The sequence below is a fragment of the Hyperoodon ampullatus genome, assembly GCF_949752795.1.
Source record: "Hyperoodon ampullatus genome assembly, chromosome: 2".
NCBI classification, from domain to species: Eukaryota; Metazoa; Chordata; class Mammalia; order Artiodactyla; family Ziphiidae; genus Hyperoodon; species Hyperoodon ampullatus.
Window position 1 is genome coordinate 6885205 of NC_136915.1, and position 71577 is coordinate 6956781.

Sequence of the window (71577 nt, forward strand, 5' to 3'; positions counted from 1 at the left end):
CCTTGACCCAGACGGTCAGGGTTTGCATTACAATTTTGCACGTGCACAAAACCTCCCGCGATGCCATTATGCCGAGACGGGAAGCCTGCAAAAGTGTCTTTTTCTTGCTGTGGACACAGGCGGAGCTCTCTCTACACCCTTAACCCCGGGCCAAATCATAATCTTTATTAAAAAACAAACACAGACAGACACAACTCTGAAGCGCAAAGAGGCAGAAAGTGTTCAGTAAACCTGAGGAAAAGACCAAGGTTCAGCAAGTGCCTGAGCAGAGAGGGGCTGGGGGCTGAGACGCAGCCCCTGTTCAGGCCGAGGTCACACAGCTGTGCCCGGGGGGTGAGGGTGGATAAACATTAACTACACTGGCCGAGAGAGAGACCCCACGGGCGCCCAGCCACGTGTAAAAGGAACGCACTTTTGTCTGGCTCTGATCTGAGGCAGGAGACCCTCCTGGGCTTCATGATGGTGCTGTTTGCAACGCTCCGGGCACCAGAACGAGCCCCTCCCCTGCCCGCACGTGTCCGCCACTCGCAGTAACATGTTCACCCGTCTGCAGAGACGGGGTGGGGAGCAGAGGGAGGGACATGGAAATACTCAGCAGCGGCAACTCACAGGTGGAATGAGAACGTGAGGGAGGCCCGGGCACATGGAGATGCTCTTCTCTGAGCCCCGACTCCCTCTGCAGGTGTTTTCCGGCTGCAGCCGGTCTGGGGAAACCCAGGTCTCAGGCCAGTCCTTAGAGGCCATGCCCAGCGGGCATCGATGTTGCACCATCTGAGCCGAGGCCTCTGGGGCCCCCTTCAGAACAAGAGGTATTCGAGCATCATTCCCCCAGGGCCCATACTTTAACTCAGCCGTGAGTCATCTCCTCTTTTGCAGCAAGCAACTTCCTGAATTTCTGCCCCATTCTAGAAGCTAACGTGAGGCTCTTTACCAGCTAGGCACCCATGATGAGCTGTAATGCCTTTAGGGGACCCCCAGACTCCCCTCACGTGGGCCATTTCTGTAAGGAGACCGCCTTACTGAAAGTAGCTTTCTGTAGGGCAGCCCAGAGCTTTCTCTGAATCCTAAAGGGATGTTCACCTCTTGCTGATTTTCATAAAAACTTCTTTTAAAAAGGGAACCCAAAAGGAGCATTTTGGACCTAGTTCTGTGGAGGACTATTCCTTTCAGAGTCTCTTCCTGTTACAGATTTTGCTTTTGAGAGTAAAAGAGGAATCAACAGTAGGGTGTGGCTTTCGTTTTAATCCAGAACCCTCTTACAGGTTCAGAAAATCAGTTTTGCAGAGTTCTCATGGGACCCAAGGGAGGGGCACCTATCGGGTTAGTTGTACTTTTCTTCCCCAAGGCCCCACACGCACGGTGACAGTTACACCTCCCATTCTTAGCCAGTGGCTTCTGTGACTGAACAGAGAAATTGTTTTCTGACCTAAGACGAAAGGGTTGGTGGAAGAGTCATAGGTTATAGAGATACGGATGCTTCTTTTAAATCCTTTTTCTTTTAAATCACCCCACGATGCATGCGTCACTCTCCCCAACCAATCCCCCAAAACTGCACCTTCAGGGAAGAATCAGTATTTGGGTGTTCCCTAACCCTCTGGTCGCCTTTCCTATACAAAATTAACCTAGGAAGTGAATGAGCCAGACCCTTCCCTGACTCACCCATTTCCGTCTTTACAAGAACAGACCCAAGTGACAGTGGGGCGTCTGTGGGGACTTCTGCAGTGGCCTCTTCCTGTCCTGTTCCAGCCCTTGCATTGGAGGAGCGACCTGCATTTTAAGTGCCTGGGGGAGACAGGAGTCTGGATCCTGGCCTCTGCTTGAAACTCAAACACAATCCATACATCAAGGGCTGGCAGCCCGTGGAGAGAATTCGGGAGGCCCCAGGAGATCAGCTGCCCTGCGCAGCTGTGTGCGGCTGCGCTCATGCTGGTCACCAGGGGGGAACCTCCTGGTGAAAGGTAACTGGCCCTTTCGTTGACCAGCAAAGTCATCCGGGAAAAGCCAGGCTCTCAGGGGAATCTCAACGCCCTGACAAACCAGGAGTCTGCTCTGTGATACCTCAGTGGGGCCCACGTCGCTGGTACCCCCTGACATTTTCTTGAGGATGGGTGCCCAGTGTATATATATCTCTTTGTGCTTTTCCCACCGGTGTGGGTCCCTCCAGCTGTAAGCAGTGCTGTGTGGTCATGAGGCCGATGACGCCCGGACCGCAAGGCAACCTGGCAGTGATCGGGTTTCCCTGAATCTCAGTGCAGCCCTCATGCCGACGAATTCCCCTGCGTGCAGAAGGATGCGGTGTGAGGGGACGTGCTTGAGGGTCGAGGAGGTAGACAAGCTGAGCTTGCGCTGCTCCCCACGGGGCTCAAGAGCTTCGGCAGCCCAAGGCGGACAGCGCAGCTGACGCCCCGCTCCCTGCAGAGGGGACTCGGCGCCGCCCGCCCCAGGTCGGCAGCACCCACGCACAGAACTAGGAGGGCAGCAGCTCAGGTGCTGGAGAGTTCATCCGCGGCCCGCCTGGGCCCCTGAGGCTCGCCCGTCGTGGAGGGCGCGGAGGCCCTGGAGGGCCCACCGGGCTCTCGGCGGCAGCGGAAGGCTGAGGGCAGCAGCCAGAGCAGAGAGCGATGAGACGAGTCCGGACGGTGCGGGTGCAGAGGACGAACGTGATGCAGTTGGCGCCCCCCTGAAAGGTGTTCCCGATGCCCTGGCAGGGAGAAAGGGAGAGGCGTGAGTGCCAGGGCCGGGGCGGGCCTGAGCAGCACACGCAGGGAGGCCGGGAAGTGCTGGGGACCCAGGACCCGGTCCTCCACCCCTTGAGGCTGGTCTGCGGGGGACCCTGGCCACGTGGGCCTTGGGCTGAGCACCGGGCAGGCCTGGACTTGCAGGCGTGTCCCCGGGTCTTCTGGGCTGGGGAGGACTCAGGGTCAGTCAACTCTCCCGTGGCTACTCCTAGGCCACTGGACAGCAACTCAACACCCCCGGGCTGCCCCCGAGCCACGCTGACCTTCCACCTTCACTCTTCAAGGCTCCCTGTGGGGCAGTGAGCAAGCCGAGGTGGGGCACAGCCCCCCGCCTGCCTGCCTGCCTGCCTGCCTGCCGGGGACAGGGATCTGACCCTGCTGACCCCGCAGTCTGGCCGGGAGCCGCGAGGGTGGGGCGGGGCAGACCTACGTGCAGAACCACGAGCACCGGGGTCCGCACTGCCGGGGAGCCACAGAGGGTCAGGACGAACCGCACGGTGCTCCAGACCCGGAGGCAGACGAAGATGAGCGGGATGAGGACCAGCTTCTTATCGGCCGCGGAGGTGTGGCGCTGGAGCTGGTGCGCCCGGGACACGAGGGGCCGGTACTCGGAGAGAGCCTCATGCTGCACAAGGAACACACAAAGCAGACATGAGGCCCTCCCGCCCCCTCCAGCCCCACCACAGGCTGCCCTCCCCCGGGACGCGGAGGTCGTGAGCCGTGCAGTGCCTGAGGCCGGCAGCCCAGGTTCCCACCTCTGCCCCGTCTCCTCCATCCACTGTCTGCTCCACACCCCACGAGGGTGTCTAAAGCACGTTGGAAACTTCTCAGGTCCGAAACACATGCCTGCTCTCGACCCCCAGCCTGCTGCACGCTTCCCCATCTCAGCTAACGGGAGCTCCGTCCTTCCAGCCATCCAGGCCCCAAACTTGGGAATGGCCTTTGGTCCCTCTCTCTGTGCGACAGCTCATGTCCGATCCATAGGCAAGCCCTGCAGGCCCTGCCTTCAAAACAGACCCAGACCTGGATGTCCACTACCACTGCCACCAGCCCGGTCCAAGCACCACCACCCCTTCTCTGGTGAGTTGCCACTGCTTCTTCACAGGTCTCCCTCTATCGCCCTGACCACCCACCCCGTCCCCACTGCAGTCTTACTCTCAACACAGAAGCAGTGTGGCTCGTTGAAAACCTAAGTCGGATCAAGCCAGTCTTCCACTCAAAGCTCTAGGTGTCTCCCCATTTCACACGTTCCTTACGATGTCCCCAACCCTAGTCTAGCTCTGACCTCATTCCTGCTACGTACCCCCTTTACTCTTCTCCAGACACACAGGCCTCCTAATGCTCCAAACATGCCAGGCACAACCCACCCCAGGACCTTTGCACAGGCTGCTCCCTCGAGCTGGAATGCTCTTCCCCAACCGTCTACGTGGCTCACTCCCTCACCCTCTTCAAGTCTTTGCTCCAGTGTCGCCTTCTGGATAAGGGCTATCCTGACAACCTATTTAAACTGCAAAGGCATTTCCCAGGTGGTCCTGTCCCCACCTCCAGCTCTTTATCCTTGTCTGCTTTTCATAGCTCTTATCCTCCTCCTTCCTGGACGCCATTCACCCTCGTTTATCAGGCCCGTTGCTCATGGTCATCCTCCTCCTCCAGAAGGCAAGCCCCCCCCCGCCCCCCAACCCTGCTGCGTCCCCCCACCCCGCCAGCCTGCCCCACAGCAGGGGCTCTGCCCAAAGCTGGGACAGGAAGAAAAGGGGAGCAGCCGCCAGCTTTGGTTTCCCCGCTCCTTGGAATGCCCTACAGTGACAGGAAAGGCAGTTCCAGATCACAACCGAATTTCTAAAAATAGATGGAAAAAACACTGCTCCATAACAAAGATGTGTTTTTGAGCCTGGTCCTCTGTGGGGGACACTGACAGCGCAGGTGAGGAGAAGAGCCACACCCTTTGGCATCTCTGAGCACCCAAGCTGCTGCAGCTCACCTGCTCAGAGCACGTGCTTCCTCTCCAGGGCCTTCAGCACCCAGAGAACGGCACCACCTACCCCCTCCAGGACCACACGGGTGGGCGGGGAAGCCGGGCACTAGCCAGGCACTAGCCGGGCGCTAGCCAGGGCTGCTAGTCCGCTCTTCCTCAGGGCAAAGCTCGCCCAGTTCATTTATTTTTAGCTCTCCCTCCTAGCTAGAGGCAGGGAACCACCCGCACATTCTCACCTCCCTGCTCACTAGTATTTGTTTTCTCTGGAAACACCTGCAGAGTTGTAGGAGAGGACCATTCTCACATGGGGGGGGTCAGCCTCACAGGCAGGGCCCCAGGCTTCCTGCCCCCGCTACAGGAAGGGTAGGGAGGAAGACAGACACACGAGGGACTCCCCTGGCGCTCCAGTGGTTAAGAGTCTGGGCAGGAGGGAGAGCTGGCGGTGCCAATTTAAAATCTGGTGGTCAGGGGGACTTCCCTGGCCGTCCAGTGGTTAGGACTCTGTGCTTCCACTGCAGGGGGCACGGGTTCGTTCCCTGGTCAGGGAGCTAAGATCCTGCATGTCCCGCAGCATGGCCAAAAAAAAAAAAAAAAAAAACACCACATGAAAAGGCAGCTGGGGGAGGGCATGGGGAGGCCCTGGGCAGAGCCTGGTAGGGCCCCTGGGAGCTTTCATTGGGGAGTCCGGAACCTTCCCAGGGCAACGGAAAAGAGGAGGTGAGCAGGGCAGCCCCGGCCCAGGCAGGAGACCAACTAAAAAACCCCAAGTAGACAAAGAGGATCTCAGACCCATCGGTGAGCCCTGCCAGCATCTCTGTCAACGACTCCAAGCTGAGCCAGAAGAGGGCGGCAGGGAGGGGTGAGAATCTGGTAAATTTTGAAGTAAAAAGAGAACCCAAAGTGTGCATCCCACATACAGGGTGGCGATCAGGTGTCAGACAGCTGCGAGGAGCGCCCTACACACTTGGAAATGACTGCTGAGTCAGCAGCACACCCGAAAGTCAAAAGTTGGGGACGTTCTCGCCTACAATTACAGCCTTGAAAACTCAGAGCAAAAAAGAAACACAGGTACCACACCAGCAGAATGAGCTTGGAAGTGTATCCCCAGAGTTTTCACGATGTTACTGCTCCAGCCCCGTTTCATCTTCCATCGTAATTACACGTCTGCCTCCTCCTAGGAGGGCAGGATCCATGCCTGAGCTCTCCTTAGCATTCCCACCGACACACAGAGCTTTTGTGCATAGTAGATGCTCAATAAAAACACACTGAATGAATGGTTGGGCTAATCTGAGGCTTTTTGGGGTAGCAGTTTGCTTGTGGCTAGGAGAAAGCCCATACTTTACATGTGCGGAACCGGTAGTCCAGAGCAAGGAACAATTTGGCCAGATCATCAGAGGGAAACCATTCTTTCCTAGAATTTCTGGCCAGAAGTCTAGGAGACTTCAGAGCAGCCCAGCCTATTGATTTATCAATTCCTGACAGCCTGAAAAGTCTACCACTTATAATATTTTAATCACCAAGGAGAAAGAAGTGAGTTACTTGTATCGCTGATTGTGAAAGTCTGTGGCCTCCTCTCCCCAGGGGCGTGCCAGTTCAATTCTTATTGGGCTACTGGTCATCTTTCATCCAAATTCCTCTCCAGGTTAAGCGACCGTGGTGATCTGTCCAGGAGGGGGCAGTAGAGAGCTGCGGCCCAGAACACAGGCTGAGCCCGCAGCCTCCTTGGCTTCACAGCAGCTCAGTCAGAATTGGGCGAGTTCGGGGAGCCCCTTAACTTCGGTGAGCCCCCGTTTCCTCATCCACAAACGGAGGGTAACAGGACCCGCTCCCGACAGGGCTGCATAACTAGCAAACCAGACAACCCACGATGCTTATTAATTCAGCGCACGTCACGGTGCCTGAGGCACAGCAAACGCTCCGTCACTCTGGTCGGTCACCAGTCCTGTCCCCTACGGCAGCCAACCCCGATGCCGGGACACAGCGGCCACACAGAGCTCTGGGCCGGGGCCCCGTGGGGCACGTACCGCTCTGTTGATGTGCTTCCGGATGCGGAGGTAGAGCACGGGCAGTGTGACGTAGGCGAGCATCTCCCACGCCTTCCCAGTCAGCAGCATCCACAGCACGCGGTCCTCCGCCTCCAGGTCGATCCAGCACCAGCCCACGGACACATCCGAGGCATCGTAGCCGATCTTCTTTAGAGTGACAGCCGCCACGGTGATGGCCAGCGGAACCCCCCAGCTGAGGAATAAGGAGCAAACGGGAGGCGGTGAGGTCAGACCCGGCTCCCGGCAAAGCCAGCGAGGGTGAAGGGACCGGGATGCTGTGTACGCAAGAAGCACGGTGCTCTCCCAAGCGCGCAGCAGACAGTGTCCCTGCAGAGAGGAGGGGCGGGAGTGCTCAAATCCCCCAACCCAGCCCTGCTCTAACCAAGTTCTGCCAAGCCCGGGATGCCCTGGCCTCCCACCTGGACAAACCCTCACAAGCCCTGGAAGCCGGGTTCTATTTCAGAATTGCCAGGCTCCTCGGAGACTGGCGCTGGGATGCTGTGGCATCGGGACGGCCGGCTCCTTCCCACACCGAGGGGCCTGTGCACTGGCCCGCAAACACCAGCCCATGTGGACAAGCCTCATCCACACACCCCGCCAACAGTCAGGCCCCCTTGGCCAGCCTGGGCCCAGGGGTGCACACACTGGTGGCTTGGGGTTGTCTCGGTCCCGTGCACCCACAGCAGGAACTAGAAGAGGGGCCCTGGGCTCCGGGCGGACACATCTCCTCGGTCCTGAGCCCTCCTTGCTCTATGGGAAGGGGAGGGCACTGCCAAGGGTCCAAGGGGGCCCACTAAAGCACAAAGCCTGGGGCGGGGGCCCCCTCTCAGTGCAGTGCTGGGCTGACTTTTCTAGAGTTTACTGCAATGGCAACACGCCTGGGATTAGGGCTGAGCCCCAGGGCCCCTCCCCAGTGGTCCCTGCACGAGTCTCCTCGCCAAGCCTTTTAAATCAGCCAGGGGGACCTGTGGTGGCCCGGCAGAGTGGTTAAGAGCTTGGACCGCGATGCAGCAGGCTGGGTCCGAGTCTCGGCCCTGCCCCACGTGGCTGCACCACATCCGTGTTTTTCTCCAAAAAGTGGGGATGATCACGGTGCCTGGAGCAGAGCATCGTTGTTGGTTGTCACTCATCAGCGTTACATCCAGCGTGCGGGACAGGGTACGCGTGTCCGCATTTACGACCAATGTTGTCAGTGAGGCTTGTCCCCAGGGCCCAGGATCCAGGCCTGCGGTGTAGCCACCAGGGATGCATGAGGCCTGCGCGGTCTCTGCCCCCAGGAGGACACACGGGCCTACGTGGTAGGTCGGCTGCCCAGAGAACAAGCAGTAAGTAAATAGGACAGTGTCATCGGAAAACGTTTAGTTCAGAAACTGGTTCTGTCTTGAGGGCTCTGTGTAAGGAATATCGGCTCTTTCTGAAAGAAGGTCATAGAACAAGGATGAGGCCACAGTTGCACTTAGTCTGTTACCAAAACGAGGCTAGAAGGGCTGTGATTTTATAAGGTCCTCCAAACGCTGCAGGTCTGGGGACGAGGCAGGGCAGGGATGGCGAGGAAAGGGAGAAAGTCCTCTTCCTGGGCCCAGGAAAGACTTGGTACCTCCTCCCCTCACTGGCCTCTGCAGGAGGGACCAGAGCCTGGGGCAGGCCACTGGGTGCCACCCTCAGCTCTGCTGCCCCGACAGCCCAGCAGAGGCAGAAGCAGCACATCCTCCTTGAAGTCACAAGAGCACGGAAGGGGGCAAAACCCCATAGAAATTAAAGGATGGTGGGGACTTGCCTGGTGGCACAGGGGTTAAGAATCTGCCTGCTAAGGCAGCGGACACGGGTTCAAGCCCCGGTCCGGGAAGATCCCACATGCCGCGGAGCAACTAAGCCTGTGCGCCACAACTACTGAGCCCATGTGCCGCAACTACTGAAGCCCCCGTGCCTAGAGCCCGTGCTCCGCAACAAGAGGAAGCCACCAAAGTGAGAAGCCCGTGCACCGCAATGAAGAGTAGCCCCCGCTCGCCGCAACTAGAAAAAGCCCGCGCGCAGCAAAGAAGACCCAATGCAGCCAAAAATAAATACATAAAATAAATAAAATTATTTTTTAAAAAAAGGATTATGAGAAAGGTACCAAGTTACACTTCAAATGGATGGAGTGTGTCTATTTTAAATGTTTGTGCTATGCAAAGTTATTGATCTGGTGAGTTAATATATATTAGTGTCAAACCAAAGGGTTACCGTTTTAAAACTCACGCCATCCTGGGATTTTAGGACAACACATGTCAGCTATGAGCTCCATGAGGTGAGGGCCATGTGGGTTCACTGCTCTATCCTGGCATCTGCACCAGTGCCTGGCACATGATAGGGGCAAAACTAGGACCTGCTGAATGAATGAACGAATGAATGAGTGAATGAAGTTTGAACCAAGTGACTGAGACAGCTTTTCCCAATTTACTCTTTAAATATTCACTGCAAGGACATTACTGAAAGGAGGTGAAAGGCTTTTAAAGGGCTGAACCGGAAATCCTGAAGTTAGAGATGGGAGAGCAGTGCTTAGGGACCAACACCCGGCAGGACTGGAGCCGAGGATTCCCACCCCAGCGGGAAAGGAGAGCACAGGCTTGGTGGGAGGAAGCAGCTTCTTTCCCTCCTCAGCATCCCTACAGCCCCTGGGGACCACAGGGTGACAGTCCCACATTTTACAACTTTAGGTTTGTTGTACAAAAGCTACCCAGTGATGTATTTCCTCTGTGTTACTGGGGTGTGCCTGGAGCTGAATCTGTGATGGAAAATAGCCAGAGGGAAGACCAAATAGACGGCTTTGAAAGGGGTGAGCATGTGGGTTGATCAATCAGAGTTGCTGTTTGAACTCAAGCACAGACAGCAGCTCTGCTGAGGCTAGAAGCTGCCTGGGGAGGTACCTGAGGGGAGGTGGAAGAAAAGGTGACCTCAGAGAGCAGTGGGAATGGAGTGGGAAGGATGGTCTAACAGCCCCGCCAAGCAGGCTCCACCAGACTCGTAACTTACAGGTACAGACAATGGTGTGCTGGTGATGTTTTAACATCAGAAAGACATCTACGCACGTGTGTGTGTGTGTATGTACACAAACGTAAACTGATTATGAATTTTACAGATATAAAGGATGTGTGGCACACAATTTGTAAATAATAATAAAATACACAATACTCTTTATCGTACATTCCACACAGCCAATTGATTCTCACAGGAGGCTTCTGTTGAGTTTTGCAGAACTCTGGTATCTGCAGCCAACCTGTGGTTGCAGTCAGCCAATGAGAGTAGTTCCATGATGAGAAGGTGGCTGATGTTTCCATTTTCCTTAATGACTAAGATGGAAGTGAAATGAGGAAGACCTGGGGGACCAGACGAGAGCTGGGACTTCACTGGGTTGACTTGACATGAGTGACCTCTCTGTGGATCAGGTAATACTTTTCTTTCTTCTTTTTTTTTTTTGTGGTACGCGGGCCTCTCACTGTTGTGGCCTCTCCTGTTGTGCAGCACAGGCTCCGGACGCGCAGGCTCAGCGGCCATGGCTCACGGATCTAACCGCTCCGAGGCATGTGGGACCTTCCCGGACCGGGGCACGAACCCGTGTCCCCTGCATTGGCAGGCGGACTCAGGTAATACTTTTCCAACACTGGAAGAATGTTTCTTCTTTTTTCCTGCTCTGGGACATGGCCCCTTCTCATCACCTCCCCGTGAAATATGCGGCTTCCCACCTGCCCTGCCAGGGCTTAAGTACAGAGACAAGAAACACTTTTGCATTTAGTCTTTACTACTAACATTTTCTCTATCACTTTCTTAAATCTAGAACAGGGGTCCAGCAAACTAGGGCCCTCAGGCCAAATCTGGCCCAGTCTGTTTTTAATTTATTTATTTTATTTTTTAAATTGGAGTATAGTTGATTTAAAACGTTGTGTTAGTTTCAGGTGTACAGCAAAGTGAATCAGTTATACATATACATATATCCACTCTTTTTTAGGTTCTTTTCCCATATAGGTCATTACAGAGTATTGAGTAGAGTTCCCTGTGCTCTACAGTGGGTTCTTATTAGTTATCAGTCTTATACACAGTCATGCGTATGTGTCCATCCCAAGCTCCCGATTCTGTTTTTTATTTTTATTTATTTATTTATTTAAATTTATTTATTTTTAGCTGTGTTGGGTTTTTGTTGCTGCGTGCAGGCTTTCTTTAGTTGCGGTGAGTAGGGGCTGCTCTTCGTTGTGATGAGCGGGCTTCTCATTGTGGTGGCTTCTCTTGCTGTGGAGCACGGGCTCTAGGTGCACAGGCTCAGTAGTTGTGGCTCGTGGGCTCTGAGCTCAGGCTCAATACTTGTGGTGCACAGGCTTAGTTGCTCTGCGGCATGTGGGATCTTCCTGGACCAGGGCTCGAACCCATGTCCCCTGCATTGGCAGGCGGATTCTCAACCACTGCGCCACCAGGGAAGCCCCAGTCTGTTTTTTAAAATAAAAGTTTTACTGCATACAGCCACACTCACTGGTTATATATCATCCATGGCTGCTTCTAAGCTACCAGAGCTGAGCTGAGCAGTGGCATTGGAGATCACATGGCCTGCAGACCTGAAAATACTATCTGGTCCTGTACAGGAAAAGTTTGCTGACATCTGCTCTACAAATCAACAAAAGTATAATTAGGGGACTTCCCTGGTGGCTCAGTGGTTAAGAATCTGCCTGCCAATGCAGGGGACATGGGTTCGAGCCCTGGTCTGGGAAGATCCCACATGCCACGGAGCAACTAAGCCCGTGTACCACAGCTACTGAGCCTGCGTTCTAGAGCTCACGAGCCACAACTACTGAAGCCCGCGCACCTAGAGCCCGTGCTCTGCAACAAGAGAAGCCACCGCAGTGAGAAGCCCATGCACCGCAACGAAGAATAGCCCCCGCTCGCCACAACCCAACTCAGCCAAAAATAAATAAATAGAATAAAATTTTTAAAAAGTATAATTAGGACCTAAGGAGTTTTGAGTATGTTACTTTTGTTTTTAATGCAATTTATTTGATTGTAAGTTTATATAATTTAATTTTTAACAATGTTCTATCTAACAATCAGCCCACAAAATGCCCTGAAATTTAACAATCGGGTCCCGCAAGCCAGCTCCAGGCCACCACTGGACAGAGGATGAAAAGGATAGGGGGCTGAAGGTGCCCTGCACCAGTCTCTCACCTATAGAGCCAGGAGAAAATCTGTTTGGCAACTGCAATAAGCCAAGCTGTTCTCTGGCCAAGTGGCCACCCTGAGTTGTAGGTGGTGTCCAACTCTGGGAGGAACTCTACAAAGACATGTGTGACCTAATTCTCACTTTCCAGAAATGTCTACTGCTAATTTCTGACATGTACCACCTAACAGTTTTTTATCCCTCCAAAAAAAAAACAAAACCAGCCATCAATCAAAAAACAAACAAAATCAGAACAAGTAAGATACGGCTTAACAACAGCACATGTGAAACAGACCAAGGGCTGTAGCTGACTGGGACCCAGAAGGTGTGTGGTCGGAGGCGCTGCCGTGATGCCCAGACGTGGGTGATGGAGAACGGCCAGCAAACTGTCCTGCCTCCGTGTGGACACCTGGGACCCACATTCTAAACCTGAGACTGTGAAGCTGGCACCAGAGCGGGCATGTGAGGACATGCTGGGCCTGGAGCTGGGCCTCGAGACTTGGAAGACTCTTGGGGACGTCCTGCTAGCAGAGCAGACTCAGGCGGCCGAAGGAAAGGGCAGGCATCCTGCTCAGTCCCAAAGCCAAGGGCTAAACTGGCAGCGTCCCCCATCAAGGGAAGGAAGCCATGTGACCATGTGCAGGGGATGGTATGAAAGGCACTGAGGAGGGACATGGTTAAAGCAGGTGACCAGTGAGGCTCCTTCTCTCCAAACCTGTGGTGCAGGCGGAGGAGAAGCGTGGCTGGGGTCACCTAGATGGAGGGGGCCTGCAGACCACTCTCTGAGCAGAATCCCCCACTTGGAGGGGCACCAAGAGCTGCTCCCAGAGGTGCCCAGGCCCCAGCTCTCACGTGTGTTTGCCTGGAAACCGAGGCCAGACTCCAAGTTGGCTTCCTCCCCCTTCGGAGGCAGTTATAGGCTGAGTATGTCCCCTCCTGCCCCCAAATTCCTGTGAAGTCCTAACCCCCAGTACGTCGGGACGGGACCGTATCTGGAGACAGGGTCTTTAAAGAGGTGATTAGGTTAAAATGAGGTCACTGGGTGGGTCCTAATCCAATAGGACAGGTGTCCTTGTAAGAAGAGGAGATTAGGATGCAGACACTCACTGAGGGACAAGCATCTGAGGACACAGGGTGCAGACGGCCATCTGCAAGCCAAGGAGAGAGGCCTCAGCGGAAACCAACCCTGCCTACACTTGGATCTCCGATTTCCAGCCTCCAGGACCGGGAGAGAAGGGATGTCTGTTGTTTAAGCGCCCCACCCAGTCTGCAGGGTTTGTTAGGGCAGCCGCAGCAGATGAAGGCAGATGCTCTCTACCAACTCGGGGGGAGAGACATGCCAGGGCAGGGGATGGCAGCCCAGCCCTGGGACACCCCCAGACACCCAAACCAGCAGAGCTGGGGGCCCTCAGCGGGCTTAGGGGAGGGGTAAACTGACAAACGCCCTGCAGACTGGTCATGAGCTTGGCTTTTGGAACTCGACATTCACTTTGTTCTTCAGTCGCCCCACGAGAAGCCGAAGCACCGCGGGATCAGGCGGTCGGTGAGCAGGCCGCGTCCCACACCTGGATTCCGTGGCATTTGTCAGACGACCACGAGAGGCGGCCGGTGCCCCTGAGAGCAAGGCTCTGGCTTTCCTTCAGAGTTCCCAGTCTGCCCAGCTGGGGATCTTCTGAAACCTGTCCCACCAGTCTGGGAGGGGGACACCTGTGGTGACAGAGCCGCTTTCACAGTCAGGGCTGGGAGCACCCTTCCCCCTCCGCACCAAGGGCGCAAGGTCTGCTCAATCCACCGCTGGATTCCTGTACTCCCCCCTCCCCGCAAACCTCACCCTTCCTACAGATCTCTGGTGCGGGGTGGCACCTGATGGGAAGGCCGCAAGAGGGTCTTCTCCCCCAAACAGCAGAGCCTGGTCCATGTGCCTGGGGCCTATGGAAGGCCTTGAATGTGACCATGACCCCAAGATGCTCTGAGAACGAAACTCTCCGGCAACCATGTGCCAGTTTCTAAAGCTCTTGCGAGCAGGGGAGAGCCGGGCCCGGGGGGCTGCAGCCGCAGGGGGCACAGCCTGGTGCAAGGAGTCCAGGCCCGAGGAGGCCGCCTGGAGGTTTCTGCCCCAGCAATGCGCTCTTACTGTTAAGGGTCGGGCAGGGGGCAGGACGTGGGAGTTCAGGGTGTCAGCCACCGGCCAGGCCACCGCGAGGTCGGTCGCTCGGTAGCCCTGGCTGCAGAGGTGGGGAAAGGCGTCCAAGGGAACTTCTAAACACTCAGCCCCTGGCACGGGCCTCTGCAGCCCTGGCTCTGTGGGTGCCGAGGAGCACTGTGCAGCGCTCAGGGACGCTTTCCTGCCCACCTGGGCCCGGGGTAGACTCACTCTGCTCCGGCAGGGTCAAGGGGCAGCCTCTGGTGCCGCAGCGGGTGTCCCACGGACACGCAAATGCAGCGCAGAGAACTCAATGCAGCAGGGCCCTCAGCAAACAAAGCCGGTTTAGCTCTTATCATTTTGGGGAGCACCGTCTGATGTGGGGTGCTGTTCATGCAACCACTGGATTCACCCCCCATTCAGACACTGCCCACTTGGGGCCTTGTCACTGGGCCCCGCTGTGAGTGAGCCAGGGTCTGATTAGAGAGCTCGCAGGCTCTCCCCTTCGGGGCCCACGGGGCCCCTTTTCTCTGCGCTGGAACTTCCCAATCCCCACAGCAGGGGTTTTCATGGTGAACTTGGGGTGCCATAGACTTCTCTCTTCCTCCAGAGCCTCCAGCAAATGCCAGAGGGTGGGTGGGCACGTGGGCTGGGGGTCATGCCCACACCTATCCCCACTTCAGTGCAGCCAGAAGAAACCCAAAGGCTGCTCGAGGCTGCCAGCTTGGCCTGGGCTCCACTTCTGACGCGGCGAGACGAGGCGCCCCAGCCTGACCTCCCCCCACAATCACAGGACACACCTGGCCCAGCGGTGAGGGGACAGTCCATGACCCTGCTGTACTGGTTCAGAAGGAGCCACCACCTTGCAGGGGAAGAGGGGCTGAAGACTGCTTTTGATAGGCAGGTCACCTTCTGCAGGGGGACAGAGATGGTTTCATGCTTATCTTATCTGAAAGGAAATGACCCCGCCCATAGCTGCTACAGGCTAAGCTGCCCAGCCCTTTCTTAGGTGAGAACTGCAAACACAGGGTCACAGATGCTTATCTACATGCATGTAAAATATGGGTACAGACTTAGAAAACGAACTTGTGGTTACCAAAGGGGAAACGGGGGTGGACAAACTAGGAGTTTGGGATGAACATAAACACACACACTATATAAAAGAGATAAACAACAAGGACCTACTTACTGTATAGCACAGGGAACTATACTCAATATTTTGTAATAACCTATAAGGGAAAAGAATCTGAAAAACAATATAAATATATAACGGAATCACTGTGTTGTTCACCTGGAACTAACACGACATTGTAAATCAACTATACTGCAGTCAATCAATAAAATATGTGGTGTCGGTACCATGCCGCCTCCACAGCTAAGACACAGTAGAAAGGGACTTATCACAGGGCTTTCCCTGAACACAGAATATTCTCACACTTTAAAGATGAGGCAACATCCAGAAAAGTCATCGCAGAATGCTGTCGGAATCGGGGGATGTGAAACCCTTGGGTGAGACTTCGAGGAGTTCCAGGAGGTTTATCTCGACAAGATCCTTATTAAGTACAAAAGGAACAAGAGTAACTGTGGTGGAGAACTGGCAGATAACACCCTGACCAAGCAATCAAAGTGAACATCACCGGGAACGGAACAAATCAAAGTCGCCAGCCACCACCAGGTAGGAAGCGAGAACAGGTTTCTGTGAGATTCCAGCCCAAGGTGCAGATCCTGAATCCACTCCCGAGGAAGCAACAGGCAACCCAGGTGAGGGGGGGACATCCTACACCATAACGGGCCTGTACTCTTCAAAAAGACCAGTTGTGAAACACCAAGGAACACGGAAACACTGCTCCCGATTGAAGGAGGATGAAGAGACATGAAAACAAAGTCCCTTTGCTATCGGCGACCTTATTAGACAACTGGCAAAACCTCAATAGATCCACAATCAGATTTTTTTTTTTTTACCAGACACACACACATATTTTTTTCTTTTTAGTTGCTTTGCCTTTTTCCTTCTTCACATGACACAATCAGGTATTGGCACTGCTCCACGTTACTCTCTGCTTTGGGGAGGTATATGTGGTCACTCAAGACACTGTCCTTGTCTTTTGGAAATAAATGCACACTGAAGGATTTAGGAGTTGGGGGCATCAGGTCTGTAACTTACTCTTTTTTTTTTTTTAATTTTAGTTTTGGCTGTGTTGGGTCTTCATTGCTGCACACGGGCTTTCTCTAGTTGTGGCAAGCAGGGGCTCACTCTTTGCTGCCGTGCGCAGGCTTCTCATTGCAGTGGCTTCTCTTGTTGCGGAGCACAGGCTCTAGGCATGCAGGCTTCAGGAGTTGCAGCACATGGGCTCAGTAGTTGTGGCTCATGGACTCTATAGAGTGCAGGCTCAGTAGTTGTGGCACACGGGCTTAGTTGCTTCCCGGACCAGGGATCGAACCGTGTCTCCTGCACTGGCAGGTGGTTTCTTAACCACTGCCCCACCTGGGAAGTCCCTGTAACTTATTCTTACATGGTTCCAGAAAAAAAATAATTGGAGAGGATAAGAAAAGCTAACATGGTAAAGTGTTAATAATGGGGGAAATCTGGAAAGTTAAAAATAAACGATTGTCGAATTATCTCTCAGTTTAAAAAATTATTATCAAGGCCAAGAGACAAGATGGAATCCTAAAAGGGGCACTGACCTTGAAGTTCTAACCCTGAGCCTCCTGCTAACAGCTCTGTGGCCTTGGGAAAGTCTCATCAGCTGTGGCTGGAGGGTGGTCATCTCTGGGTGAGTCCCCTGGGTTATGGAGGATCAAAGCGTGATCCTTGCAAGACCTCAGGAGCCTGATGCAGCTTGTGATGACAGGCAATTTCTCTGAGGATAAAGTCTAAGCTGCCCTCCTTCCCCAATGAGATAAAGTCTTTCTGTAAAGGAAACTATGTCAGGCATTATGATGGGGTCCCAGGGGCCACGCAGGTGCTTTGTGGGAACTTGCCTGCGACTCTCTCCAGCCTCCTGTGGTGCATGGCTGCATTTAGTTTTATAGATGGCTTTTCCCACTTAACGTTGTATCATACCGTTTAAAAAGTATATGACTTATAGAGTTCATGGCCAGTTTTTTTTTTTTTTTTGCGGTACGTGGGCCTCTCACTGTTGTGGCCTCTCCCGTTGCAGAGCACAGGCTCCGGACGTGCAGGCTCAGCGGCCATGGCTCACGGGCCCAGCCGCTCCATGACATGTGGGATCTTTCCGGACCGGGACACGAACCCATGTCCCCTGCATCGGCAGGCGGACTCTCAACCACTGCACCACCAGGGAAGCCCCATGGCCGGTATTTAATGGCAGCATAACAGTTCTGGGTGGGGTGTAGTCTGTAACTTACTGATCCCCGATTTTTTGAACATTTCGGTTGCTTTCAAATTCTCATCACTGTTCTGGCTAACAGTGCCACGCAAACTCCTTCGTACATCCCACTTTGCATGTAATTTGGTTTATCCCCTTAGACTAGATGCCTACAAATAGGATTGCTGGGGTCAAGGGGTATGAACCAAATATTTTCTACATGGATTATTCCAACTTACATGGCCAATAATAATGTAGGAAAACACCAGTTTCATCTGCATTTATCACATTAGTATCCTGCCTTACTATTTTTTTCCCTCTAATTTAATGAGAAAATGGTACCTCATTGTTGTATTGTTTTGAGTATTCATGCTTTTACTATTTCGTCAGAATGTCCTTTGTCCATTTCTCAAGATATTTGTCAGTTTTTTTTAAAAAAAAATCAACTCATAAGAATAGAGAGAGCAGCCCTTTGTGTTGTCATATTTTAAAATATTTTCCCGGGGGACTTCCCTGGTGGTCCACTGGTTAAGAATCCGCCTTCCAATGCAGGGGATGCGGGTTTGATCCCTGGTCAGGGAACTAAGATCCCACATGCGCGGGGCAACTAAGCCCGTGTGCCACAACTACTGAGCCCGTGCGCCACTAGAAAGCCTGCGTACCACAGCTAAGACCCGACACAGCCAAAAATAAATAAATATTAAAAAATAAATAAATAAAAATAAAATATTTTCCAAGACTGGAAGGTCTGAAGAAGAGGACTGATTTGCAGTCATTTGAAATGGTTAGCGAGTGGGTGCCTTGGCAGCCAGAGTCTGAAGATGAGATTTCCCACGCCAAGAGGTCCTTCAGCAGCAGCAAACTAATCCTCCAAAGAAAGACACTGAAGAGTCCTTAGCAATACGGTCTGAGAGGATCTAGGTCAATACATGAACCTGTTGGACAGGACTTATCAAGTCTCACACCAGCAACACGAGTGCTGACTTCTGACAGGGAATAAACCGTCAAAGTCCCTTTCTAGCTTGGATACAAGTAATTTTCTTTCTTTCTTCTTTTTTTTTTTCTTTTAAGAAGCAGGTGGGGCTTCCCTGGTGGCGCAGTGGTTGAGAGTCCGCCTGCCGATGCAGGGGACACAGGTTCGTGCCCCAGTCCGGGAAGATCCCACATGCCACGGAGCGGCTGGGCCCGTGAGCCGTGGCCGCTGAGCCTGCGCGTCCGGAGCCTGTGCTCCGCAAAGGGAGAGGCCACGACAGTGAGAGGCCCGCGTACCGCAAAAAAAAAAAAAAAAAAAGAAGCAGGTGGATCACATTAAACAAAGAGGAACAATTTGCTTCCTTTTTATGGCCAGAGAAGGGCACACGGGCTTTCTTAGGAGGCCTTCCCTAAGCATACAGAAAACATCCCTAGAAGTGAAAAGCAAGGTTTCTTAGGAAATGTCTTTTCTACAGGAGCTGTGCCAGGTTCTCTTTATCACTTGAAAAATACGTTGTATTCAGTATTTTTCAAAAGAGGGGGAAAAAGACAAGAGAATCTTGCAAAGAAAGTCTTGGGCTCCTTTTCAAGTACACGTGAGCTCCACGCTGCCCACAGCCAACCAGCCTGCCAAGGACGGGGTCTCCAAAATGGCTGGTGGGATCAGGTTGGATGCGGGAGGGGGGTAGGCAGCCCCGCTCTCTGTGGGTCTGTGCAGCACCTGAGGCACATGTGAATGGCTCGCTACAAACATTTTGACTTGAACAGCCGAGAAGCAGGCCGTTTAGTTTCCCAGGGACCAGCTGGCCTCCATCCAACAGCCCCGAGACCTGGAGGTCAAGTGACTATTGCAGGCTTGTGACCTCACTGTTGTGACACCCAGGTGACCTGTCTCTACCAAAGTGCTGACTATCTTCAGTCCCTCGGAAAGAACTCAAGTATTTAACAGAGAGGACCTATAATTAGGGCAGCATTTGGTACTCTTATCTGGAGGAAGGAGAGGAGGAAAGAAGCTCTATAAAATTCCTGCCTTGGGTTCACCAGAGGACACCACCAGATGTTTGAATCTTGACTACACCAGGAAGGGGCCAACCTTCTTCCATAGATGAGGGTTACTTGCATGAGACCCTTCAATGTCAGAGCAGGACAAGGCCTTGGTTTTCTCTACTCTCAGAGACTCCAGGCCGCTGGCTGCCCTCTTCCAGACCAGCCTCTGCCTCTGACCTCAATTTCAGAGTTGCTGAAATTGAGTAAGAAAGTAAGTTGCTGAAATTGAGTAAGAAAGTAAGATCATCTAGAACAGAGATAACAAGAGATTGGGGCCTGAGGTTTAGAGATGAGCAAAGATAAAATAAACAAGACTGTCCTTCCTAAATTTTACAGCTGAAGCACTGCATCTGGCAGAGGGCTGGGTGGAGGGCAGCCTGAAAGTGGCTGAATGCACCACACCTAACTCATCTCCCAGCCTGACCAGCTGCTTCCCCCCATCCCCATGGTCAGCACTGAAGCAGGAGGCCAAGGGCCCAGAGTGGCCTCGCCAGCTCTCCAGGTGCTTCCAAGTTACCAGGGCCACGCTCTGAGGGCGAGCTCTGGCCCCTCCCACCCTCCAGGGCCTGCGCTGAGGGGCCCACCTCACTGGGGGGCTAGGGCTGGGGCCGCCTCAAAGGGGCCCCCCCTGCGGCAATGTTCAGGACAAGTTCATCTCCCAGGCAAGCCTAGCATCATTCTGCTAGCCCAGGGCTGTCCCAGGACAGGAGCAGACACTGCCTGCTGGGCGCCTGGCCAGGGGTCCAATCAAGACGCAGGGCCCAGAGGGTGGCGAGGGCCACAGGGGCAGCAGACAGGATCCAGGCAGGGGTCACTGGACCCGAGGGAAAGCAGCGTCGCCGCCACCCACCTGACGACGTGGAAAGCCCAAAGCAGGCGGCCGTCTCCGGGGCCGCGCGAGGTGCGGACGATGCTAAGATACAGGTAGAGGGCGATGGCCACCGTCCAGAAGAAGGAGCTGGTGTTGGCGAAGGTGGAGAGAGCGCCCTGAAGCACGCAGTCCCACGAGGGGCCCTCGAAGTCCTGCAGCACCCCGTAGAAGTAGGAGGCGGCCGAGAGCAGGTCGGCCAGCGACAGGAAGAGCAGCAGGCGCCGCGCCCGGCTGCGCAGGTCGGGCCACAAGACGTGCGTGGCCACCAGCAGGCACGAGCCTAGCGCGGAGAGCGCGCACGACAGCAGCACCACTGCGCGCTCCGACGGCACCACCTCTGTGGGGGGCGCGGGAGGTGGCATGGTCAGGAGCGGAGGGGGCCGGGGCCGGGTCGCCGCGTGCGGCGGCCGCCGCCGCCGCTGCCGCCGCCGCCTTCTGGGCACATAACCAACGAGCGGCTCACAACCCGGTGCCCGCCCCGCCCGCGGCTCGGCGCCTCCCGGGCCCTCCAGGTCCGCCGCCCAGCGGCCCAGCGGCCCCGCCCCGCCCCTGTTCCTAGGCTCCGCCCCCGCCCCCACCACGCCCCCGCGCCCTCCACGCTCCACCCCGCGGCGCCCACGTCCCGACCCCGGCCGCGCCCCGCCCCCGCGCCCCACCCTCGCCCTCACACCATGCCCTTGCGTCCTCCACGCTCCACCCGTGGCCCTCTCGTCCCGACTTCGGACCCGCGGCCGGCCCCAGAGCCCTTCCCGCGAGCACCACCGACGCCCCGGCGCCCCTGTGCCCGCGTCCCTAGGCGCTCCCCGCAACCCCCGGCCCCATCACCAAGGCTCCGCCCCTGCCCTCCCACCACACCGCTGGCGCCCACGCTCCACCCTGCAGTCCCCACGTCTAGTCTGCAGCGCCGCACTCCTTCCCCCCCCACCCACCCCGCGCATCCTCCAGAGGCCCCTGCTCTTGCCAGCCGACTAGGACGTCCAGTCCTGGGGAGGGATGCGCTGGCAGTTTTTTAGGGCTAATATTACCTTCTTTCTTTACGGCCAGCATGTGTGCGGGGGTGGAGGCAGTCTTTCCACTGGTAGCAACAGCAGCTGTCAAAGTGATCCTCTTTCCTTAAGCAGCCATACCGGAGGTGTTCGCTGGTTAGGGTGGCGGTGGTTACTTCCTGAACGGGGTGTTTCCAACTTTTCTTACAATGAGCACCCTATTTTTTTAAATAAAGCTTATTGTGTGAAATTGTTTTAAAGAAATTGAAACATTAATTTCCAATTTTACTGGGTTTTCTTTTTTGAAAATTTCATTTTTAAAAATTTGGGTTACCATTCACGTGCCGTTAAAATTGGCCCTTTTAAATGTACAATCAGTTATTTATAGCATATACACAAGTTTGTGCAACCATCCTCATTATCTAATTCCACAACATTTTTATTGCCTCAAAAAGAAACACAGTCGTGTCAAAAGAGAGGTAACAGGTCCCAAGTGTTGTCACTTGTGCTACGCGTCACCAAACCAAGACTTCATACCTAACCTAACTGCGGTTTCAAGCTCTCCTACAAATGTAATCTTAACCAGTCAGTCTGGCATTTCCTGGTCAGCATTAGTGAAGTAAATCCTTCTGGTAGATCCCTGCCGTCCCCCAAAGGAAGGTGACCTTGCCTGAAATACTCAGCTCTTTGCTAGACTCATTTCCTTGTCCCATCTCTTTCTGCCTGTAAAAGTCTTCTCTTTTGTACGGCGCTTCAGAGCTCCTTTCTATTTGCTAGGTGGGACGCTGAGTGATTCATGATCGGTGAATAAAGCCAATAAGATCTTTACAATTTACTCAGTTGATTTTGTTTTTTAACAGTAGTCACTGCCCCCCCCCGCCCCCCGAAACTACTAATCCACCTTCTGTGTCTATGGATTTGCCTCTTCTGGGCATTTCACAGAGATGGAATCCAATAGGTGGTCTTCTGTGACTGGCTTCTTTCACTCAGCTTGTTTTCAAGGTTCATCCACGTTGTGGCATACATAAGTGCTTCATTCCTTTCTATGGCTGAATAATGTTCCATTGTACGGATATCCCACATTTGTTTTTCCATTTATCAATTGATAGCCATATTTTGGCTATTATAAATAATGCTGCTATGAGCATTCATATACAAGTTTTTGTGTGGACATATATTTTCAGTTCTCTTGGGTATATAACTAGGAGTGGAATTGCTGGGTCATATGGTTACTCCATTTTTAACTTTTTGAGAAACTGCCAGACTTTTTTCCAAAGTGGCTGCACCATTTTATATTCCTACAGCAATGTATGAAGGCTCTAATTTCTCCACATTCTCCTAACACTATTTATCAACTGCTTTTTGATTCTAGCCATTGTAGTGGTGTGGTGTTTCATTGCGGTTTTGATTTACATTTCTCTAATTAATAGTGATGTGGAGCATCTTTTCCTATGCTTATTGTCCACCTGCATATCCTCTCTGGAGAAATGTCTGTTCAAATCCCTTGCCTATTTTTAAAATGAGTTGTATTTTTGTTATTGAGCGGTAAGAGTTCTTTGTATATTCTGGATACTAGACTTATTAGATACTTGATTTACAAAAATTGTCTCCCATTCTGTGGGTTGTCTTTTCATTTTGATAGTATACTAGGAAGCACAAAAATTTTATTTTGACTGTGTTCAATTTACCTATTTCCACTCTGGTTGTTGTGCTTTTGGTGTATTATCTTTGGTGTCAGATCTAAGGAGCCAGTGCCTAATCCAAGCTCATGAACATTTACACCTATGTTTTCTTTCTTCCCAGGAAGGCACAGCTTTGGTCACTGTAGCTTTTTGTAGTAAGTTTTGAAATGGGGAAGTGTGAGTCATCCCACGTTCTTTTCCTTTTTCAATATTATTTTAGCTGTTTGGTGCTCCTTGCAATTCAGTATCAATTTGAAAATCAGCTTTTCCATTTCTGAAAAAAAAAATCCAACTGGGATTTTGGTAGGGATTGCATTGAATCTGTATATAAACTTGGGGGAATAATGCTATCTTAATAATACTAAATGTTCTTATCTATGTCCGGGGGATGTCTTTCCATTTATTTAGGTCATCTTTAATTTCATTCAATGATGTTTTGTAGTTTTCAGTTTACATTAGATTTGATTTTGCATGTGATTCATAAAAGGCAAAGTTTATCATCTGCATAGATTATCGTTTTGCACCTAACTTTTAAAAACATTGTGTTATGAACTATGCATACTGACAAGTACCTAAAACACAAATGTATAATCTGATAAATAATTATAAAGCAAATACCCACTCAGAGCAAGAAATACATTACCAGCCCACCAGAAACCTCCCCCCAGCCTCTTTCTTCCGCCTAGTCATTTTCTTGCTTTTCAAAAACCATCCATGTGTGCATCCCTAAACAAAATAGTATAGTTTGACTGCCATTGAACTTCTTTTTTTTTTATGGCCACACCGTGTGGCTTGTGGGATCTTAGTCCCCCATCCAAGGATTGAACATGGGCCCTCAGCAGCAAAAGCATGGACTGCCAGGGAACTCCCTGAGCTTTATATAAGTGGAATAACACCGTATGTTCCCTTTTGCGTCTTCTTTTTTTTTTTTTTTTTTTTTGTGGTACGCGGGCCTCTCACTATTGCGGCCTCTCTCGCCGCGGAGCACAAGCTCCGGACGCGCAGGCCCAGCGGCCATGGCCCACGGGCCCAGCCGCTCCATGGCATGTGGGATCTTCCCGGACCGGGGCACGAACCCGTGTCCCCCGCATCGGTAGGCGGACTCTCAACCACTGCGCCACCAGGGAAGCCCCTCTTCTATTTTTTTTACATGCATTTTTAAAAATTTTAATTGAAATAGTGTTGATTTACAATGTTGTGTCAGTTTCAGGTGTACAGCAAAGTGATATATATATATATATCCTTTTTCTTACATTCCCTTCCATTATAGGTTATTACAAGATATTGAGTATAGTTCCTGTGCTATGTAGTAGGTCCTTGTTGGTTATCTATTTTATATATAGTATTGCGTATATTTTAATTCCAAACTCCTAATTTATCCCTCCCCCCACTTTCCCTTTGGTAACCATAAGTTTGTTTTCCATGTCTGTGAGTCTATTTCTGTTCTGTAAATAAGTTCATTTGTGTCATTGTGTCTCTTCGTTTTTTGCTCAACTTATTTTTGTGAGATTCATCCATGTTCTCACACGAAGCTGCAATTCTTTCATTTTCATTGCCATATAGTATTCCATCATATAAATAAAATATTTATTCATTCTACTGTTTTTGGACATGTTGGGTTGTTGGACAAGCAATGCTAGAATGAGCATATATTCTCTTTTAATCAGGAAAAAAGCTACTAGCGACAATTCTCAGCAGCTGGATTAAGCGTATTCATGGACATTGCTCTGCAGAGGTCGAAGAGCAGCTGCTTTCCTTCGGAGTCACTTAGGAAGCCCCTGACCTCCTCCTGAGAGGACCCCAGACCGTGAACAGACCCGGGCTGTCAACGAAGCCTCTCAGCTTTTTACTGGCCTGAATAGTTCTAAGCTCGGATTGTGCAACCAGCCTCAGCTTTGGCACGTGGCCACGCAAGAGCCTGGAATGGACTCTTCCTGGAACAGAGTCATTTAATCCTTAGGGTATTGTGGGGACAACAGGGCACAGGAGAGGTCTTTTCTCAAGTATCTCTGTCACAAATCAAGCCAGACTATATCTTTCCTGCTTTACTGAGATGAAAGCCCTTTGCCCACCTCCCCAGGTGAGCCGTTGGTTATTTTACAAACTAGTTTGATCAAGAGAATGCTTGGTTTTCTCTGCACTGGAAAACAACATTCAAAGAATGGTCACACTTCCCACTATAGGGAAAGAATGGGAAAGACATTCAATGATACAGCTTCAGATCACTTAGATTTAAGCTTGATGCTAATTTTCCGTAGTCCGATTGCACCGATATTGCCCGGATGGGTGCAGGGACTAAGCAGGAGGTGAGAACCACGACTCCCAAGTTGCTGGGTGCCCTTAAGCCACATAGTGTGGTCTCCCCCAAAGGGAGCCAGGGGTTCCGGATGCCCTGGCTCTCAACAGAGTTCCCGGGCTCTGCTTTTCCCATCCCAGGGCTGTTGGTCCTCCAGGGAGGCATGACCCAAACAGCAGACCCAGAAAAACCCCAGGCTCCAAGCTTCCGCCCATATGGAACGCGATGTCCTATGAGGCATATTTTAAATTTCTGGTATCTCAGTCCTCCCTCTCCCTCTCCTTCCTTGGAGGAATTGGTAAGAAACCCATATGGATTCTTCTTGTGACCCTGAGTCATCTCCCTAGTGTCTGGGCCAAGCCAGCCGGTCCTTGTCTGCTGCTCCATGTCCAAATGTCCCAAGAGGCCATGTCTAAAGGTCCTGGCACATCATGACAGGCCTCCCTTGCCCTGCAGTAGCCCTGGCTACAGAACTAAGGGGCCCAGCCCCAGAGAGGCCCCATGGCCATGGCCAGCGGTTCAGGAGCAGATTGGCTTTGGTTTGCTTCTCCCCTGTCTTCCCATCCCAGTAACTGGCACAAGATTCTTCTCCTCTGACAACTGCAAAAGGGGTGGCAATTTGGAGTCTCTAAATTGGAGGGGCCGTAAATGATTTTCTGAGCTCAACTCCAACCTAAGTTACAAACCATGCATGTGATTTTTAACATTAGAACAGAAGAGGGACTTTTCCTCATGTCACTGGTAGAAATGTGGGCTGGTCACCTTTCTCATTTCCCTCTTTGAAGGTAAATATGGTTCATCTTGCCCTTTTCTACGCAGGTACCACAGAAAGCAATGGCCATGGAAGAGGAACCTGGTTCACGTGGGCCCCTCTCCATACTCCCCGCTCCAGCATCCCCAAAGGAGGTAGTGCAACCCCTGGCACGCTCATGTGACCATTGGGCCACACAGATGGAAGACCAGGACAACCTGTCCAGCCACGTTTGTGCAGTTGTTACCCATCAGTGTTCTTGGCCTCCTTAATCAATAGAAATTGATCAGAGGCCAGACAAGAAATTCAGGCAAAGCTTTACTGGGGCTCCTGCTGCAGCAGGGAGGTGGCAAGAATAAGCAACAGGTTCCCTTGCTCACTTGCTTCCTGGGGGCGGGGGACGAGCTGGTTCCTTATATGGGGTGAAGGGAGTGGCGCGTCCAGGGGTCTGGCCAGAGGGTGGCTTAGGTGGTCTGCCCACCCCTTTGGTGGTGGTGTGTGCAGGGGGCATGCGCAGTACCCTCTTTTTGCTCCCGGCTCTTCAGAAGTGGCAGTTGGATTTTCGGTCGTTTGTATCTTATTGTCCATAACAGCATGCACACAGCTCTTTTTAGTCCCTTAGAGTTTCTCTGTATTTTGTAGCTCTAGGAGACATTTGTCCAGGCGCAAACACTGCAGCAAAGGGTCCCAGGACCCAGCCTGTTGCACAGTCAGGGGCCTCTTCTTCAAGGGGCACAGCTGGTGGGTGTATTTTCCTACAGATGAGACACTTAGGTCTCCGTGAGATGTGTCTAAACCCTCCCCCCTCCCTCCCCATCACCTCGAGCCTTTCCTCTCCCTATCCCAAAGTCCGCAGCTTGCTGTGTACCCCGCCCTCCTGCCTGCAGAAACCCTGAAGACCCAGCTTCTGCCAGGCTCTTACATTGCACCAGCTCTCGGAGTAGCCACCACTGCAGTTCCAGCTGCCTGGGCCAAATTAAAGAATAGCCGAGCCACTAAAGGGAAAGTCTACTTTCCTCTGTACCTCTCTACTTGGGGACTCACTTTGCAGGTGGGACTGGCTGAAAGTACATTACTGGTACCAGGAGAGTGTGGAAGACCCAGGTTCTAGCCCTGCACCTCTGTCCTGGCCTCGTTGGTGGGCAGAATTCTAAAGATCTCCCCACTCAAGATTCCTGTGCCCTGGTCATTTCATCAAACACTAATCTAGATACTGCTGTGAAGGGATATTGAAGATGGAAGTAAAGGCTTGTTATGGTCTGAATGCTCTCACTCCCTGCCACCTCCACCCCTCACCAAATTCATATATTGAAACCCTAAACCTCCATGTGATGGTATTAGCAGGTGGAGTCTTTGGGAGGTAGTTAGGCATAGATGTGGTGTGAGGATGGAGCCCCCATGATGGGACTTGTGTCTCTGTAAGAAGAGGAAGAAACACCAGAGCTTCCTATCTCCGTCATGTCAGGATACAGCAAGAAGGCAGCCATCTACAAGCCAAGAAGCAGGCTCTCTCCAGGAACTGAATCTGCCAGCACCCTGATCTTGGACTTCCAGCCTCCAAAACCATGAGAAATAACTGTCTACTGTTTAAGCCACTCAGTCTGCGGTATTTTGTTACAGCAGCCTGAGCTAAGTCAGGTCCCATGTCAGTGGCCCCTTAAGATACAAAGATGATCCAGGTTAGCCTGAACCCTCTAACAGGCGGAAAGTTTTCTTTGGCCAGTAGCAGAAGAGGAAGTCAAAGAGTGCTGAAGCGTGAGGGAGATTCCATATGAGGGGGATTCTGCATGAGGACCCAGCTGCCAGCCGTGATGTTGTGAGAGGGCCTGTGAAATGCTGCTGGGGATGAGAGAGACCCAAACACCGCCAGCCACATGAACGAGCTAACACAGCCGCCAACGCTGGAGTGTGGGACCCTGAGCAGAAGACCCGTTGAGCCATGACAGACTTCTGACCTGCAGGGTCTGTGAGATAACAACTCGGTGCTGTTCTATAAGCAGCCAGGTTGGCGCAATTTGTTACAAAGAAATAGAAATCTAATACACCGCATGACCTGAAGGGGCTCCTTAACCTTTCTGAGCCCCCATTGCCTCATCCAGAAAACAAGGACAGAAAATCCACAGGGTTGTGCTGAATAAGGGACTTTGGGGCTTGTAGACAGAGCCCTGGAGATGGGGCTAAAAGGCCCAAAGTTGCTAGTTGTGTCACCTTGAGTGAGTTACTTAACTTCTCCTAGTCTCAGTTTCCACACCTCTAAAATGGAGCCAACAGCAGCTATTTCCTTAGTAACTGAGGGGTAGCTGGGCTCATGGCCATCCAGCCAGAGACTACATTTCCCAGAACCCCTTGCAAGGAGGTGTGGTCACCTGACCAAGGCCTCACCAATGAAAGGAGAGTGAGGCATGTGGGCTGCTTTGAGGGTGGACCTTAAAACATGGCACATGCCCTCCGGGTCCTGCCACCTCCTATGACTGGAACAGTGAGGTGCCAGCCACACAACTTCAACAAGCAGACGGGGAACATGACCTCCAGGGTGGTGGAGAAAGAAGACAGAAAGAACCCAGGTCCCTGAGCGGGGGGGTCGCTGAGTCACCCACTGACCTCTCATGTGAGAGAGAAATAAACATGTGTTTCCTTGTAGCCTTGGGGGCCTCTTTGTTACAGCAGCCTGATCTCTGCCTTAACCAATTCAAACAACTAATACAGTTAGTCCCCCACATACGAACCTTCAAGTTGCAAGCTTTCAAAGATGTGAATGTGCATTCAGGCGTGAGTGACATTGCAGCTTGCCCTCCGTCTCCTGTTGCTGACGATCCTTCAGCTCTACCATCTCCCACCTCCTCTCCCTCCTCCAGTCAGTAACTCTTCTTGCCTGTTCACTCGATGCCAGCCCCTGTATGCCAGCTGTTGTACTGGACTACTGTATTTTTTAAGGTACTGTATTGTAAGATTGAAAACGTTTTATTTTTTGTGTTTGTTTTTTATGTATTATTTGTGTGAAAACGTATAAACCTATTAGAGTATAGTACTATATAGCCGACTGTGTTAGTTGGGTACCTAGGCTAACTTGCTGGACTTACGAACAAATTGGACTTACAGATGCGCTCTCGGAACGGAACTCGTTCGTATGTAGGGGACTTACTGTACAGGGAAAACAGGTCCAAGGGTGGCAGTGAAAACTTGGGGATGCCATGTAAGCGTTGATTAGCCCAGAGCCCCCTTTTCACCCAGGATTTTGTTTTGTAAAATGGAGCTATTATACAAACCCCAAGTGATTTGTCAGTGCCTCTAAATAAGTATTATTTAAAGAATATTCCAGCAGTTCAGTGAATCAAGGGATTCTAGTAATTTATTCATTCCACAAATATCTATTGAGCCCCTACTAATTGCCTGAAGATAAAACATTGAACAAAACAGAACACCCGCCTTCAAGGAGTTTTCCTGCTGGTCAGGAGAGAGATGATAAACAACCAACAAATATATAATGTGTCAGATAGCAATCAGTGTGGGAGAGAAGAGTAAATAATGGGGCACGGGCATGCTGGTGGGGGCGATGAGGGTGCTCTGTACGGGTGTCCAGAGAAGATCTCCCTGATGGCATGGCACTTGAACAAGATCCTGAAGTGAGGGACTGAGTCCTGGGAGACCCAGGGGAAGAACATTCTAGGCAGAGGAAACAGCATGTGCAAAGGCCCTAGGGAGGACCATAGTCTATGCTGAGGGAACAGCAAGGAGCCTCTGGAGGGGGAGCAGAGGGCAGAGAGGCAGGGAGATCATGAGGGCCCCGAAGTCAACGTGAGGACTTCAGCATTTCACACTGAGCGACACGGGAGCTGAGCAGGGGCGTGCTGTGAGCTCCTTGTAAGGAGTAAAGCCCGGCTTAGGGGCTACTGCCTCATCGAGGTGAGGGATGATGGAGGCAGAGGTCATGGATATGTTCTAGATGCAGAGATGATAGGGTTTACAGAGGGGTCAGATGTGAGTGTGAGCAAATGAGGAGCCAAGGAAGATTCTAGACTTCCAAGTTGAAAGTCGGAGTTGCTCTTCCCTGGAGGGAGCAGACTTATGGGGAGCAACGGCAGGAGCTCGGTTCTGGATGTGTTCGATTCCCTCTGGATGAGCCAAGTGGTGGGGGTGGTCGGAGTTCAGAGAAGGTCCTACCTGGAGATAGAAATCTGGAAGCAGTCAGCATAAAGATCGTGTTTAAGCCATGAGACCTGAGAGCACCCAGGGACCAAGTGCAGAAGAGACATCTGTGGAGGGAACCCCGGGCACTGCAAACTAGAGTGAGGGGGTGAGCCAGTGTGACCAGAAAGATGTCGTTAAGCAGGGACTCTTTTTATTGTGGCAAAATATATGTCATAAAAATTGCCATTTTAACAATGTTGAAGTAGACAATCCAGTGGCATGGATGAGCTTCACAAGACTGTGTAACCATCACCAGTATTTCCAAAACTTTTTCATCACCCCAAACAGAAACTTTGTACCCCTTAAGCAATAACTCCCCATTGCCTCTTCTCCCCAGCCCTGGCAACATCTACTTTCTGTCTCTCTGGATTTCCCTTTTCTGGACATTTCACATCAGTGGACTCAGACAATAGGTGTTCTTTTCTACATGGCTTCTTTCACTTACTATAACGTCTTCAAGGTTTATCCATGTTGTAGCATGTAATGGCACTTCATTTCCTTTTATGGTCAAATAACATCCCATTGGATGGATATTTTGCTTATCCATTCATCTGTTGATGAACACTTGGGTTGTTTCCACCTTTTGGCTATTGCTGCTATGAATAAGCAGTGACTCTTTTTTTTTTCTTTTTTTTTTGCGGTACGCGGGCCTCTCACTGTTGTGGCCTCTCCCGTTGTGGAGCACAGGCTCCGGACGCGCAGGCTCAGCGGCCATGACTCACGGGCCCAGCCGCTCCACGGCATGTGGGATCTTTCCAGACCGGGGCACGAACCCGTGTCCCCTGCATTGGCAGGCGGACTCTCAACCACTGCGCCACCAGGGAAGCCCAGCAGTGGCTCTTTTTTCTTTTTCTGCCATGCCACGCAGCTTGTGGGATCTTAGCTCCCCAACCAGGGATCGAACCCAGGACCCTGGCAGTGGAAGTGCGGAGTCCTAACCACTGAACTGCCAGGGGAGTCTCAAGCCGTGACTCTTAATATGGGTTTGGGTAGGAAATAAAAGGTATGAGCACCTCTCCTTCCCAGAAGTCCTTCAGAATCTTCCAGAGGATTTCTTTTGCTCTATAAAAAAGGAGTATGGGCTAACCTAGGTTGAGAACTTGGCTTTAAAGTGAACAGAATTAAAAGAAAACTTTCAGTAAGAAATATTATATCTCAGGCAGGAAATCTTGTTCTATATTACATGTATATTCAACAGGAACATGTGACCTAAATGTTGAGCGCGTACAAGCTGTGCTACGTCTTGTTCATCACCTGTCTCTCTGTAGAAAGCGCACTTGATAAAGGCAGGGACCTTTCTGCATAGAGCGTGGTGTCTGTCACACATCAGGTCCTCGGTCAGTGTTTGTGGGACAATTGATGGGTGTATGGAGCAGCCAGATGACAGTAGCTGGAGTCCTAGTGAGGGAAGCACAGCGGCCCTGACTGCCTTTCTAAGGCAGGGTTCTTACCTGCGGGCAGCAACCTAGAGGGTGACCTGTTTTCACCAACTTCACACAGGAATTAAGCAGTTCCTTTACTTACCAACCTGGAAAGCAAGTCCCAGGAGTTTGTGTTTTTCTTGTTTTTTTGTTTTTTGTTTTAGCACTGCCTGTGATTCTGTGAACAATAGAAATCACGAATATTGTCATATCACGTTGCAGGTTTCTCAAAATACCACTCATCCTCATCACTACTTTTAAATTACAATCGTTATTAGACCAGCTGCTGCTGGATCTTATTTAATGTGCTACTAGGGGCACATGTACCACTGTAACAAATTTGGTTTTATCAACTATTTTGATAATTATATTACACTATAATTATTCTGCTTTGTAATCCATGTATTTTTTTCGCCTTTGTCCTTTGGGTCTATAGGCATTGGTAGATGGGCAGAGGGGTCACGGTATAACCAAGGTCAAAAGCCTGCTCCGAGGGCTTGCCCCGCTTCCCCCTGTACGGTCATCCCTGGGACACACGTTCCTGGTTCCAGATTTACACCCAGACTCCAGGTCCTGACCCGGCTGTTACTGCCGCCTCTCGCCACCAGGAGGCGCTGCTTCCCCCCGTGTCAGATGAAGCCCAGGGGCAGATACAGGGTTTCCTCCTTCCATCTTTGTCCTAACCGGGGCTGGGAACGGAACCTCCTGGCAGTTTTTTTCCTATTCTCATTCTCTCCTCCCCGAGGTCCCTCTCTTTCCCTCCCCCATCCACTCTCTCTTTAAAAACAAACAAACAAACAAAAAACAAAAATATTTGTTATGGAAAATTTCAAAATGTTCAAAAGTATACGAACCCCCAGGGAGCTATGAGCCAACTTCAACAGTCTTGTTTCACTTACATCCTACCTGGGGAACTTTCTAAGTGTGCAGATGCTCAGGCCCCACCCAAGATGGGGGAAACAGAGCCTCAGGGCTTACAAAGCTCCCAGGCCGTTTGGGAACCACTGTTACAAACCTGGCCCCGCCTCTGGGATGCTCCCCAGCTCCAACCTTGTGTGGGTCTCACAACCTCCTCGGCCTCCGACGCGTCCCCCCGCAACCCTAGGTCTTTTCTCATCTCTGACCCAAATCATCTAGTTCACATCATTCCTCTTCCTCAAGCCCTGCAGGACTCGGACACAGCTGGCCCCTGTCCTCTGTACGGTCACTCTTCCTGTGTCTATCTGATAGCGAGGATTCAGTAACCAAGCCTCACACCCTTGAGCAATCTCCCAGAGCCCCATTCTTCTGGCTCCCGGGTCTTTCGATGCCTCTTCCTGTGGATAGAGAACAGACCGCAGGGTCGATCATGTCTCGGCTGGAAAGACATTAAGCTATTAAAACGATTTTGAAGTGTCCAGAAAAATCCCAGTGACAGGCTGAATGGTGTCACCCCCTCCTTCCCCCGCAAATCCATACTTGAAGTCCTAACCCCCAGGACCTCAGAATGTGACTGAATTTGGAGATAGGGTCTTTAAAGAGGTAGTTAGGTTAAAATGAGGTCATTAGGGTGGGTTCTAATCCAGTATGACTGGTGTCCTTATAAAAAGGGGAAACGTGGACACAGACAGGCATAGAAAGCAGAGCATGTGAGGACACAGGGAAAGGACGTCCATCTACGAGCCAAGGAGAGAGGCCTCAGGAGGAATCAGCTCTGCTGACATCTCGATCTCAGACTTCCAGCCTCCAGAACTGTGAGAAAACAAATTTTCTGCAGTACTTTGTTAGGGCAGCCCTAGCAGACTAACACAATCCCCAAGTGGATACAATTCACAAAACCAGCAACCCCACCCCCACCCCCGACTTCTGATGAACCAGTTTCTGGCCAGCCCTAAGCACTGGACGCGGGTTCTTTATTTGTAGGTGTCCCCTGGGGGGCCCTGGGTTCAGCGGGAGGGAGGATTCTGGTCCCACCCAGCCCCACTCGCCCCGACCCTCTGGGTGGGTCGGTCCCCATCTTTTGCTGCAGCACCTGCTCTGTGCCAGGCCCTCTGGGGAAATGGACACCAAGTCCTGATTCCGCACTGGGTTAGGAGTTCGAAGTGGGATGACCAAATCCTCGTGACCTGCGGCCTGAAGCCCTGTGGAAGCTGTTAGGCAGAAGCGGCTACACAATTCATAGGCCTGGTGCAAAATGAAAATGCGGGCCCTTGTTCAAAAGTCGATACTAATTTCAATTTGGCGACAGCCCAGATGCAGGCTCTGCTAAGCGCAGGGTCCTGGGTGGCTGTACAGGCTGCACTCCCACGAAGCTGGCTCTGCTGTTAGGGAACAGCAAAGGGAGGAGCGAGGCCAGTGCCCAGGGTGACAGTGATGTCACCAGGAGCCATTGACTTATCACAAGGGCTGCGAACCAGCTCCCTGCCCCTTGGATCTGAGGCTTGCGGAAGCTTCCAGACAATAACCTGAGGGAGGCGACTTCTACGCTGCTTCTACGTTAATAGTTACTAGTTTCATCTCTTCTCTATCTGGGTTCCATGTTTTAGGAGTGACTTCAAATAGAAAGAGACAATCTTCAAAGTTTGTCATTTAGAGACAGGGTAATCTGTGATTGCCATGGCCTGATGCTTTGTTGTAGAATGATGCCTCAAGGATCCTGGGGATGGGGAGAGGTGGGACCAGCCTGAACAATTACTACAGAAATACTACAGGGGCACAGGGCACCTCTTGGCTAGGGTACAAGGGCCTTCGCGTTTGGTAGTTTAACGTTTCCAGCCCCAGTGAAGAAGGATGGAGGCATTTGTCCAAAGTGGTCTCAGGTCATGTCCAGTGAGAGGCGCACAGGATGAAGAGTGAGGGTCCCCCGCTTCCTTCCTCCGTGTAGGCCTATCGGTTAGAGTTTGTGAGTTTCAAACAATAAACAGGACTCTGGTGCACTCATATCTATTGGAAAATAAGGCAGCTCCTAGGATGGCAGGAACACTAAGGCCCAGGATGGGGCCAGGGAGCTTGGGGGACCCAGGGGGCCAGAGCGATGCCCCTTTGAAGGTGTGCAGTGGGACCAGTGAACTGCAAGCATGCCTCATCTGCACCCCAAGCTCACAAAGACTCACACTGGCCAGGGGAGCCCCCGGACTGCATCTAGTGGGGTGAGCAGTTTTCCCAAGGACCAGGCAGGTGCTGCGAAAGAGGACGCTGGGCAGCAAAAACCCCCAATGCCCACTAGTCCTTGGGCATCCCTGGTAGTACCCTGCCAAGTGGAGGGCATGGACTAGGTGCTGAATTAATACTCTCATTTTGACTGAATTCCCCACCATACCCACCAATTTTAACCATGGATCCTTAGGAGAGCCCCAGAAAAGAGTGGCAAAGGTCATTTTGTTTTTTTTCCCCCTTAAATGTATAACAGCTACAGTTCATAGATTATTTTGTGTGTGTGCGAGCACAAGCTTGGAAAGCAGAAAAGAATTTGGTTTTAAATATTCCAGGAAATCTCAATCAAAATTACATCAGTTCTCGTCCGTGCCTCAGTTTCTGATCCAGAAAATGGGACTGTATTGCAATGAACTCTCCCTAATGTGTGACTCAGACACGGGAGAATTCAGGGTTCCTACTGGGTTTTAAGAGCTCTGTAGGGTCCCTCTGGCCATACAGACAAATTAGGGAACAAAATGATCCTGCAGTTCGTTTGTTGAAAGGGCCCTTAATTATCAACTCATCTCAGAGGCACCATCTGATGCCTCGTCTAAAGAAAGTGTATTTTTTTTTTTTTTTTTTTTTTTTTTTTTTTTTTTTTTTTTTTGTGGTATGCGGGCCTCTCACTGTTGTGGCCTCTCCCGTTGCGGAGCACAGGCTCCGGATGCGCAGGCTCAGCAGCCATGGCTCACGGGCCCAGCCGCTCCGCGGCATATGGGATCCTCCCAGACCGGGGCACGAACCCGTATCCCCTGCATCGGCAGGCGGACTCTCAACCACTGCGCCACCAGGGAGGCCCAAGAAAGTGTATTTTTAAAGGCACTGGTTGCATAGATGTGTTTAAATATAAATGTAATACATATATATACACATTTTTGTTTTTAATAAACTTTTTATTTTGGAATAATTTTAGATTTACAGAAAAGTTACAAAGGATAGCACAGAGAATTCCCTCATACCCTTTACCCAGTTTCTTTAAAATGTTAACATTTTACACAACCATGGTAAGTTAAAACTAAGAAATTAACATTGGCAAATGTTAAAGATCTTTCTTGGGTTTTCCAGTTTTTCTACTCATGTCCTTCTTCTGTTCCAGGATCCAATCCAGGGTACCACACAGCATTTTGTCAAATATAAATATATATGTTGTAACTTTTTATTTTGAAATAATCATGGATTTACAGAAAATTGAAAAAAAAAAAAAAGAAAAGTACAGAGAGATCCTGTGTACCTTTCAACCAGTTTCTCCCAGAAGTAACACCTTGTGTAACTATAGGACAATACTGAAACCAGGAAATTGATATTAGTATGATCCACAGAGCTTATTAAATATATATGCATATATATTTTTAAATCAAATATATATTTTTAACCCTCACTTTACCTCACAGTCAAGAAGATTAAATACTTTCCCCCAAAACATAAAATTTGCATCTAACTCCACCTGCCTCCAAACGCCAAGTCCAACCATGAAATTGTTGATCCCTGTCTCCGACCCACCAACTACAAACTAGAATCTGCCCATTTGTTCTCAAAAGCAGAAGTGCACTCTGCCCCGGGTCTGTATATCCTCATCTTACTGGACTTTGAACTCCCCAGATTCGAGGCCAGGGTGCACACGAATGTGTGTGTGTGTGTGTGTGTGTGTGTGTGTGAGAGAGAGAGAGAGAGAGACAGAGAGAGAGAGAGAGAGAGAGAGAGAGAGAGAAGTAGCTCTCTTTGTCCCAATATATTCTAAACTCACAACATCATCCCTCCTGTCTCTGCAGGAGTGGAGATAAAGAGCTAGATGTATATCCCACTACATTTCTTCTACTACTATCAAATAGAAAGACGACAGAAATATTCTATCCATCTGCTCTAAAGACTGCATAAGTGAATTCAATTGCCACAAAGACAGCAGTTTTATCCAAGACCCGCACGGAAGCAGAGACTGTCTGCTGTTTCTGTTTCCTGACTGATTATCCAGGAATGTCTACAGGTGAGAAGGATCATTTTTCTTGTTTCTGTATTGACATAACTAAAAGCAAAGCTAGGTGGGAAAAGAGGTTACTTTGCAAATGATTTTACCTGAACTCAAATTCATAGGCTAGTTAGATCATAATCCAAGGGTGTGGTCCCTTTTAGAAGTTCAAGCCCCTGAATCGGTTGGTGTTTGGAAAAGGCAGGCATTCTTTACTTCAGCCTAAAACTGGGGAAAAATGTAAAGACTTCAGCTCATAAGCGATCCCAAATGCTGCCACGGTCAAAACTCCCGTGAGGGATCGGGGCCCGCTCTGTCACTGCAGCCGGCATCCCAGGCATTCGGTGGCCCCGCTGCAGCCCACGCACTGCTGGGTGGGGGTGGGGTGGGGCGTGGCACAGCAGAGGGGGAGCTGTGGCCACGTGGCCGTGGGCGTGGCCAGTGCAATGTGCATGACAAAGGGACCATCTCTGAAGCCAGCCCTTGGGGCAGAGGAGGAACAGAACAGTCCCCACAGGAATCCGCTTTGGCTGCTTGCTTTGCTCTCCAGCAGTAAGAGAAAGAGGACTGGCTTAGGCTGGAGGAGGCGCCTATCCGTCAGTGTGTCAAGACCAAGGGTCAATTCCAAATCCCAGAAAACCTCTCTAAGAGCCCTCTGGCTCTTATAAAGTGGTCAGAATGGAAATAGGCTCCTCTCTCCTCCAGCGTTTGGAAGCACTGAGAAAGGCAAGACAGAGCCATGGGATGGGGTCCAGGTGGGTGGGCACGAGCAGGGGAGGTGCCCTGGGCAGTGGCTGCGAGGGTAGCAGCAGGGGACATGCAGAGGCTGGGGGGGTCACAGCAAGCGCTGTCCTTGGTCTGCATGAAAGTTACCCATCGCTTCATGGACCTTGGAGGCTTTGTCTTAGTCATTGGGGTCAGAGGATTCAGCCACTGGCACGTGGTTTCGCCTCTGGGACATGGGTGAATTCCTATAAGCACCAGATTGGAGAACAATGGAGAAAATCAGAGAACCGGGGAACTCACAGCTCAATGTCAACGAGCACGGACACCAAGGGCAGAAAGGCAAGGACCCAAGGCTGGTTTAGCAGACTCTGGGGAAGTGCAGGGCCCCTTGATGGGTTATCCCAGGCTCGCTGGAGGCCATGGGCGTGCCTCGTGGTCCAAGACCTGGGAGAGCCACCACTGTGTCTTGGTTCTCCATCTTCTGGTGGCTTGGGTGGAGTTCCTGTGGCCGTGGTAATCCAGCTGGCCTCACAGCTCACTGGATCCAAAGCTAGCATCGGTAGGTGGAGCTGGTGGGACCCGGAAGACCGAACTGTTGTCTCAGCTGAGCTCCCTTAGAGGAACCTTTCTCATCAGCCACCAGAGCAGAAAACACCACCAGCTTCTCATCCTCATCAACTTCCTGGGCTCAGCTTCCGCTGAAAAGAAAAACTCTCCCCAAGGCAGACACACCTCCTAATGCCCACAGAGGAACATTCTCCAAAGCGTATGACTACATTTGAAATTTGCCTCATGCAGAGAGAGTGGAGGGTATTCACGTTCAAATCATTTGGCAAAGCAGATCTGCAGGACAGTGACACCACCCTAGGCCCATCTCTAAGGACATGAGCCCGTGGTTAAGAGTAGAGTCTGGGGACTTCCCCGGCAGTCCAGTGGTTAAGATTCCGCCTTCCAATGCAGGGGGTGCAGGTTCAATCCCTGGTCAGGGAACTAAGGTCCCACATGCTGCAGGGTGCAGCCAAAAATTAAAAAAAAAAAAGTACAGAGTCTGGAGCCAGACTGCTCGGGCCCTCTTTCTATCAACTGTTACCTTAAAAAAAAACTCTATTATTATTATTATTATTTGGCCACGCTGTGCGCCTTGTGGGATCTTAGTTCCCCAACCAGGGATCGAACCTGTGCTCCCTGTAGTGGAAGCATGGAGCCCTAACCACTGGACCACCAGGGAAGTCCCATCCTTTGTTACTTCTGCTCTTTGTACTTCTGTTTCTTCTCTGCAAGACAGGGATAACAACAGACTCTTGCTCCTGAGATAATACATTTAGGATGCTTAGGACAGGGCTTCATACACAGTAAGTGCTCATAAACACTGGTGATTATCATTCCTATGTGCCAACTTCTCCCGGCCAGAAACCACCCATGGCCCAGGCTGTGTGCCTTTTTCCGTCAACACCCGTGAGCAGGCCAGCTCCGGGGGCCGGAGAGCTCGCTTCCCCGGCAGCCCTTACCAGCCGACACGGCAGGGCAGAGCCTCTGACATCCTGTCCCGGCGTCTCACGTGGCTCGAGTGTCTTGCCTGTTTCTTCCCTCTTGGGCACAACAACGTGCAGCACTTCTAGGGCAGTATACTTGCTGATTGCTTCCTTCATTATCACTCACAACAACCAGCTAAGACACTGCCAAAGAAACACTCACAGCTGGCCCTGCTGATGACGGCGTGCAGGCCTGTCCTGCCTCTAAGACCTGCGGATAAAGAAATGTGGGGAGGAAAGAGAGACTGGAGGAGAAAGCTGAGACCGGCAACACATCCCAGCAGGGCAGGCCCTTGACCCACTGACCAGGAGAAAAAAACAAGTCAGCACTTCACTGGAAGAGAAGAAGTTTGAAAATGACGGTAGTTTAAAATCCGCATGTCTGGGCTTCCCTGGTGGCGCAGTGGTTGAGAACCCACCTGCCAATGCAGGGGACATGGGTTCCAGCCCTGGTCCGGGAAGATCCCACATGCTGCGGAGCAATCAGGCTCATGCACCACAACTACTGAGCCTGTGCTCTAGAGCCCACAAGCCACAACTACTGAAGCCTGCACATCTAGAGCCCATATTCCACAACAAGAGAAGCCACCACAATAAGAAGCCCATGCACCACAACAAAGAGTAGCCCCCGCTCGCTGCAACTAGAGAAAGCCCGCACGCAGCAACGAAGACCCAAAGCAGCCAAAATAAATAAATAAATAAATAAATTTAAAATAAAATAAAATAAAATCCGCATGTCTACATGAAAAGCAAGGAACAGAATAAAGCGACACTCGCTGCTCCCCGATCCCTGGCACAGGGTAGAGAGTGGATCAGTCAGAGTTCTGGAAGAGGAGGCATGGATTAAGAGATTTCTGTCAAGAAATGGGCTCATGTGATTGCAGGGGCTGGTAGGCCGGCTGAAATCCACAGGCTGGAGACTCCTGGGCCGGAGCCGGTGCTGCTGTCCACACACGGAATTTCTTCTTTCTCAGGAACCCCAGCTGTGCTCTTAAGGCTTTCACCTGATTGGATGAGGCCCACCCAGCTCTCCGGGATGATCTTCACTCACAGTCAACTGATGGTCGGTGACAACCCTCACAGCAGCACCTACATTAGTGTTTGGTTGGGTTCCTGGGTCCTACAGCCTGGCCACCTGGATGCCTTGAGCTGACCATCACAGAGAGGCGGCCCAGAGATCTCATGACTCACAGCTTTGGATGCAGACCACCTATGGGACAGTTCCTCTCCTGTGTAGGTGGGGGGACATGTAGGGGGTGTTCTCAGTGTGACCTCTACCCCAGCACAGGAGGTTCCAGAAACCTGCATTCCAGGCAAGGGCATGCAGATGAAAGCAGCTCCTGAGCCAGCGCAATCTCTCTGCCTGAGAGGAGAAAGCCCCTGGGAGGGCATCCCACACACGCCGCAGGGGGAGGTTTTAGGCTTGTCCTTTCTTGGCTATGAAATGTCTGGTGGGGGCTGATGGGAGTGCCCTCTTACCTCAGTCCTCTGCCCCCAGACAGGTGAACGCATAATGCTATGTCCAAAAAGCAACCCAGGGAAGACCTTCCTGGCAGTCCAGTGGTTAAGACTCTGCACTTCCATTGCAGGGGGGGTGCAGGTTCAAGCCCTTGTTGGGGAACTAAGATCCCACATGGTGTGCAGCGCAGCTTTTAAAAAATAAATGTATTTATTTATTTATTTTTGGCTGCGTTGGGTCTTCATTGCTACGCACAGGCTTTCTCTAGTTGCGGCGAGCGGGGGCTACTCTTTGTTGCAGTGCATGGGCTTCTCATTGCAGTGCATGGGCTTCTCATTGCGGTGGCTTCTCTTGTTGCAGAGCATGGGCTCTAGGTGCGTGGGCTTTAGTAGTTGTGACTCACAGGCTCTAGAGCACAGGCTCAGTAGTTGTGGCACATGGGCTTAGCTGCTCTGTGGCATTTTGGGGCAGGGAAGCCCCCCAATTTTTTTTTAATTAAAAAAATAAATAAAAAGCAAGCCAGGTGAGACCTTAATTGTTATCTTTCAGTGTGGAAAAAATGTTCCAAAATGTCCAATTTTACCCCAAAGGTAAGTTCAGGCAGAGGACATTTATCAGGTTAAAATATCGGTTCTCAGCTTTCCTATGCATAAAAGTCGCCGGGGGGTTCCCTGGTGGCACGGTGGTCAAGAATCTGCCTGCCAATGCAGGGGACACGGGTTCGAGCCCTGGTCCAGGAAGATCCCACATGCCGTGGAGCAACTAAACCCGTGCGCCACAACTACTGAGCCTGCGCTCTAGAGCCTGCGAGCCACAACTACTGAGCCCACGTGCCGCAACTACTGAAGCCCGCGTGCCTAGAGCCTGTGCTCCGCAGCAAGAGAAGCCACCGCAATGAGAAGCCCGCGCACCGCAACGAAGAGTAGCCCCCGCTCGCCACAACTAGAGAGAAGCCTGCGCGCAGCAACGAAGACCCAACGCAGCCATAAATAAATAAATGAATAAATAAATCGAAAAAAAAAAAAAGAGTTGCCTGGGAGCTTGGGAAAGGGGCAGATTCCCAGCCCCACAGCGGAGTTTCCGATCCAGCAGGTCTGGGAAGGGGCCAAAGGCACTTTCTGCAGTGACCGTGTCCTCCGGTAAATACAGGGACAAGAGGAGTCCAAGTAAAGGCTCCCCCGACCCTTGACTCCCAGCCTAGGCCAGCCCAGGTGGAGGACCCTGGAAACTGGAAACAGAGGCAGGCTTCCCAAGTTAAAGACAGCTACGTGGAAACAAAGGGGCTGTGGCATGCCTGGCTGGTATGACCTCTCCGGCTGCAGACCTGCACGTGGTACTGCTGCTGAGGGTGGGAGGGCCAGTGAGTTTCCCTGGGGCGGGGCACGTCCTGTACCCAGCAGCGAGTGGTCTGGAGCAGGCGTCACAGAGTGTGGCAAGATGGAGATAAGAGACCTGCCACGTCCTGGTCCAGCCCACCCTCAGGCTCAGAAACAGTCTTGAAAGGAAAGGTGGCTCAGGGACTTCCCTGGCGGTCCAGCGGTTAGGACTCGGTGCTTTCACTGCCCAGACCCGGGTTCAATCCCTGGTCAGGGAACGAAGATCCTGCAGGCTTCGCGGAGTGGCCAAAAAGCGAACAAAAAACCAAAACAGAACAAAATAACAACAACAAAAAAAACCGTGGCTCAGAAAAGCATGATGGGGAGCTGGGGGCATCCAAGCCAAACCAGATGCACCTTCTACGGCTAAGCAGACCCTGCCCCTGATTTCCATGCAGAACCCCATTTTCTGAATCTAGGCAGTTACCTGGATGAAGGGGTCTGCCTAGGGAGGCTGCCTCCCCCCACCCCCCAGCCCAGGCACCAGGGCTGATCAGCCAGGGCCCTCAGATGGAAAGGACAATCTTCCAGCCAGAGAGAGGAGGCAGGGACTTCAGGAACAATCTTTTCAGTCAGAGAGAGGAGGCTAGCATGAATAATCAGTCAATGTCCCCAATTTCCTGTGTTCCGTGAAATACAAAACACACCAAGTCAGCAGTCTTTCACCAGATCAGACTTTCCTGGAAAGTCACAACCCAAGTGAACATGCCTTTTTTTTTTTTTTTTTTTTTTGTGGTATGCGGGCCTCTCACTGTTGTGGCCTCTCCCATTGCGGAGCACAGGCTCCGGACGCACAGGCTCAGCGGCCATGGCTCACGGGCCCAGCCGCTCTGCGGCATGTGGGATCTTCCCAGACCGGGGCATGAACCCGTGTCCCCTGCATCGGCAGGCGGACTCTCAACCACTGCGCCACCAGGGAAGCCCGAACATGCCTTTTCAATGTACTTTCCTTTCTACTGAAAGGCCTTTGGTCCAGTTACCAGGCGAGCTTCTGCTGCATTAACACAAGATGTTTAAAAGGCCCGGAGTTCAGTTCAGAGCTGTGATGTTAAACAGACTTCACTTCTCTTCTTACAGGGGCCCTTTTGAGCCCCCAAGCCTAACACATCTTGCTGCAAAGCCAGTGCTGCTGGGCCGGGGAACCAGGAGGCATATAAGAAAACCAGAAGTCATCTTTACCAGGGGCGTTTTATGTTCCTAGCACTTAAGTTCTAAGCATTAAAGAAAAAGTGGATTCTGGTAATAAGGCTCTTGGATGTTACGATTCCTGGGAAAGCAGGACCCCCCTCTCCGTCCACGGAGATGTGGAAATTCACTCAGGAAGCCTTCCTAATTCCACAGCGCGTCTTTCAGAAAGCACAAATGTCCCCTTCATGCACCCACCCATCACATACGGGCTTGTGAGCCTGTGATGTACTGGGTGCTGAGGACTCCATGAGGAGGATGTCCTGGGCCTTGGGGGATCCATGGAGAGAGAGAGAGAGACAGGCAGGAAATCACGACATGCAAAATCACAACCGTGAGCGGATCTGAACCACAAGAACAAGTGCTTTGGAAGTGCCTGTCCTGGTGGAAGAAGCACGGTACTCAGAAAGACTCACAGTTTTGCATCGCACACACCTCCGCAAGGCTTTGAAAGGAATCCGTGATGTTTAATACCAGCCCTAATGTCCTCTTGCGTTTCACAGTGATGTCAAAAGCTGGAAGAAATTTTTCTGCCCTTGCATTGATTTCATCCAGAAAACCTGACCCCGTGGCAGGAAGGTGACGGCAGGTCAGAGATCCAGAGATCCTTCCAGATCTTCAGGTGATTTCTGTCCAGGTCAAAGTGGGGGCAGAGACAAACCTGCCTTAAGAGTGGGGTCTCAGGGTTGGGGCAAAAAAAGAAAAAAAAGACCTCAAAAATTACTGTCAGGTCCGTGTCCATCGGAACCAGCTTTCCCAGCATTGCAGCCACCACCTCCATTTTCCCTGAGGTTTGGGAGCTACCTGTGCCTGCCCTGGAGAAAAGAGAAAACTCCAGCAAGTCCCTGGGAGGTGATGCTGGTGCAGGCCCATCCCTGGCAGACCCCACAGTGTTGTGGGCAAATGGCAGATGGCTCTGGGGAGCTGCCAGCCAGAACCCTGTTGCTGCTGCCCTTTGCAGAGCTGGAGACGTGTTCACCTAACACCTCTGAATATTTAGAACTCCTACTGTTTCCTGTTCCGGTTCTTAGGGACGGAGCCTTGAGCAGCAGGTTCATCAAGAAGGAGAAAAGCTCAAACTCTTAAAAGCCACCAGCCCAGATGCTTAAGGAAGAGGGCCTCCTGGGAGGTGAAAGGCTAAGAGTGGACACCACAATTATCTGAAACTGCCCTTGCATTAAGGATTGAATATAAAAAAAAATACACATATTTTAGGAGCAAGAGTTGTTGTACTGCCCCCAAGTCAGTTACAAATCTGAATAAATGTACATTTCCAATGTAGCAGATATCGCCCCAAATCCACATCCTCTCTCCTCCTGCTCACAGACCCTGATTTGGTTCAGGTAACCCACCCTCCTCTCCCTGATGGGCCTCACAAATTCCATCACAATAACCCCCTCCCTTGCCACTAATTGGCTGGGGCTGGACACGAGGCATAATTCTGGCCAATGAGATGTGTGGGCAAGTCAGCGGGGGAGGGCCTTCTCACTTATAATGAGAGACCCCAGGAAGAGCCAGGCGGGAGGGGAGCTGGTGGGAGACAAGTCAGTACGTGGAGGATGGCAGAGCAGAAACAGGGACAGAGCCTAATCCCCTGACCTTGCTGAGCCCTGGATATAACCCATCACAAAGCTGCCCGACCTCTGCACTTAGGTTTTATAAAAATTTTAATGTTCTATTATTTGTCATTTTGAGTAGAGTTTTCTCCTACTTGCAGAGGAAGGAATCCTAATCAATATATTGCATAATCTAAGCAATTCAGGCACCACAAATTACCTTGGAATAAAAATTTTAAAAAAAGCAAACCACTTAACAAAAAAGTCTCTGTCACAAAAGTTTCCACAGCAGAAACAGCTTTCCTTTCCTCTCCCTGTAAAGTGCAAGGGCAATTTGAGAGCATCACAGCATCTGCTCTGAGCATCCGGGTGATGTTCCGGGATGCTGGCAGATAGGGGAGGGCACGGATTGCAGAGAGGACGCGGTACCTACGGTTCAATGAGGCCAAACAGGACAAAACCAGTTCCTGTTCGGGGTGGGTAGTCCTGGGTTTGTTCTTCAGACCTGTGCTCTTTCCCTTCCTGCCCTCAGGACAGAAATGCCCCCCCCAAAGACTAAGGGAACAGATCCCTGGCTAAATAAAATCTGGGTGAGAGTGCTGGAGACCGGCTGTCACAAGTCTAGTCTTCTGAACAGGAGAGGTGATTTGAAACTTCAAACAATTTCAAAATAAAACCCAGCCCAAGGGCTGTAATATAAATTTTGAGTTTTGGGAGAAGCCCAGCACTCCCCGTGCTTCTCTGAGTAGGGACTGAGGGCAAGGCAGCCCCCAGCCCGAATCCTCCTTATGGAAAAGGAAAACAGCCCACCTAACCACAACAAAGTCTTCCACGGGCTCTCCGTTTGCAGTTACAAAAAAATCTCAGCGTTTCTGGACCTTGCCTTCCTGATTTGCCATTCAGCATCCAGGCTCCGTAAGAAATTTGCTTTTCAGAACCAAGGACCGGACAATTAGACCTGTTTTTCTAACGTCAAGGTCAAGTTTCCCACACACAGACAGAGCAAATCCTCTCCAAACACGCTCACGATTTCCCCCCAAAATCCCAAAGGCCTTTTACTCAGTCATAAGTGTTGCCTGAAGTTGACAGTGAACTGAACCAGCAGAAAAGATAAGACGGTGGGTTACCTGGTTTGTGCGCTGGGGGAGGACCTGGGATGAGACCCTCGGCTGTGGCCCTACAGCCGCAGGGCTGGCTCCACCTGTCCGACCTGCCGGGCTCTCCGCCACACCTCCAGGCCTGGGCTCACTGCCAGTGCCCGGACCCGCCGTAGGTGTGCGTTCACCTTTGGAGAAGTGCCCGCACACGGGTCTCCCCCACTCTGCTCCCACCCTGTGACCTGCCCCCCCAGCCAATCAGGCACTGGAACATCTCTCCTGAGTCATCTGGATTCTAAATCTAAAGCTGGTAGAGAAAAGAACAAAAGGGAAGAGGAAGGAGGGAGGGGAAGGGGGAAACACCCAGGCCCACACCCACCCAGCGTCTCAGTGATGGTCCAAGGTGAAGGCAGGTGGGACCATGAGCCTGGGCAGGGCCTTCACGGTGATGGTCAGGGTCAAATTCCAGGGCTGCTCTTTCCCTCCGGGTGGCTATTTTGGGAAAGCAGCTTTGCTCCAGCAGTCGACAGACTGGCTACTGCGGACGCTGGAATCCGGAAGACTCAGAGCTCTGCCAGCACCGGCACAGGTGAAGGCAGGGAGAACAGCCCCACAGAACAAAAGGCAAGTTCCGGGCGCCCCGGAAACTCCACTCTGAGCGCCCACAGGCCCACCCATGCCTCCTGGCTCCAACCCTTCAGTAAAGATCTCTGGGCACCTGGAGTAGGAACTGTCTGGTTTGTGAGAGGAGGTCCTGACTTGATGTGTTAACCCGGGGCTGATGGGCATGGCCGGTGGGGCTGGTGGCATCTGGTCCAGCAGCATCGCTGGCTATCACTGTCCTGCCAATCCAGGATGAAGTGCACTAGGCGGCCAGACCTAGCTTCTGTTCCCTTCTGTTCCCTTGCACTGTTCTCTGGCCCGTCCAGCGTAAGTTGACAGCAAGCACGGAACTCTGGGCACTGGCCGAGTGTGAGGCCACAGGCGGTGCCGGGTGGGAGGGGGGCCGGGGGGTGGGGTGTAGGCAGCGGGGATCGCGTGCTTCCGAGGCAGCCAATTAAGTCGAGCCTCTGGGCACACTGAGATCTTCCGATAACTAGAGTTTTCGAGTGCAAGGCAGGTTCTAAGATCTAAAGCCCCCACTAGGAAACCAGAACCCATTTCCCTAAGGAGTCGGTGAGGGACACAGCTTAACTCCTTGACCTTGCTGAGCCCTGGATAGAACCCACCACAAAGCTGTCTGACCTCTGCACTTACGTTTTATAAAAATTTATAAGAATTGAGGCAGGAAAAGGAGCCCAAGAGAGGCCCAGTGGCAGAATTCAGACAGAACCCAGCCTCCTTCCTCCGGGTTACAGCCTCGATCAGCAAACGTGGGTAGGAGAAGGCGTGGCCTCCGACCTCAGGGTTACATCAGTCCTCGGGGCTACGCTGTGCTTTGTGAAGCCCCGTCTCAAAGCCAGTGGCTTTCTCTGGGGCCCCAAGAGGGGCCACAAACAGGCCAGGCCTTGCTCAAGGGTCCTGACGCACAGCAGTGAGGCGTGACTCTGGGTGGGTCCAGCGGGGACCTGACTCTTCCTCCCCACCCTCCCTCTCCAACAGCCAGTCCTGGGTCAGAGGCCTCAAGAAAATCCCCCGAGCACTGGCCAACTTTAGACCGCCCTGACCCTTAGGTCATCTGCTAGTCACTGGGCTAAGACCTAAACTAATGGGAGAGAAATGCTTGGCGATTTCAGAAAACTGAACTGCAAGGGTGCTCACGATAACATTGTCAGCAGGAGCCCTGCTTGCCCTTGAATGCTCTGCCTCCAAGCTGGTAGACAGGAATCTTTTACATTTACGTACGAAGTCCCATGATAAGTCACTTGGGATCCCCCAAAGTAGGAAGGCTGCTTGTGGTTAGAGCTGGATGAGTCAACGAAACAAACAAATGAGCTCGATGAGGTCAGCTTCTTGGAAAAGGAACAAAGAAAACTGCACCCAAGCGAGAAGCAGCTTACGATGCCAAGGCAGTGGTCACTGAAAGCCCATTCTGAATCTTTGAGGCCGGTGGCTCTCAGTGGGGGCGATTTTGCCCCCCGGGGGAGACCTGGCAATGTCTGGAGACCTTACTCGTGGTCACGAGTGGAGGCGGGGATGCTCCTGGCAACTAGTGGGTACAGGCGTGCTGATAACATCTCACCGTGCACAGCACCGACCCACAGCAGAGAATGACCCGCCCCAAATGGCAACAGTACTGCGATTGGGAAACGGCTCTAATACCACGAGAAAGATTTTCCTCTCTTCTTTAAAAGTCCTGGACAAATGGTCACCTTTAATCACTGGCTATATCCCTCAGCCCAGAGGGCCACCTGCTACCTGCTGAGCCAGGCGATCACAGGTCAGTATCTTTGCAGGGGCCTCTAGGAACAGACCCCAGCTTGGGCGAGCTGCCAGCTGCCCCCAGCCAAGGGTCCCAATCCTCAGAACTGACCCCCACCCCCCCACTGTTCAGCTGCGGAGACCTCCCAGTAAAGCCATGGAGAGAGAGTGGTGACAGTCCTCATCGTCACAGCAGACGTCCTCACCTGTGGCAGGTGCTTCCCGGGCATCAACCAACTTTCACTTACTTTGTCTCGCCCCAATAAATAAGAGCCTTGCCCATTAAAGCCGTCTTTCTGCGTTCCTGACCTGCCAGGCCAGTGGGACACGCCGGAGACACACGTCCAAGCGCACCGGGGGATGGGACAGGGAGAGCATGTGCCCACCTTCACATCACATGAAGGCAGGGCACTGTGGGAAGCTGGGAGCTGACCGAGACCCCCGAGCTGAGTCCAGCCAGACTCCATCCCCTGCCTCCCCTGAGCGCGGGGGGCATCCGAGGAACAGGATTCGCAGAGTCACTCCTGCCGGGTGAGCCACCGGGGACCGGAGCTGGGCCAATGGCACAGCATCTGGGGGTCACCCTGGCTCTTAACTGCAGACTTTGCAGTCGAGGGTCTGGATGTGAGTCCCGCAGAGACGGGGGCTCCGGAAGGATACTGAGCACATCACGCTCCCGGGGTTTTTTCTGCCATTGGGCTCAGCCAACAGCCAACAGAAACCACCCCAAGAGCTGGGCGGATGGGAAGGACCCACGCCCAGGCTGACAGTGGCCGCCTTTGCGGAGTTGGGACTAAGGGGAGAGGCGGGCCGGAAGGGGCCCCACCCATTAACTTCATCTACCTCTGAACTGTTTGACTTTTTATGAGCATTGCTACTAATTTTATAATTTTATAAGAACATTAACAAAGCTGAAGAATGAGGGCAGGATATCTCACGTCCACGCCTTCTTGCCCGGGAGCACACCTTACCTGCTCGGGAATCTCTGCACTGCTATCTTGTTTTCTTTCTTCTTTTTCTTTTTTTTTTTTTCTGTACGCGGGCCTCTCACTATTGTGGCCTCTCCCGTTGCGGAGTACAGGCTCCGGACGCGCAGGCTCAGCGGCCATGGCTCACGGGCCCAGACGCTCCGCGGCATGTGGGATCTTCCCGGACCGGGGCACGAACCCGTGTCCCCTGCATCGGCAGGCGGACTCCCAACCACTGTGCCACCAGGGAAGCCCTGCACTGCTATCTTGATCGGGCTGCTGATCCCGGGCGCCAGGCCCCAGAAAGCTGCCCCAAGGAGACTCTGCAAAGGCCAGAGAGAAAGGGATGAGACAGAGCAGCTGTGTCCCGCTCACCTCAGGAAAGAAGAAGAGGCCAGGCCAGGCCAGCAGCCCGGGCGGGAGGGAGGCTGCCGGCCCGACACCCCTACAGCTCCCGCCAGCACTCCCTGAGCAGCTGGCTGTCACCATGATGGTGGAGGAAAGTCATGCACGGCTAAAACGTGTCTCCGCCTCAGCCCTCCACCACACCTTCAGGCTCAGCACCTTCTCACCACCCAGTCTGCTCACGATTGGAACAAGGCCCAGCCTCCCTGAACTGCCGCGCTGACCTTCGTGTACCTCACTTCGGACCCGCGGAACCCGAGATCTGGTTTTCCACGTACAATCAGCTTCTGGCCTGGGACCCAGCATTGTCACCAGGGCTCAACCACTCACTTCTCTCCACCCCTGGAGTTCTGGGCTCCCCTCCGCTGACTCTGGTACCCACAGCCTGGTTGAATAACTCACACACAGATGTCCCCAAGACCATTTGCCTTCCCAGGTTCCCCTGTCCTGCACGGGGGACCCAGACGCCCAGAGACAGGGCTGGAGCTGGGGGGACAGGGGTGACCCAGTAGGACAACGCACATGCTCTCACATTCTTCTGGGCGTCTACTTCATCACTAACATCAAAGGAAGATTAGAAATGCAACGTTTGGCCACAACAACATCACATTTTAACAGTATAGTATACATTGCAAAATGTTGTAAAGAAAAATGGATACGTTGAGAAAAGAATATTCAAAATAAATAAAGCTTGTGTGTGTGTGTGTGTGTGTGTGTGTGTGTGTCTTTAGCTTAAGGATATACAGGTACAGAGAAGAAAACACAGGTAGAACAGTCTTTGACCGTAAATCAAAGCAATATTTCTTTGGATCTGTCTCCTAAGACAAAGGAAACAAAAGCAGAAATAAACAAATGGGACCTAATTAAACTTGAAAACCTTTGCACAGCAAACCATTGACAAAATGAAAAGACAACCTACTGAATGGGAGAAAATATTTGCAATTGATGTGACCAATAAAAGATTAATATCCAAACTATATAAACAGCTCATACAACTCAATATCAAAACAACAACAAGAACCCCCCCCAAAAAACCAAAAATCCCAATTAAAAAAATGGGCAGAAGACATGAATAGACATTTTTCCAAAGAAGACATACAGATGGCCAACAGGCACATGAAAAGATGCTCAACATCACTAATCATCAGGGAAATGCAAATCAAAATCACAATGAGATATCATCTCACACCTGTCAGAATGGCTATTATCAAAAAGACCACAAATAAATGTTGGCAAGGATGTGAAGAAAAAGAAAAAAACACACTACACTGTTGGTGGGCATATAAACTGGTGCAGCCACTATGGAACACAGTATGGAGGTTCCTCAAAAAAATAAAATAAAAATAGAACTACCATAGATCAAGCAATTCCACTCCTGGGTATATATGCCCCCTCCCCTCAAAAAAACCCCAAAAACTCTAATTCGAAAAGATACATGCACCTCAATGCTCACAGCAGCATTGTTTACAATTGCCAGGATATGGAAGCAACCTAAGTGTCCATCAACAGGTGAATGGATAAAGAAAACATGGTGTATATATAGACACAATGGAATACTACTCAGCCATAAAAAAAGAATGAAATTTTTGCCATTTGCAACAACATGGATGGACCTGGAAGGTATTATGCCGAGTGAAAGAAGTCAGACTGAGAAAGACAAATACCATATGTTATCACTTATATGTGGAATCTAAAAAATAAAACAAACGAATATAACAAAAAAGAAGCAGACTCACAGATTTAGGGAACAAACTAGTGGTTACCAGTGGGGAGAGGGAAGGCGGAAGGGGCAAGATAGGGGAAAGGGAATAAAGGTACAAACTACTATGCAAAAAAAATAAGCTTCAAAGATATATTGTACAGCACAGGGAATATAGCCAATATTTTAAAGTAGCTTTAGATGGAGCATAATCTGTAAAAATTTTGAATCACCATATTGTCCACCAGAAACTAATATTATAAATCAACTATACCTCAATAAAACAATAATTTAGGGCTTCCCTGGTGGCGCAGTGGTTGAGGGTCCGCCTGCCGATGCAGGGGACACGGGTTCATGCCCCGGTCCAGAAGGATCCCACATGCCATGGAGCGGCTGGGCCCGTAAGCCATGGCCACTGAGCCTGCGTGTCTGGAGTCTGTGCTCCGCAATGGGAGAGGCCACAACAGTGAGAGGCCCGCGTACAGCAAAGAACCCCAATAATTTAAAAAACTAAAAAAAAGAGTATGCAGGTGCAAAGGCAAACAAAACCAGTATTCCCAGTGGGCTAAACGGAAAAGTCACTTGGATACTACGGAGATGATGCCCCTCTGATTCCCACAAGAAGGGAGCAGCTCCCTGAAGCCCCAGCCTGGGGTCTGGACTCTGGAAGTTAACTGGGGGTCTGGAATGCACGGGTGGGAGAATGGAAGAGATACAGAAGCCAAGCAGACATGAACTCACTGCACTGAGCAGTAAATTAATGGGGGAACCTACCCTCTGCCCCACATAGGGAGGCTCGAGCATCTAGTCTAGTTTATGAGGCAGGGCAGGAGGACCCAATGTCCCTATGTGATCAGACAGCTCAAGGCTGGCCTGACAGGAATTATAAAGGAGGGATGTTTGTGGACCCCAAGTGCCGTCCGCTCTGCTCTTGTCCCTACATACCGATGGCTCACTTTCCACCCACGCCCACAAGTACTCAGCGTCCTCAAACCCTGCCTGACCGCTGATCCACTGAGCAAAACCTGTCCTCAGAAGAACCGGACACCACAACCTGCAAACTGGCTGGCTGAGCAGGAGCCTCGGCTGGTTCAAGGGATTTGGCATCTGAATGTAGAGTGAATTTGCCTTCTGGCTTAAGCCAGAAGAATGAAGCTCTAATTTGTAAAATTGAGCCACAAACCAGCTCACTGAAGGAGGCTGGGCGGGGGTGGCAGCGGAAGGGGAGATTTCCTCGAGATCACAGCCCAGAACCTTCGGCTTACTCGGATGCCGGCTCTCCTGCCTCTGCACCTTGCGGGGCCAGCCTCTCTGTCTTGAGCACCCACTTTCCAGCTTCAACAAACAACCCTTACTTGTCCTTCAAGTCTCGGTCAGCCCTCCTCTCCTGGGGGAGGCACGGTACATGCCCTGGCCGTGGGCTCCCATGCCCACCCCAAGCATCACCCATCAACGCCCCGGGCTGCTGTCAGAGTCAGGAAGCCCTGGTTCACACCCTCTGCTCGCTAATGACGAGGCTGAGCTGCAGGTGTATCATCTGTCAAGAGGATGCACAACACGGGTTGAGGCAGCAGATGGGAAAGTAGTTCAGAAACTGTAAATGTGAGGAATTATGTTTACACGTTAGATTCTCTTGAGCATACCTAATTTCTAAGGTAACAGTGATTTGGACTCTTCAGAAGTTTGTTAGTTGAGTACCGGGAACCAGGAATGCTGCAGCCCAAAGGGACAACAGTGTCAGTGTGCAGGTGCGCTGACCTGGGGGAGTCCACGTAGCTGAGCGCCTGTGCTCAGAGCCGACCTCAGGCATCTGGAAACGCCTCTGCGACACTGGGAGAGTACATTTCTGTTGTTTTAAGCCACCCAGTTTGTGGTCATTTGTTACAGCTGCCATAAGACCCTCAAATACCCCTGGGGTCATCAGGGAACTCACTGCAACGGGAAGAGGAGGGGACAGGGGCTTGTGGGTGAGGAGTGAGCAGAGACCTCTGAGCAGCCTGAAACTCCCGCCCTTCCTCAGCACGTACTGTTACCCCCCATGCTGTGCTCTGTTCATAGTCTCACTTTCTGTTAATCAGTACTCTCCTTGGATAAGCCTAGTCACCCCAACTTTACAGTTAGATGAAATTCAAAATCAAGTAAACGATATGACTAACATGAAAAGCAACGAATCAAAGCTTTGTTTTCAAATGACACCCACTCCCTTATTCTGATATTGGGGCGGGGCACGATTGCCCTTGAGATCCACATATTAACTCGTACTTTACACACAGTGCTAACCTGCTGTAGGGATGGGGGTTTCTAGCCCCGCAGTAATTTAGAAGCAGCCACCCAGAAGGGAGGAACAGGTTTGCTGCAATCGGATTCACGGACAAAACCAAGGAGAGACAGGTGAGGGTTGCAGAGCCAGAGAAGAAATGCGAATGCTACAGAACACACTTACTAACACGTACGACAGCCCGGTGCCCTGAGGCAGGGGCCTTCGGGTCATCGTTCCACACTACACAGCACAGCCGTGCATCTTCAGAGTGATAGTCTGGCTCAGCAGGAGAAGGTAAAACTGTGTTTATTCTGCTCTAAGAAGCATACTGTTCCCTTTGTCCGCCTGTCCCCCTGCCCACGGTCCTAGGCAGAAGGTGTCCCACCCGCTCCTCTTGTGAACTCTGCCCTGGATGCAGTGAGGGGACTGGCACAGAGCTGGGACCACAGCCCAGAAGGGGCTCACCAAGCGTGCCAGCCGCGGGAACACATAAATGAATGGATAAAGGAACAATAAGAGATGGGTGAATTTAAAGTTTTGATTAAATGTCTGAATTCCTCACTGGGCTTGGCCTCTCTCTCTGCTGACTCTGCCTCAAGCTCCTGTGGCTCTGTTTCTCTTTCATAAAATTCCTGGGACCGTTTAACCATGGAAACAGCCATGACAATATTAACGAGGGCAGTCCTCAAAATCCAGGGGGATCAGGAAAAATTGTAAGAAATGCCGCCAGTGTCTCAACTTTTTTTAAAGTTGTAAATTGCTGGCAGGACAAGAAACTATGAGGAACAAAAGGTCCACAAATAGAATTAGAAATGGTGGTGGACAGACCCTTCAGGCCCCGTGACTGTGGCCTCCTAGTGCTCAGGCCCTTGTGCCATCCCCTCCCCTTGGGTGTGGATGGGACCCGGGACTTACTTCTGAACAAGAGAAGAGGGCTAAGGTGGCAGGATTGCGGATCTCAAAGTGCCTTCACACCATTTGGGTTCTGGGTGGCCCCGTAGTCTCCCACACATCATGGGTGAAGCAGCAGAATGACCACGACTGCAGACTCTGAGCCATGTTACCTGCATTCAAGCCCAGCCTCAGCCATAACCACACTTGTGCCCAGCGATGTAAACCCCCTAAGCCTCAGTTTCCCCATATGTAAAATGGGTACAATAGTAGCTTCCTCACAGCCTTGTTACAAGGATTAAATAAGGGAATATTTGAAAGGTGCTTAGCACAGCGTGTGGCACACAGTAAGCACTCAATACATGTTTGCTATTTATGCATTGCTTATTCACCTTCTGTTGTCCTGACTGGACGGCAAAGTCCGTGTGGGCAGCGATGGTCTGTCCTGCCCACTGTCGCACGGAGTCTTGAACACGGGGTGGATCACAGAATACTTGTGCATGATGCGATCCTCTGTGAGGCAGGCAGGACGGGAATTTTTTATTCCAAGAAGACGGATTGAGAGATGTTAAATTCTTACCCAATAGCACAGAGGAAATGAGGGGTAAAACGAGGACCATCTCACTACCAAACAATGTTCTTTCTATTTCTCCACTGCCTTCAACACGACTTCTAACCAAGTTAATCTGACACGTAGTTAAGGATAAGTGTTAGCCTCCAGTACGGTAATGAGGCTTAAATGGAAACAATTCACATAACTGAACATAATTAGCACTTTGTGTACACAAGCTTGCATTTCTGGAAGCATTCTAGAGAAGGTGTGATTCTCTGGGGAAGAGGAAGGAATGAGAGGCTGGGAAGGGTTTGCTTTTTAAAAAAAAATTCAGGGCTTCCCTGGTGGTGCAGTGGTTAAGAATCGCCTGCTAATGCAGGGGACACGGGTTTGGGCCCTGGTCCGGAAAGATCCCACGTGCCGCGGAGCAACTAAGCCCGTGCGCCACAACTACTGAGCCTGCGCTCTGGAGCCTGCGAGCCACAACTGCTGAGCCCACGTGCCACAACTACTGAAGCCCGCACGCCTAGAGCCCGTGCTCCGCAACAAGAGAAGCCACTGCAGTGAGAAGCCCGAGCACCGCAACAAAGAGTAGCCCCTGCTCACCGCAACAAAGAGTAGCCCCCGCTCACCGCAACTAGAGAGAGCCCGCGTGCAGCAACGAAGACCTGACACAGCCAAAAATAAATAAGAAAATAAAATAAATAAATTTATTTAAAAAAAATTCAGTGTAGAATGATGTGGCTTAGCAGTGGCTTGCAGGGAAGGGAAGTTTTGAAGTACGTTGGGGTTAAACGGCTTTTGAGGGGATGGGACAGTCCTCAGTGGGTGCCGAGGTGGAAAGCTATCCGGCCCCACGGCGCAGGCTTGGTCTGAAATATTACTCTGGGCCCGTCCTCCCTTCTCTCCTGCTAAAAGGCCACCACAGCTGCCTGCTCACCCCCGCAGGGTCTCTCTACATCCCAGCCCACATCCCTCCCCTGGCTGTGCCCCATCAGGGAGGTGGGCTTTCAGGGCAGGGAGATGGCTGGGTGGTACCCAGGGTAAGTAAATTCAACACAGGCCCCCAAGCAGCTGTTTCTCAGCAGGTTATCCAGAACAGTTTCTCTGAAGCTCCAGGTTGGAGGCAAGGGATCTGAATTTGCTTTGGGTTTTGGGTAGATAATTCTGAGAACCACCACCTGCCTTGCGGTGATCCTGGACGAGGAACTGCATCCATCAGTGGCCGATGACATGGTCCAGGAATTTAAACTTGCTTCACCCCGTCACTGGTGGTGAGTTTCATAATCAAAGGGGGTTATAACGGCAGTAGTTACCCACTTTCAAGTCTAGTTTAATTAATTTTGTAGTGAGATGATGTGACAGCCTCAGAATATGTTTAACGCCAAGTTTAGTAATCAGTTCAGCTCAAATCAACTAACACCCCTCCCCCACTACTGTCAGGCCAGCTCTTTCTCCTCTGGATGGAACCTCCCTTTCCTCCACCCACTTTCCCCATAGGGAGCTGTGATGCACCCAGCCTGAGGCTGATCTGCCAGGAGGAGGATGGGCCCGTTCAGAGGAGGCAATGAGAATCAGGCAGGAGCTGCCCAGCCTGATGCTAAGTGAGGTGGGGAGGCTGGGAGCAGTGAGTCAGCACCCTTCTCAGGAAGGGACAAGACAAGCATCAGAGGACAGTGCAGGAAGAGGTCACTTGGTACCATGGAGGTCAGGGTGGGGCCTCAGGACTAGACTGGTCAACCATGGGCGCCATGCATGAGAGCTGCCCAGGGTCGGTTACCACCTGCCCACAGCCAGGGATATGGGAACAGAGTGTACCCTTTTTGCATCCACCCAAGGCATTTTGCTCCACTTCAACATCTGCAACACTAGTTAACAACAAAAATGAAAGCACCAATCTTCAGGAAGGGGAAGAAAGGGATATTTGCAATGCAAAAATCCAACACAGAAAAAAAATCCAAAACCTCACTACATTATATCCGTGTAAAGGAAGGTCCTTCTGATTTAGTGAAAGTATTAAATATCTGTGAAAGCAAAGCTGGTTATCACTGATGATACCTAATAGCCACCACAACGCCCTGCATGGCTGATGTACATTATCTAATTTATTTTACACTGTGACTCTATGAAGTAGGTCCTAACATAAGCCCAGTTTTACAGATGAGAAACTAAAATCCAGGAAGGTTAAGTCATATTTCCAGATTCAAGCAGCCAGGGACAGAGATGGGCCTGGAAGGCAAGTCCTTGACTTGAAGCCATGCGCTTCATGGACGTTAGGGAACTGAGATGCCTTTGAATGGAGAGAAAAGACCCATACCTGCTAATGGACTGCAGCATCCGGCAGCGTCTGCATGGCATCTACAGCCAGACCCAGAATGGGAGGGGACGCCCAAGGTTGGCCACCAAATTCTTTCATTCCTAAGGACGCTTTCATTGAAATTGGGATTTAAAAAGTAGCCCCTGCCAGCACCTACCACACACCCCCCCGACTAACACACACACCCCAGCCCTTGTTGTCAGACAGATTAAAACAAAATGATGCCGATTCTTTGGGTGCTGGAGCCAGGACTCTCTTTCTCAAGGTGGGGTACAAACATGAGACACAGGCAATCCCTTCAGCAAAGGCCACTGGGGCAAACTCGGCAGGAACTGCTGGATGGAGAGTTTTGGGGGGAGCCTGCACCCACATCACTCCCTAGGGAGGTGAGTTCCAAGGTCTTCCTCACTTTTCAGCAATCAAAAATGAAGATCAAAATAGATAACCAACAAGGACCTACTGCATAACACAGGGAACTATACTTAATATTCTATAATAAACTATAAGGGAAAAGAATCTGAAAAAAATACATATATATGTATGTATAACTGAATCACTTTGCTGTACACCTGAAACTAACACAACATTGTAAATCCCCTGTACTTCAGTGAAAACAAAACCAAAAAAATATTGCTAAGACCGATATCAAAACAAAACAAAACAAAACAAAACGAAGATCATAATCCCCACGCTCTCCCTAGCAAACAGAGACCAGAAGATGTCAGGCGCTCTGCCTAGGCTGGGCGGCAGAAGTGGGCCTGTTCACCCAATATTTGACAGGGTGTAGGCCTGGGAATGAAGATGGGGCCTGGGGATGGGCTGTCCGTCCTCCAGCCACCCCTGTGGGGGAGGGAACCTCAGCCATCCCACTCTACCAACTCCCCCTTTGTAAGAAAGAACCCTCCACCCAGTCTAACTCCACTACCTGTATCAGATTCCTAAATATGCCTCATGCGTCCCTAATTTTGCTAATGCCATTCCCTTCAATTTACCTTTCCCTTTTCTCCAACTGTCTCAGAATCCTGGCTGCTCTCCCTGGCTCAGATCAAATCCTTTCCACTTCCACAAACTGCCTTGACCTCTCCCCAGCCCTGTTGAGTCCCTGAAATCCCAGCCCATTTACTAACCCATTACATTCCCCACTGGGCCTACAGATACTCAGCACTGCACAGCAGTCCTATGACATTTCACATGTCCATCCATCCACCCGACAAATATTTGTTAAGCACATGCCATATGCACTGTTCTGTCACTTCCCTTGTCCATTCTCTCCTCATTTCCCAAGGTGGCTCCCTCCCACCTTCTGTTCTGCCTCAAACCTCCCCCACCCCCTCCCTCAGCAATCTCACCCAGTCTCACGGCATCGGTACCATCTTAGTCACTGAGACCCCCTGCCCTGACCTCTCTCCTACACTCCGATGTCTAACAGGTGACCTACTGTAGCCAGATCAGAACTCCGGATCCCCCGTAAACCCTGCAGCCTGTGCCTCCCAGTTTTCCCCACCTCGATAAATGATTCACCCATCTGTGCAAGCCACAGACTTCAGAGTCATCTTCGTCTCCTCTTTCTTTTCTCTGCCCCCCCGCCCCCCCGCCGCCATGTCCATCCAGCAGCAGACTCCTCCGGCTCTGCCTTCAAAACCTACTGCCTCTATCTCCTCCAGGATACAGCCCTAGCCCAGCCACGGTGGTTTCTAGCCAGACCAAGGAACAGCCTCCAGTAGGTCTCCCGGCTGCCACTCTTGCGTATGTTCTTTACACGGCAGCCAGAGTGATTGTTTGAAAACATAAGATCACGATGTTTGCAGCTCAAAACCCTCCAAAGGCTGCTGAACATCACCCTTTGGATTTCATTCTAAGTCCTCAAGGCATACAAAGCCCCTGCCTGACTTAACCTGTTACCACTCACCTCCAGCCTCACTGGCTTCCTTGCAAATTTTTCAAACGCACCTTTGCACTTGCTGACCCTGAAAAGCCCTCCCCTCACCTCAGTGACTTAACACCTCCCCCAGCACTCTTCACCCTCCAATCCCTTCATAGTATTTATCACGACCTAACATTATTTGAAATATTTATTTGTTCATTTATCACCTCTTTTCTCCATCAAAAGTTCAGCTGCTCCACAAAAGCAAGGATTTGCCTATCTAGTTCACTGCGGTATTCTCAGTGCTAAGTGATGCAGGCACACAGCAAGGATTCCATAAGTATTTGCTGAATGAATGAATGAATGGGTGCTGCGTAGTCATTTTCTTGTTGCACATGTCTGACCTCCTCTAACCAGAGGCAGCATCTTGTACATCTTTTCATCTTCCTATACCTCTTGCCCAGCGGCCAGTTACAAGGGCAAGTTCAGGGCTGGGAAGACAATCAGGTTGCACGATCAGTGGGAGGTGCTGCCTGACGTGCTATGACGAAAAGGACCCGGAGGCCGGTCTAGGTTTAGCATCATTGATTTGTGTGCCAGGGGCCCGGGGTGGCATGTGGAAGTGTAGTCCTTGGGACTGCCCAGCCTGTTAACCAGGGGATTCTTGAGGCGGGAGAGAAAGCTGGATTGGCAGGCAGAGCAGGACGGTCCTGGCCAGTCCTAGGGTTTGGGAAGCTCAGGAAACAGGCCACTAACCCACAGGGCAGCTGATGCCAGTGGGCCCCAGGGTACCAGCTGATGCTGCCCCATCGGCCCTCTGCTCCTGGAAAGACCCTCAAGGGAAATGTCAGGGAGTACAGGAGCCCCCCCACCCCGCCCCCGCTCAGCCCACCCACTCCAGTCATGGCTACACAGAGGCTCAGGGGAGCGGCCATTTGTCCCAAAGCTCTCTTGGGCCTGGGGGCAGAGGCAGAACTGGGCCCACATAACTTACAGGGCACCACTTTGCCTTCGCGACAAGATTCCTGGCTACAGAGTTCCACAGGCACTTATCTAGGACGCCCAGCCACTTCCTGCTGCAGGAGACCAGCACGGATGTAACAGGAGGGCACGGGCCCTGGGTCTTTCTGCCCAGCCATGCTGTCCCTTTGCTCCCTGTGCCCCACCAGGCACAGAAACAGTGAAGGCACTGGAGCAGGTGCCCTATCGGCGCTACCGGCCTCATTCACCTAAGCTGGGAGAGGGGGCATCCATGCACTGCCCGGAGGGTGGACTTCAGAAGCGCCCTCCCCCCAAGCCTTCGCCCTGACCTGCCGCTCCCAGGCTGGACGCCGTTCCCACCACGGGGGGGTGGGGGTGGGTAGAAGGCCGGGGTGGGCAGGAGAGGGGATGGGGGAGGGTGGAAGAGGTCGGCGGGACTGCAAGTCCGAAACCCCTTTCTCCTGTTCCTCTCTTTGAAACGCGAGTTGGCGGACTTGACTTCTTACAAAGAACTACTTTCGTGACCAAAGCACTCTAAACATCTGAGACTTTTCACAACCACCTTGGGGGCAGTTTCAATGCCCCCACTTGCAGGAGGTCAAGGTATTTGCTCCGATGGCACGTGGCTGAGCAGCGGCAGGAAGACCAGAGCTCCCATTTCCACCCCCAGACCAGGGAGCCCTCCTGCACCCACGACGGAGAGTGAGGAAGAAACAACCAACCAGCCATGCAAAACCCGAGAAGGAATCCTTTCTCTCCAAAGATTATGAAATCGAAGAGCATTTTGTTGTTTCTTGGACATTCTTCTTTCGACTCGGAGGCCACACAATTCAACAGGCTTCCCATTATTATTGTTGTTAAAGTACTTCGTTTAGCTCCTGCCTCCTTTACCAACTTTCACACTGACCGAGAACTCAAGCGTTTACCTGGGCTCAGCCTTGGACGGGGCGAGCAGGTCGCGCGGGCTTCCAGCCTCCTCCTCTCCGGGGCTTGGCTCCAAGGCTCCCGCAAAATCTCGAAATCCCCCCGGATCTGCGCGGCCACTGGAGGAAGCAGCCCGGCTCTGAACAAGCCCAGGCAAGCCCAGGCAGAGCCCGCTTCTTGGTCCTGCCTCCTGCGCGCACCACACGGCCCCGGGGCGAGAGACGCGTCTCTCCTGCCCCAGGTCCGTGGAGTCGACTCGTTCCAGACAGGCCGGGCGTCTGCAGCTCCTCCAACTGAAAAGGAAAAGGGCCCAGGTAGGGCAAGGAGGGGCGGTTGGGGGCGGCGCCAGCCCGGGGGAGCAGGGCGGGAGCGCCCGGTCACGTCGGGGCAGCGGGGGGGGGGGGGGTGTACGCGTTGACAGAGGCCCGGGGCGCGGCGGCTGGGCGCGCTGCTGGGGGACCGGGCGCGCTCGGCCGTGGAGCGGGTTCCCCCGGGCACCGGGTCCCGGGCCCTCCACCGCCGCCACCCGGCTGGGCTGGTGTTGCCCTGGTGACAGCGCGGACAGCGCAGCGCCCTTCGCCTCCGCCCGCCGCGGGATTCCGGGGCGGGATCCCGGGGCGCGCTCCCGGAGCCGACGACCGGACCCCACGGCCATCGCGACTCATCCGGGAGCTCCTCGCCCCTCCGCGGCGGGACCGAAGCCCGGGCGGGCCGAAGGGGGCCTGTAAGAAAGCAAACAGAAACCACGCGGCCGCTCGCCGCGATGCCCAGCCCGCGGGCCTCTCCCCGGGAAGAGGGAAAGAGAAACCCGCGTCCCGGGCGCAGGCGAGGGAGGTGCCCCGGGTCTGGATTTGCGGTGTCCGCGACATTGCCAGCCTGGAGAGCTCGGAAGTCCTACGCAGCCCCGATTCAAGGAGACGGGAAAGGACTTCTAGGGCCAGAAACTGGCACCCCGCTGGGGCCACCGCCCGCCGGCCCGGCGCCCCACCCCCACTCACCTCGCCTCCAAGTTCCGGCGCTGCGGGCCGCTGGGTGTCTGGGCTCGCGCGTCCCGGGGCGCAGAGGCGGGCGGCGGGCATCGCCCAGGCGCGGCGCTCGAGAGTCGGGTGAGCCGGGCGGGGACCGCGCGGGCCAGGGCTCGGCTGAGCCGAGGGGCCGGGCGCAGCCCCCAGCATCGGCCTTAAAGGTTCCCGGAGGCACCAACGCAGACGCTGGGAGGTGCCGCACAGCCCACGAAGTGCGCGCCTCCCTTTTCTCCCGTTTCCACGCTGCCCTGCGCGTGGCGCGGGACGCCCCCGGGGTAGATGGGGACGCACGTGCAGCAGTGGCCCTGAAGACCCCTCTCTGCTGTGCGGAGGGGGCGCCCCAGCCACTCTCCCTTCCCCAACCACCGTAGATCCCACCCAGTCCGACCAGGTTTGGACCTGGGAGACGAACTGCCCCGCGGCCCGCGCGCCCAGGTATGAAGGAAAGAGGAGTTCCCGGGGTCTCCCCGTGCGAGCGTTTCTGCCCTCGGGGTTGTTGCAGGACTGAAATCTCTTCCTCCGAAGCAAACCCTCCTCGCAGACTCAGCGCTTGCGACCCGGCAGGCACCTGTCTCCTCCACAGACGCAAAGCTGACGGCAAAGGTCTTTTCGGCCCCGTGAGACTCATGAGGCTCGCACTGGGAGAAAATGGTCCTTGGGGGGGAAGCAGCCGCTGCCCAGACGGGTAATCCCATTTGGGCACACGGGGGGGGGGGTGGGCAGGAGGAGGCCAGGTGTGAGCTGTCCCCATTGGACAGACGACCATCCCGAGGCTCACAGGGATGAATCTGCGTGGAGTCCATGTTCCCAGACCTTTCCGGGGTTTCTAGAATAGTCCTAGAGAAGGAAAGAGCCAGTTAGCAGGTGAGAATGCCCAGGTGCATTGGATAGCTGCAGGTCAGGCCTAGCTTTCCCCACACCAGCAGTCCGGGGGAGAGGACAATTCCCCGCCCACCCTCGCCCCAGGGTGGCCATCACCGCGGAGTAGATGGGGTGAGGAAGGCTTTGCAGATCCTGAGATTCAGGAGGATTCAGTGAGGCTGATGGCTCTAGAGGCAGCACAAGCAGGTGGAGGGAAAAGGGGGTCCTAATCCTGATCCAGTGTGTGACCTCTGGCAATAATAATAATAATAATAATAATAATAATAATAATAATAATGACTTCCCTGTTGGTCCAGTGGGTAAGACTCCGTGCTCCCAATGCAGGGGGCCCGGGTTCGATCCCTGGTCAGGGAACTAGATCCCATGTGCATGCCGTAACTAAGACCTGGTGCAGCCTAAAGAAATAAACAAATAAATATTTTTTAAAAAATAGTAAAGCTAACTCACATTGAGTGCTCAGCATCAGCTCAGTGCCAGGCATCAGCCTAAACCCACCCCAGATAATCTCTTTCAATCCTCAAAACAGTCCTGTGAGATAGATACTAGTACTGCCCCATTTTCAGGTGAGAAAATCAAGGACCAGAAAGGTAAAACTTGGCCACCATCGCAGGGAGGAGAGTGGGGGGTGGAACCAGGACCCAAATCCATGCCTTTCTGACCCCCAAGCCTCACTCCTTAAGCACCTGCCATCCGGCCTCAATTTGGCGAATTGCTTAGCCTCTCCAAGCCTCGGTGCCCTCATGTATATGGACAGCGTGAGGCCCATGGTATGGATTCAATATATATTGGTGGAATGAATGAATGACCCCCCCACCCCTCAGAGGAATGGTAAGGACTGCAGTAGATGGAGTTCTTGCACGTAGCAGGCACTTCCATGCATTCATCAGCTCATCAAAGGAACCGCTATGGAGCCACAGGCCCGAGGAACCAAGAGTTCCCTGCTCCAGGTGTATAGGCACTTGGGAGCATTTCTGGCTGAGACCTCTGCCCTCATTGGTTCTTTCTTCTCATTTTCTTTTCAAAGCCACCAAAATGCCTTGACCTGGGCCACTAACAGATGAATGAGTACACTTGGGAGACACCAGACTCTGGTAACTAGAGGACTGAAATAACCAGATTTGTATCCACTTTTCCATCCAGAGAGGCCAAACCATATCTAGGCCTCATTTTTTTGGTCTTGAATCATTTTTGTGGAAGTGAGGGCTGGTTTACAAAGGCCTCTCCATATGCCAAAGTCTGTCTCACCACTTCCTACCCCACCAAGCATGAGGATGTTGAGCCCATTTGTATTTCCCCTAGAATCCATCCAGCACTCGGATGTACACACACCCCTGACTAACAGGCAAAGGGGCTACGGAGAAAGGGGGCTACAGAAGTAACAAGGACAAGCTTCAATTTATGCCCCCCGCCCCAGACACAGCTTTGAAACAGTGCACCCGGGAGGCATTCATGTCTTAAGTCTAACCACTGAGGCCCAAGGAGTCCTGTTCCCCAGTCGGCCTAATGAGATTGATCTTGTCCAAAAATGTGAATTAAAAAATAGGATAACAATGTCCTGGGATTAGATCATACTGATGGCTGCACAATTTTGTGAATCTATGTCATCCCTCCGTATCCAAGGGGGACTGGTTCCAGGACCCGCCTCAGATCCCAACATTTGAGAATGCTCAACTTATATAAAATGAGGTAGTGTTTGGATATAACCTAGGCACATCTTCCCGTATACATTATATCATCTCTAGATTACTTATAATACCTAGTACAATATAAACACAATGTAAATAATTGTAAATTTAATGTAAATGATATGTAAATAGTTGCTGGCACCAGCAAATTAAAGTTTTACTTTTTTGGAACATCCTAGAAATTTTTCTTTTAATTTTTTTCAATCCACCGTTGGTTGAATTTACAAATACAGAACCCACGGATACAGAGGGCTGACTGTATACTAAAACCCACCAAATTGTATACTTTTAAATGGTGAAATTTATGGTATGTAAGTTATATCTCAGTAGAAAAAAAAAAAAGGGAGTCACTATTCTTCCTTACTGCCTGGAAATACATGGCATGGACCCAGCAGGTCGTCTGAAAGCCCCGGCACTCTTGATAAACACTAACTCCCCTGACATAGAAGATCTAATCCCAGTGTGGGTAACATGAGGGGGTCAGTCATCCTATGGCTGCAGCCATTCTGCTGCGGCCCTGGTTGTGGCCGTCTCAGGAACAAGTGGCCACAGGTCCAAGGAGGCCTGTCTTTTATGCCCTCGAATACAGAACTACGGGGACACAGGGCTCTCCTAGACTGGACCCTGCAGAAGAAAGGGGGCTTGGGGGAGGACTTTCTTCACTGCAACCCTGCATCTGTGAATGAAAAATGTTGCCTGCCGTATCAGTAAACAAAGGATGTTGCAGCCATCAAGCCACCATATTACAGTCGCCCTGATGGTGAGCCCTGAGGGAACTCAGGATGGAAGCAGGGTTCCCCCGCTTCTAGCAGTCAACTACTGCACTCACCCCACAACTGTGCACCCTGAAGAGCCTCAGGATGAGAAAGCACAGGACACTGGCCCCATGTAGCTGAGGTGCAGATCAAAGGAATGATTTCAGTGAGCCCAGACACTTGCATCTTCCCATCCATAGAAAAGCGCTATATTACTGAACTTAAGATGTCTTGTTTTCTTTAACAGTCATCTTTTGATGTTCTGACTACCTGGTCTTTGTTGCAAAAACTCCTAGATCTCTTGGCTTCCCCCTTGCCTCTTCGGAGCAGCCCCTCAGAGCTGAGAGGCTGCGTCCTGGGCTTAAGTCCTCAGAATGTCTGCCGAAAAAAACATAACTCGCATCTTTTGGTTGTGCATGTTTTTTTCAGTCAGCACATCAGAGAGTCACTTGGTGGGGTGATGGTGGACAGGCCAGGGTGGGAACCTGTGTGTATCATGCAGGGGTGTTCCAGGGAGCCTACCTAGCACTTGCAAAGCCCTTGTGTCAGCAAGCACTCTTCAAAACCCCACCTCTGAATAAGGAAGCGCAACTTGACTTGTGGGGTTGGTGAAGAAATCCCCACTGGATTAAAAAGAGCAAATAAATGTAAGAAGTCAAAATTCTGTACAAAGGGGAAAATTACGTTTAAGCGTTTACTCATTGCTGTGCTCACTGGGCATTTTAACTAAACATAGCTTTAAGTTTCTTTTATTTTCCAGCTCCTAAGGTTGCCCTGTGGCTTATGCATCAAATTCACCTTTTTCCTAATTGAGGACAGAGAGAGGTCAACTTATTCTTAGGAGATATCTATCTTTGGAGCAATTGATTGATCAATAGATATTTGATACATACACATACATACATTATTTAGCTACCATTTATCAAGTCCTTATTATATACGTTATGCACTGTTATGTGTTTTACAGACTGGATCTCATTGGATCCTCCAGCAGGTCTATGAAATCCTTACTATTATGCCCATTTAGCAGGTGATAAACTGAGCCTCAGAGAAGCTTCAGTCCCACGGCCTTATCTAAGATCATACAGCCTCTAAGCAACAGACCTGGGATTTGGACCTCTGCGGAATCCCAAAGGCAGTTAACCTCCAAACACAAGGGCACGATTTGACAAAGGCGGCAGGCACAAGGGCACCCCAGCCATTTTTGTTGGGATGAGTGAAAACTCCCCTACCTTGAGTCCAGAGAAGTGAGACTTTGCCCGGGTCTGTTTGCTGCCTGCAGCTTTCATAAATACACACACCTGCTACCTCCCATTTCTCCAGTTCAAAGAGGAAAATAGGGCCAGTTTCCTTTCAGTGTCTAAACTGACAAGGGCCCTAAGATCCCATCCAGAGAACTGTGAGAAGCACATGGATCCATCCCCCCGAAGAACTCTGGAGCTGCAGCTCACCCCAAGGCTGCCAGTCCTGATGGTTCTTCACTTTTTTTTGGGTCACATAATCCTGTGAGAATCTGAGGAAAGCTATTAACCTTTTCCAAGAAAAAACCCAACAATTCACATCACACAAAATTTTACTTACAATTTCAGAAGACTCCTTGCCTGCATCCTCCCTATCTCCTCCTCGCATCAAATTTAAAAGGTTAAAAATGGTGTGATGCTGTCCGACAGAACTGTCTGTGATGGTGGAAAAGTTCTCTGTCTTTGCCGTCCTATTCGGTAGCCACTAGCCACATGTGACTGTTGTAATTAAGTAAAATGTAACATTCAGTTCCTCAGTGCATTAGAACACGTGGCTAGTGGCTACCGTATGGAACAATGCAGCTCTAAGTGTATCCTGAATTAAGCCAGAGCATCAGAGAATTGCCAACCTGGGCCACATCACACATTGGCTTGTGTTTTAGGGTCTTATGAGAAAGAGACCTAAGACAGGGTTCCCTACCCACTGTGCTTTACTCTAAGACACTGTTCATTACCTGAAGCATAATAGGTATCAATAGGGGTCTCCATGACCATCCACTTTTGGGGGTTGGGATCCCCAAATGCACCCTGGTAAGGAGACTTTTCTTTGATCACCAAATTGTCCTTTAGCTTAGTTGAAGGCAGAAGGCTTTTCAATATCAAGCCAACCGATGTGCTCTGATGATAAAGCAGCCGTCTGGATATGAACACGAGGGTGTTTGACAGGTAGTAGTGTGATCGAGTTTGGGCATGATATTTGGAAAGGTCTGATGGGTCACTTGTGCTGGCTGCTCCCAATCGGACCAGAACTAGATCTGGATGGCTCCGTAGACGAATGGCCCGGAGGCTGTCTCTCTGCAGTCACTGGAGACAAGAGGACAGGCCCCTTGGCCCTGCAGCTGCACCTGCTGAGACCTATGGCAGAAGGGAGGGGCCTTGTCTGAGCCAATGAGGCTTTCAGGACCTGAAGGCTGCCGGGTCAGTGCCCACCCGCTTTGCTGCCATGGGCCCGGGTCTGGCAGATGCTCTTTCTAGGCCACTGGGTCTAGGAAGGCAGCACTGAAGCTGGCTTTTGTTCTGCTTGTCCCTCATCAAGGTCACCGATGACCTCCATGTTGCTAAACCCAACGACCAATTCCAAGCCCCCATTTTGCATGACGCATCAGCATCGTTTGACAGAGCTGGTCCCTCCCTGATCTTTGAAACTCTTTTTTCCTTTCTGTTTGGATTTTGGGATGCCAGCGTCTCTTGGTTCTCACCTACTTTACCCACCACTCCTTCCTTCTCAGTCTCCTCTGCTGGTTCCCCCCCACTCCCACCCTTTTTGTGTTCGAGGACCCCAGGGCTCGGGTCACCTACCCTCCCTCCCTGGGTGATCTCATCCAGCCTCAAAGCTTATCAATCACATCTATACGCTGACAACTCCCAAATTAACATCTGCAGCCACGACCTCCAGACTCCAACAGCCAAATGCTAATCCAGAATCTTGTGGGTGTGTAATAAGACTCTGAAAACATGGTACATTCCAGACTAAAGTTCTGATTCCACCCTGACTCTCCAGACTGCTCCTCTGAAGTCTCCCCCATCTCCACACATGGCAACTCCTTCCTCTGCGGTTCATCCTTGACCTCTGTCTCTCTTCTCCTGCATCCAGTCCCTCAGCAGAGCCTGTTGGCTCCACCTTCAAAACACAGCAGGAATCCAGACCACTCTCTGCTTTTTCTCGTGACATTCATTATTTCCACTCTAAACCACTATCACTTTCTTGCCTGGATGACTGTCATAGCTTCCTAACTGGTTTCACTTGGCCCTTGCTCCCCAAGTCTGTCCTCAACCCAGCATCCAGGACTGATCTGTTTAGAATGAAATCTGATCGCATCACTCTGCTACTCAAAACCCTCCAATGGCACCTCACCTTGCTCAGAGTCAAAGCCAAAAAAGTTCAACTGAATCAGCCCCCAACTGGCTCTTGACCTCACTTCTTTTTACTGTCTTTCTTGCTGACTCTGGTCCACACTGGCCTCCTTGCTGGTCCTGGGACACACCAAGAAGTCCTCTTCCCCTCCCTGAGGCCAAAGGAACCAGACAGGGACACTGGGGCCCCAAATCCACCATCCTTGGTCACCACCGTCATCATTATCAATGGGCAGTGAAGACCAGAGGCTGAAGCCATTAAGCCAGTTTCCATCAATCCTGGCCCCCAGGAGGACATCAGAGGAAATAGCACTAGGGAGGTCCTTAGGCCCAAGGTTACAACAGTCATTTCTTACAGTCCAAGGGCCATGGAGGGAAAAAGTGATAGTTCTCTTCTAATTCAGAAAATATTAACATAAGCACTTTCTTTTTTTTACTTTTTTTATTTTTAACTTTTTTTTCCCTTTGGCTGCACCACGCAGCTTGAGGGATCTTAGTTCCCCAACCAGGGATCGAACCTGGGCCCCCTGCAGTGGAAGCACAGAGTCCTAACCACTGGACTGCCAGGGAATTCCCAAAAGCACTTTATTTCTGACATAGATAACTACGCTATTCTATTGATTAACTAGAAAGGAAAAAAAAGAAAAAGAAAGGAAAAGTCAACCCACGCCAGTAGGAAATGTGGATTGTTTTATAGAAGAGAGGGTTATCCTTGGGGGTTGAGTTGAACAGAATTCCACACTTGGGCTTTGAGGTTGTTGAGTGGCGAATACTGTAGAAGTGCCGAGGACAGGTGGGGCCACTGTGAAATGGGACAGATGCTAAAAAGACACAGTAATTGGTGGAAGGGGCCGCTCACCTGAAGTCAGTCTACCCTAAAGGAGAGCTGAGATCAACGAGAAAGCCAGAAAGGCTCCCAGATCCTAGAATATATAAACATCTCGAACATGAGGACCACAGGGATGATTCTCATGCATGATGCACCGGATCCTTGTCCTTAGCGGAACCCCTTCTCTGAGCGGCCACACCAACACCCATCCTCAATCCCTTGGATGGATACTGCCAAGTTACGTATTTGCAGCCGTCGCTCCGTTCCCTGTAGTTTGCTGCAGGTTAGCATCACCCCTGTCTTTCTATAAATAGGAAGAATGCTTAGCACAGTCCTCAGAAAACCATGTGTTGCAGGCATCTGGAAGAGACAAGGGGCACTCACAGGGCTTCTTCGCTGGAGGTGTGTCTCTCCCGCTTGCCTGGCAGGAACGCCTTGGGAGGGCAGTCACTTTTGACCTCCGGGGACCCAGAGAAGCCAAGAAGCAAAGCAGTTGTGAAAAACAACCCATTTCCAGCACCAGGTACGCACGGAGGCGGCCTGCAGGTGCTGGCAGGTCTGTTCAAATCTCCCTCACCAACCTTCTCTCCAAAGGGGGATTTTGCCAGGAGGAACCTCTGAAAATTTCTAGGGTAGAAGAGAGAGACGGGTCGGACGCAACAGAAACGTGGCGCTCAGGCAGCCAGGCTGAGCAGAGGCGCTAAGTGGAGGCTCCTTGGTGACCCGGGGTCCATTTGAGCCCCCGGGGTAGCCTGGGAGGCCAGTGGGGTGAAGGCAGTAGGGGAACATCAAAGACAAGCTGGGCCCATTTCACATTTTTATCATGAGTCAGCCCTATCTTACTCCTTCTGTTTTGAAGAAAAACTTAATTTGTACTTTTCTTTAAAAACCATTTATGTCTGGTCAAGCCCTTGTTGTCAAATAAGCACGTTTATTACACAGACGGAAGCCTGGTATCTCTGAGACCTTGAATGGACTATTTACAATGTTGAGGCTGCAGGGCAAGGTGACCTTCAGACCACAAAGGGGCAGTGGCTTGCACGTGGCAGGGCCTTTCAGAGGATGTGAGACATCCAGGCCATTGCCATGTCTTAGGGGACCTGGGAGTTTACAGACTGAAGAAATGTCAAAACAGGATTAGAAAAATGCATTTTAACCATTTAAAATTTAATGCTTTTAGAAGTAAGACAGAGAAAGGCAAACATCATATGATAGCACTCATATGTGGAATCTAATAAAAATGATATAAATGAACTTATTTACAAAACAGAAACAGACTCACAGATTTCAAAAACAAACTTGTGGTTACCTAAGGAGAAACATGGGTGGGAGGGATAAATTGGGAGCTTGGGACTGACAATATACACACGACTATATATAAAATAGATAACCAACAAGCACCCGCTGTATAGCACAGGGAACTCTACTCAATATTCTATAATAAGCTAGGTGGGAAATGAATCTGAAAAAGCATGAATATATGTATATGTATAGCTGAATCACTATGCTGTATACCTGAAACTAACACAACATTGTAAATCAACTGTACTCCAATAAAAATTTTTAAAAATAAAATAAAATTGAATGCTTTTAACACATGACTCAAATATGAGAGAATTGAGCTGTTTGCTAGAAATGATATAAAAAATCGAAAAACCTTTTTGAACATGGAGCCCAGGCCAGATGCCTCACTCCCAGCAGATAGATCCTGAAGCAAGTTGCCCCCAGAAATCAAGTGACAGGTATTGACCTGGTCACTGCAATAGGAATCTGAGCCCCAGCACGGGACAGGTCAACTTCTTGCTGTGTTCCTAAATTCAAGAATGGCCAGCTCTCCCTGGGAATTTTGTGAAATTTCCTTAGACAACAGAGGCACAAACGACCCATCAAGCCTATTCTGAGAACTGTGAACAAGGAAAGCACACCCCTCTGTATTGTGTTCCACAACCTTTCTAAGAGGCCAAAATGAAGTGTGGGCAGACCTAGGAGATGACACAGATCCTGAATGGCAGGGAAATTTCTAGGTGAACTTTCTGTTTTATGTGTCAAAACAAAACCCAGAAAAACTCTTCTGCCTGAATGCATGGGACCGAGTAAAACTCACATCCCCAAT

General features: G+C 51.5%; 1 protein-coding gene across 1 annotated transcript; it reads right to left on the minus strand.

The window, feature by feature from the left end:
• Positions 1 to 2483: 2483 nt before the first annotated feature.
• On the minus strand, positions 2484 to 20661 carry GPR157 (G protein-coupled receptor 157; the record flags this gene model as incomplete). The annotated part of the gene is given in 5 exon segments (XM_079697040.1): positions 2484 to 2557; positions 2560 to 2701; positions 3169 to 3363; positions 6738 to 6951; positions 20279 to 20661. Coding segments are annotated over 5 exon segments (1008 nt in total).
• Between the last annotated feature and the right edge of the window lie 50916 nt (positions 20662 to 71577).